This window comes from Vitis riparia, chromosome 6 (genome assembly GCF_004353265.1).
Source record: "Vitis riparia cultivar Riparia Gloire de Montpellier isolate 1030 chromosome 6, EGFV_Vit.rip_1.0, whole genome shotgun sequence".
NCBI lineage: Eukaryota > Viridiplantae > Streptophyta > Magnoliopsida > Vitales > Vitaceae > Vitis > Vitis riparia.
The window spans coordinates 2,053,660-2,125,125 of NC_048436.1; the positions used below are offsets into that span (position 1 = coordinate 2,053,660).

Here is a 71,466-nt window from a genome sequence, read left to right on the forward strand (position 1 = left end):
TTGTTTGAAGACCAGAATGAAATTAAGCTATTTGAGAGAAAATCGGATTTTTGAAATTCATTTGAAAAATTGGAGTTTCAGAGATCATTTGAAAATTGGATTTTTAGAAATTAAATATAAGAATGAGAATTTTAGAAATTAAATTTGAAAGGAATTGGAATTTCAGAGAACTAAATTTGGGGAATCGGAATTTTGAAGAATTATTTAAAGACGAAATTTTAATAAACAAATAAGTGAATAAATAAATGAATGGAATAATAACAATGATGAAATAATAAAGATTAGGTAAATAATTGCGAAAAATAGAATTTTAGGGATGGGATATTGAATTTGGAGATTGAGATTTTGAGAAATTATTTGGAGATGAGATTTTTAAATATATGAATAAATGAATAAATAAATGAACGAGATAATAATAATAAGGAAAATAATCATTAAACAGCTGAATGTGAATAGTGGAATTTTTGAGATTGAAAATTAAATTCGAAAAACGGAATTTTGAAAAATTGAACTTTAATTATTTGAATTTGTAAAATAAATTAATGGAATAATAATAATAATAATAATAATAATAATAATAATAATAATAATAATAATAATAATAAAGAGAATAATATTTAAACGAATGAACGTGAATAGTGGAATATTTGAGATTGAAAATTAAATTTGGAAGTTAAATTGAAAATGAAAAATTTAAAAATATATATATATATATATAATATATATATATATATATATATATATATATATATATATATATATATATATATATATATATATTATATATATATATATATATATATAATATATAATATATATATATATATATATTATATATATATATTTAAAGACGGAATTTTATTTTTATTTTAATAAAAGAAAATTAAATTTGAAAATAATTAAATTTTGGGAAGTCAAAGTGTTGAAAAACTAAATATACATATTTTTATATATATTTTATTTTATTTTTTAAAAAAGAGAGTTTTGAAAAATTAAATTAAAAATTGGAGCTTTGGGAAATTAAATTAATATTGGGGCTTAAAAAAAAAAATTATCTTGAAATTAAAATTTTAGAAATGAAATCTTTGACATAAGAAATTGGAGAAAACTAAGGAAGTAATAACAATAATAAAAAAAGGAATGGCCACCAAACGTGTACAACAAGTCTATAAGGAATAAACAAATGAAAAGAAAAAAAAGCAAACCCATTCTCCAATGCACCTTTCTGCCATACCCACAGTAACCATTCGCTTAATGCCCTGAGATACTCCATTTCTTTCTTTGGTTTTCTCAAGTAAACCCATAATGCTCACAATCACGTTAGAAGCTGCCAATATTAAATCGATTGAATGTTGAGGAATGGCTGCATGACCCTTTTCTATACACTTTAAAGTTCACCATGTCCCCAAACTTCAGGAACTCGGTTTGTGTGTCCTCATAAACTCCTCATAACAGCGTTCGAAATAATATGCTCAGAAAGTGCAGACCCATAACCCAGTGCTGCTCCAAGAACAGCCTTCAAGGTTGCTTGCTTGACGAGAACCTTTGTGTCATGGACCATGGAGCTGTAGGTTAGAGGCTGCTGAGCCACATTTCTTATTTCTCATGTCTTATATCCCTTCCTTTTTTATTATATCCTCGCTGCCACTACAGAGGCTGGATAGATTCGGGACCTTAGAGGAGGCTCAAAAAACCTAGGCAGCCATGCGTGCATGGATAACGCAGACATGGGTGCGATGGCAAGAGGATGTGGGCACGGGACTGAGCTTTCTAGCTGAAGGTGGTCCAGCTTTCCCTCCTCTTCTTCAGGCTGCCTCCAACCAGCCCGAAAGCACCAGAAAAACACCTGCCTCTCTCTGGCTTTTTCTCTCATTCCCCCTCTTTTTTCTTTCCCTTCTTTCCTTTCCCGATTCGGAAAACTAGCACCTGCTCTCCTGTTCCTTGCTCAGCATGTCTGGAGCCCCAACCACCACTACGGCTGTGGTCAGTTGCTCCCAACACGTTTCACGCAGCTGATGTTTCCAGAAGTTGGTCCCCTCCTGCTCCTCTACAAGAAGCTGTCGTCCATCCCGGGTGCCACATGAGGGGTCTACACACCACTTAAGTGAAGTTTAAATGAATTCAATGAATGAAAATACTAGCCATGTTGAAGATGCATGACATGTAAGTGACATATATGAAAGATGAAGCTTTCAATTTCCTGAAGTATACAAGTTTGAAAAAACTATAAAAGAAGGCGTTTGTAGAAGAGTTATGGAAAGAATTGAAAGTAATTGAGAAAATACATCATGACAACTTGTTCAAAGGCCAAAAGGAAAAAGGAAATCATTGAAATGGAGTGGAAGGTTGGAACAACATTCTAGTGGTTCTTTACAAAGACTAAAATCAAGATTAATGGCAAAAGGCTAGCTATTCAAAATAGGTTAGTATTGACTTTCCAGGAACTAGTATAAAAGAGTTGGTGATTGTATTATGTCAAGCTAGTACTTTTGAATAAAGGTAATCCAAACAAAAGTGATGTCTAACAACATGAGGGGTTTGTAATAAATGAGGAGGAAAAACTCTATAAGCTAACAACGAAATCATTTGAACTTGAGCAAGCTCTAGCCCTAGCCCTAGAATTAAAAAATGGATGGCCTCTTAACATCTTCAATAAGATGATGAAGAATTCCAAGGCTTTGCACCAAAGGTAGGATCTCTTGGTACCACAGGAAAAAGTTTGTAAAGTTTAGATTAATGGAGTCAAAGTTTTGTGCATTGATGAAATGCTTGAAAGGTGAGGGTAAATTTTGTTTGGTTTATCATTTATGGGTGATGGGTTCATAATTATAATTGTTTTTTATATATATTTTGGTATAAGAATCAATATTCCATATATATAAATTAATATGATTGTTTTTCTATACAAATGAATACATAACTCTTATTATAAGGAGGTAATTAAGGAATTGATAAAATGACATGTTTTTCAATCACATGTATGTTGTTAAATAATGGAACACCAACTAATTAGCTAACATGGTTGCCACTTGATGCTAGGATTTCACTAACGGAAATTTCATTTGTAATGGCTTTCTCATTCAACCAATTTGTTTATAGAGATTAATTTTAAGGCTTGGTATAGTACCTAATCAGTATTTATTAAAAAGTGAGATCAATCATAGTATGTTACATATACAATTTAATCATAGTATTTTATTTAATCTTGTTTTTGTACTTTGATATCATTTTTGTTAATCAAACTTTTCTAAACTTTATGCGGAAATAATTATTTTTAAAAACAGTTTTGGATACATAAAACAAAATAAATGGAAGTACTAAAATAATTATCATATTCTTACTTTGATCCATGATACCAGTAACACATTTGAACTGAGATTGAGTTACCTTGTGAATTGGATTGTCAAGCTCTTCAACTCACTACTCTCATATAGTGGATGGGTCACTTGTGTGGTGTATGTTGTTGAAAATAAAACAATAAAAAGACATAAGAATGAGAGTGTGGCTTGGGACCTCAACTTATATAAAAAAAAAAACATCTCTTAGTCTTTCCATAAAAGACTATATGAGAATTATACTCATTATTTACACCCATTATGTACAAATTAATGGGTAATGGTGGGTTATGAACTTGAATGCATCTCTATAATTGCATAGGTTATATTTTTCCATTTTCCTCCATTACTCATAAACATAATGTACCAAATAAATTTCATAATGATGGGATTACAAAAGTTGTAACACCACATTCGTATAAGTTAAATTTTCTAACTCCCCATTTATAATTTGAGTCTTCCATACATAAGACTCTTGGATGCCCAATCAATTGATTCACCTACCTATTAATTGATACCCTTAAATAATATTCATACAAATATAATTATATATGGTCACACATTATAGAAAAAAAAACTAAATATATTTATACCATTGTCCAACAAATTAAATTTTACCATATATTTTTAGATTGAAATTTTAAATTTAGTAGGTATTAAATTTATGATCACCATATGCTATATATACAATTTGATTGCATTATTTTAGACCTTGGTCACATTTTTGTACTTTATTATCATTTTATCTTATATCTTTATACCATTATCCAAAAAGTTTAATTTTACCTTATATTTTCATATTGAAATTTCAGATTTAGTAGCTACTAAATCCATACGCTATAATATTTTTGTTATTATAGATTTAATTTTTTTGGTGTGGTTGAAATATAGGGGAGATATTTTGCTATTGATGTTAACTTGAGATGATCTTGATGGTGCACATCATATATGCATTTAAAAGACTTAATTTTGATCGAGTTCCAAACTACTAAATTTATGAACAAATTAAATAAATTAAATCTTGTTTGATTTAGGATTTGTTTGTCTACAAAAAAATTTAAAAAATTGAGGAAATTAGGTGTCAGCAAACCTACGAGTATGTGTTATTCTTTGTCCATATACATGTACTAATCATTATTTGAGCATGTACTACTTTGATCAGGTACATACAAGTAAAGATTTGTCCCTTCTTTTTTGCATTTTTTCTTCCTCGATGAATTGCAAATCAGGTAAGGCTTGCATGATGGATTGAATTTGTCATACACACTAAAAAATGTTGGTGATGCATTAAATTTCTTATACATAATGAATAAAGTGAGCAATTTATCTCTCTTATGAGCTAGGTGCTGTACCAATGGGACCACGGCTTCTATTTCTACATAATGAATAAAGTGAGCAATTTATCTCTCTTATGAGCTAGGTGCTGTACCAATGGGACCACGGCTTCTATTGCAACTACTTAGACGGCACCACTTTACTAGCATGCATTACATCCATCTATTGTTGTCACAATCGCTGAATCACTTATTTTAAATATAATAATCTTTTACTTCGGAAATCATTTTTTATACATTTAAAAAAAAATGAAAAACAATGTATTTTTTAAATACATGTTTTAGTTATTTCAATGGTTTTTGACTTGTTTTCAAAAAATTAATTTAAAAAATAATTATACAAATATAAAAAATAAAATATTATATATAGAAATTATTTTAAATTATATTTAAAATATAATTTATACAAGTTATCCAAACCTACTTCAAGTCTCAAATATGAGCCTTTTTATCAGTGTACTATCTGCCCGTCTAGATGAAGGTTAATTAATTATGAAGAAGTGAAAAAAAAGAAGAAGAAATTATTTTTGAAATATAAAGTAATAAAATCTTTTACTCATGTGAACATTAATAGGTTGTTAGCACTGATTGATATGGCATGATTGGCATCACAAAGACCCTTTTTTTTTTTTTTTTTTTTATCACAGGAAGGCCATTTCATAGTCATCAATGTCATTCTGGTCCACAATAAATACCATAGCTGATAATGCTAGCAAATCAATGACATCTCCATCATTTCTGGCATCAAATTTGAGTGTTGTGTATGTTGAATTTAGGAATGATTTGGAGTAACTAAAATTTCTCAATTTTTTTTTCTAGCTTTACCAGGAAGGAACTAAGAGTGACATTGTCAAAATTATTTCTCAAAAAATAGTTTGTGAGATCTATTCTTAATTTTTTTTAATTATTTTTAGGAATAATAAAATTTTATTTTAAAATTTAAATGTGAAAAACAATTTTTTTTTTTTAACTTATTTAAGATGAAGTTGATGTGTACTTATGCATAATGGAAAAGATTTGAAAGTGTTTTTCATATTTTCAATTTTCAATTGTTCCATAATTTTTTTTTAAAAAAAAATACATAAAATTTGTTTAAAAAAACTTATTTTTGGAATGGTTAAATTTTGAAAAAATATTATATTAAATTTCTATCGACCAACGCATGTTTTATCACTTGGAAAATTATTATCCATTCTCAAGAATAGAATAAGAAATAGCCCTAAGAAACCATCAATATTGATTATTTTGTGGTGTCATGTTATTTGAAAATGTAGAATATTTAAAAAATTATCATTTCTGATTACAAAAATTGAAATTAATAAAAGAATTCTTCACACTTCTTGGCAAGACCCAGCAGGCAGAAGTACTCACATTATATATGAATACATGAGACTGGCCCAATAATTTTTCTCTACTTTCATTTGCTCTCTCTCTCTCTCTCTCTGCAGTTTCATTGCTTAATCATCTCCAATGGAGTTGGGTAGTATCGTGGAGTTTCTTGAGAACAAGAGCATCTTAGTCACTGGTGCAACCGGCTTTCTAGCAAAGAGTAATATTTGGATCTTCCCTCTTCTTCTTTTTCTTCTTCTATATTTCCCATTATGTTTTGAAGGAAGAATAATTTTTAATTTGGTGGTGTGGTTGTAGTTTTTGTGGAGAAGATACTCAGGATTCAACCAAACGTGAAGAAGCTTTTTCTTCTTCTAAGAGCAGCAGATACCAAGTCAGCCACCCAACGCCTGCATAACGAGGTATACGGTATACCCTCATGCAAATTAATAGCTTCTGTATATCCAGTTTTTCAGTTGATACACTTTAATCAGATTTTTCCATTCCCTTTTGTAATTAATCAGTCCTAATGGTTATTTCAATTGAAAGTGAATCTCATCAACTACACCTAGAGGAGGTGAATAGGTGTTTTTTGAACAATAAAAGAAAATTCCGACACAACTTATCTAACCTTAGACTTGTTCACAACTTTCTTTTCTCTTCAATAGTTTTTCAACACAAAGTAGAGATCACATGCAAACATGAATGTAGCAATACTCCCCAATATGATTCAAATGCAAATGCATCAATACTCTCAACATACTTAATAAGAACGGCTTTTCAATAACTCAAATTTCCATTTCTACATAATATCTTAACCAATAATAAGCACAGGAAAATTTTAAAATAACCTAACAAGAAAACACAAATATCATCCCATTGTTCTTCTATTCAACTTAAAACCACAAGCATCAAATAAACAAAACAGGATGAAAATAAATCAAAGAGGAGTGAGAGATAGCAATTGTGACACCAAAATTTACATAGAAAATTTTCGAAAAGATTAAAAACCACGGGCTTACAACCGATAAAATATATCCACTATGAAGAATAAACACTGAATATAAGGTTTTACCTAGCTCAAACCTAGTCCTTCCTAAACCACTTGACTAGCACCTTTCACTTTCAGTTGCAAACCTTCTTCTTCTAAAGGACACTTGGAGTCCACACCAAACTCGATCTCGTCCTCTTCTTGGATCCCTATAAAAAGAAAATGGGTTTCACTCAAACCCAAATAGATTAGAAATTGAGAGATGAATGAATGAAGAATCAACCAATTTTTTTTTCTTAAGAAAATCCATTCAAAATAGTTTGGAAAACGATAGGAAAGTTGCGTTTTCTTGGCAACCAAACACCCCAAATTAGGAAAGGAAAATAGAATAAAAAGAAGATGGTTGTTATGTCTCTGGTATTCTTTCCACAGAAAAGGAAGCAATTTTAGGTTTTTTAAATGAAAGAAACCCTTGATCCAATAGATGAGGTATCATCAAGAAAGTGCAACCTGGATCAATTCGACCTGAAGCTAGATCGATCCTTAGTAAAAAATGCTTCCCAAGCCTTCCTAACTTCTTAAAAAATATTTCAAGAAAAACAACATTTAAATAATGTGGTTGATTCAATTCCATCAAACCCTAATCTCAACTACAAATCTTGGTCTCTTGAAAAATTCATCAATTTGATCTTTATTAGGCAAGTAGTTAGAAGAAGGATTGGAAAAACTGAGTTAGGAAGCACTTAGAAATTTTGTCAAGAATTGTCAACCTAGTTAAACACTCATAGAATACATAGCCAAAATAACTATAAAATTGTAAAAATAATATCTCCTTTTAATTTTGTTAAGAAATGACCCATTTTGGACACTTTTATCCCTCTTATGTTTGTTTGCGGAGACATAGCTTGTCATTTATTTTATTCATTCTATAACACATTTATCTATTTAATTGACTTAAACTTCATCTTGATGGTTCCATTAATATGTACAAAGCTCACCTTGTTGCAAAGGGCTTTCATCAAACCTATGGTCTTGATTATTTTGAGACATTTAGCCCAATTGTTAAACCTACCACCGTGAGGATTGTTTTAATGTTGTCTCCTAGTAAAGATTAGGTATTAAAATAGTTAGATGCTCACAATGTCTTTTTAAATAGTGAACTTGATGAAGTTGTATACATGTTCCAACCTTCTGGTTTTGTGAGTTCTAAATTTCCTAAGCATGTTTGCAAGTTGAATAAAATGTTGTATGACCTTAATCAAGCCCCTCATGCATGGTTTCATAGGCTAAGTAATGCATTATTACAATGGGGTTTTTACTCATCTAAGGTTGATTATTTGATGTTCGTATATGTTAATGGTCATGATATGATTGTTCGTTTAGTATACATGGATGATATTATAGTTATTGACAATAATTCATCTCAAATTCAATAACTTATTTCCTATCTTGATTTATGTTTTGCTTTAAAGGATTTGGGTGATTTGAGTAACTTCTTAGGCCTTGAAGTTAAATGGATTAGAGCTCGACTTCATCTTGTCAACATAAATATATTGTAGACTTGCTAGCTAAAGCTCAACTAGTTGACTCCAAACCTCGAGCTACACCTATGGCCTCTAGTCTATTACTTTCCCTTAGAGATGGTGCTCTTCTCTTGGATCTTACTCCATATAAAAGTCTTATTTGGACCTTACAATACTGCACCATTACTCGTTCCAATATTTCCTTTGCTATCAGCAAGTTATGCCAATTCATGCATGCTCCAATAAATCTCATTGGCAAGTTGTTAAACGACTTCTTGTATATCTCAAAGTGTCTTTATTTCATGGTCTCACTCTTCATGATGCCTTCTCTTTGGATCGTTTTGCCTATTCTGATGCCGATTGAGCTAGTTAGTCTGATGATCGCAAAAAAAAAAAACTGGTGGTTATTGTGTCTTCTTTGGTAACAACTTAGTATGTTGGTTTGCTAGTAAATAAAAGTAGTCTCATGGTCTAGCACTGAGTCTGAATACCGAGTCATTGCAAATGCTTCGTTTGAATTAGTTTGGATTTAATTATTACTTTGTGAGCTCAAGATTCCTTTATTCCATACACCTACTATATTGTGTGATAATTTAAGCACTACCCACTTAGCTGTGAATCCTAATTTTCATTCACGCACTAAACATGTGGAGGTTGACTTCCATTTTATGTGTGATCGGGTGCATTAGTGATTATTAGATGTCAAATTTGTACCTTCTGATCATCAGTTAGCAGATGCTATGATTAAGCCTCCTTACTCAACTGTTTTTAAGCCTTAGCTCCAAGCTTGCAATTCTTCCCGGCCCTTGAGCTTGTGGGGGATGTTAGAATATAGCTTCATCACTTTGTTTCACTTGGTTTATTTTGTTATAACAGTTTATGTAATTAGGTAAACTTGTTCAAATTCTATTATGCTATTACCCAGGGGTTAGTATATTGTCACCCGAATATAAAGAACCATTTTTAGAGAGATTCTAAATAATAAAACCATTTTTTACCTTTGCAACCACTCTATTTTCTTCAACCACTTTGTTCTCTTATTCTTACATTGCTATATGCTCACAATGATGGACAAGTATCAAAGTAATCCATGATCTAATATCCAAATTTAAACTTGGTTGGATGTGTGGATAGTAAAAAATCAATATTTGGTTACTTGTTCCCTTTAATTGGAGGACTCATGGAAGAGTGCGAGGAGCCTATCATTGCTCCATCCACCTTAGAAGTTGAGTTTATGACACAATTTAAGACCATATTTTGTGGATTAGGGTTATTTTGTGAAACTTTATTTCAAGGCTTGGGGTTGTCAAGAATATTGTTGAGTCATTAAAATTTTATTGTAATATTTCCATCATAGTCTTCTTCTCTAATAACAACAAGAATCTAAAGATGCTAAAGACATGGAATTAAAATACCTTGTAAGAAGGAAAGAATTTCATAAACAAATAATATCAATTGAACAAATATATGATTGAAAATCCATTAAAGAAAGGGTTGCCAACAACACATTTAAAGAACATGTCAAAGGAATAAATCTTGGATTAAATTATTGATATTTGCATAGTGATTTGCATTAAGATTATTTATTTAACATTGTGGGATATATATAATTTTGTATATATGAATACTTTAAGATGAATGATATATATTAGTCTTTCATAAAGATATTTTTGTTAGACCATTATTTATACTTCTTATCTATAGGTAATGTTAAGTGAAGAACTAATGATGTCATACATGGAAGGATCTATGCTGGGATAAATGTTGAACAACCGTTATGAATCTCATTATTTTATACTTAACTATGATATATGTTGTGACGGATCATGTAAAAAAGGATTTAACATTGGATTTAACTTATGTCAAGTGGACCAAGTAAGAGAATGTTGGATGTGACCCATGCAAGTAATGATAATTATTCTATTTATTAAAATTAATAGATTGTTTAACATAATTATTGAGTGGTTAGATTCAATTGATCAATTAGAAAAGTGAATGCTTAGCTTAAATAATTGTACTTTGAAGGGAAGTAAAATTTTAATTTGTATAAGAAGACTAGTCCCTCTCTACCCTAGAAAATTACGTAAGCATATGACTGCTCTTCAAAGATCATTTTTTCTATGTAATATCCAAATACTTAGTTAACTAAAAATTAAAGATTAATGAGTTTAACCTAGCCTGACTTTTTAACTACTTTGATAGGTGTTAGGGAAGGAGTTGTTTAGAGTTCTAAGGGACAAATGGGGTTCAAATTTAAACTCCTTTATATCAGAAAAGGTGACTCCCATCCCTGGTGATATCTCTTGTGAGAATTTGGGAGTGACAAACCTTAATTTGAGGGAAGAGATTTGGAGAGAAGTTGACGTTGTCCTTAATTTAGCTGCAACAACCAAGTTTGATGAAAGGTAATCTAGAACTACCGCATTTTTTATTATTCATATGAAAAAAAAATACTAAAATAAATTTCTTTTAATCTGTTGCAGATATGATGTTGCACTATGTATCAATACATTGGAGCTAGTCATGTTTTGAACTTTCAAAGAAGTGTGTTAAATTAAAGATGCTCTTCATGTGTCCACGGTTTGTGTGAAATAATACACTTGTTCTTATATTCTATTTTGTCATTTCAATTTGAACCCATGAAGCATAGTGCAATAAAGAATACTGCCTTTCCTTCGAATGGTTCTCAATTTTAAGCACCAGGGTTGTGGTTCTGGTAGCTTATGTCTCAGGCGAAAAGAGAGGACTCATACTAGAAGCCCATGAAGATGGGCAAGGCTCTCAATGGGCCTCCGGATTAGACGTTGATAAGGAAAAGAAACTTGGAGGAAGGACTCAATGAACTCAATGAACTTCAAGCTACAGAAAAACAATATCTTTAACCATGAAAGAATTGGGCATGAAAAGGTATTATGATCAACATAGTCATCTTAAAAGTAACAACATGGATATTGAATATGTTAATTTCCTTCAGAAAGCTTATCATGTAAGTACTACAAGATGTTTGAATTTGGACGGCATTGGAGTATCCACTATATGATATAAGATGAAATGATCTTAAAATAATCATCTTTGTCTCCTATTGAACAATTAGGGCATTGATGTATGGATGGCCAAATACTTATGTTTTCACAAAGGCAATGGGGAGATGCTGTTAGGCAGTTCAAGGAGAATCTGCCTCTGGTCATCCTTCGCCCCACCATCATAACCAGTACTTACATGGAACCCTTTTCTGGCTGGATTGAAGAATCAGGTGACTCTAAAAGTTTATTATTTTAATCATAGTAATGCAATAAAAATATTGAAGCTTATGGTCTTAAAATAATCTATTTCTGCCCTTCTCCCAATGACACTATCATTTTTTTGGAAGATAAATAAAAAAGAAATTAAATAAATAAGGTGTGTTTAGATCACTCTTGTTTTCCACTGTTTTTTAAGTGATAATAACTTCTTATAAAATGTAAATAAATTTTGAAACTTATTTAAAATGAATTTTAAAACTTGTTTAAAATTTGAAAAATAAATTTTTTTTTTTACTTAAAATTTTGAAAGTAATTTTTTAAAAGATATAAAATAAGTCCATAATTTTTATATGACTTACTGTATTTTATATAGGTTATGTTTGGTTTCTAGTAATTTTGAGGAAAAATGTGAGGGAAATAAAATAAAGAGGAAAAGTGGAAGGAAAGAAAAAAAGAAGGAAAATAAAAAATAAATTTAAAATTAATAAATTATTGTTATATGTTTATTCAAACTCATTTCACTTAATTTTCCCATTATATAAAGATTAAATCGTTTTAAAATGTATAAATTTTTAACTAATTTTAATTGTATTTAATTTTAAAAAAAAAATTAAATACAAACCAAACATGAGAAAACCATTTTGTTTTACATTTTTTTTCTTTCCTTGGTACTTTCAAAGAACCAAACATAACCATAGAGATTACTGTTATTTTTTATTTTAAAAGACAAAAAATAGAAAGTTTATTCGAGCTAGTACACTTCCTATTTTTTGTTTTTGAAAATAAAAAATGTAAACAACTTCTATATAAAATATAATAACTCATATCTTAAACTTAGACTTACCTTATGTAATTTTAAAATTTTGAAAATATAAATTTTTTAATACCTCAAATTTTTAAACAATTAACTATTATCTTTAGGTTATATTTATTTTCTAGAAAATGTTAGGGAAAACATGAGGGAATAAAATAGAGAGGAAAGTAGAAGAAAGAAAAAACGAAGAAAAATAAAAAATATATTTAAAGTCAATAAATTATTTTTATATACTACTTCAAAATTATTTTAATTCTTTTATATAAAGATTTGTAATTTTCTAATTAATTTAAATTGTATTTAATTATTTTTTATATTTTAAATATAAGAAAATCATTTTCTTATATTTTAATTAATAATTTTAAATAAAAACTTATTTTCTTTCACTTTTTTCTTTCTTTTGTACTTTTCAGGAACTAAACGCAACCTTAAAGAGTTGCTACATTTTATATGGAATTATTATTATTTTTTAAAATAGAAAATGAGAAGTGTATCAAAATAACACATAAACAAATAAATTAATAAATTTGAGGAAAGATTGGAACATCTAGGTGCAGAGTTGGAATATTTCCTAGTTCTTCGCTTTTTCCTCCATACTATTAATGGACAATGAAATTATGAAATTTAATTATTATTTTTTTGTTATATGCAGAACAATTGATAGTGTATTAGCTACTTATTGCAAAGGAAAATTGACATGCTTCCTTGCTGATCCAGAGTGTATCCTGGATGCGGTGAGTTAAGCTCAATATTTGCTCCATATCTATGTATTCATGGATGTTACTCACACATCTTTTTATTGGACCCTCCAATAACTCATAGTTAATAAACTAATACTTTGTATGTAACAGTTAATATCAATTAGTATTGCAAATATAAAATGTAGAAGCTTTATGCAGATTCCAGGTGACATGGTGGTGAATTGTATGATTGTGGCAATGGTGGCTCATGCAAATCAACCTTGTGAGATGATTTACCATGTAGGGTCTTCGTTGAAAAATCCTTTAAAATTAGTAGATCTTCATGATTTCTTCTTCAAGTATTTCCATGAGAATCCACGGATCAATAAGGATGGAAAAGCTGTCAAAGTTAGAAAGTCTATACTGTTCAGCACCACGTTTGTCTTCCATGATACCTAGTGTTCGCTACATGCTACCTTTGAAGGTTAGTATTGAAGAATTGGAGAAGTTGCACACATCATACCCCTAATTGCACAAACTCATGCTTTATATCTAAACTGTATACGAAATGCCTTTTAGTGTATTAATTGGCTTCGTTAGTGACATATTGATACTTTCTCATTTTTTCTTTCTTGTAGGTACTACAATTTTAAATTTTTTACTTTGTCAAATTCTCCGTGGCATGTGTACTGATCACAATCGAAAGATCAAGATGTTGATGTACTTGGTAGAGCTTTACAAACCCTACTTGTTCTTTAAGGGCATGTAAGTATACACGTTACATCTTGATGCTAGCATGTGTCTAGAAAATTTTTAAATATTTGGTAGTCTCTATTGGCGGGTGACTTTTTCATATACGCACCCTACAGCTTTGATGACTTGAACACAGACAAGTTGCGACTGGCAGCAACAGAGAGCAGCTCAAAGGCTGATTTGTTTTACTTTGATCCCAAGTGCATTGACTGGAAGACTACTTCATCAACATTCACATCCTGGCGTCCTAAAGTATGTGCTGAAATATAAAAATCGAGACTAGCTAGTATTAATTAATTCAAAGCATTCGTATTGTAGACCTTCTGTTGCAAAACATGGAAAATAAGACATTTTCTTCCGTTTGCTTCACTTGTATTCCAAAACTAAGACACAAAGCATATGTAGATATTGTTTCTTTAATTCGTCAAGCATGCGTCGACCATTTCAATCCATCCATATCAAATCATTCATTAAAAACAAACAAGAGCAACATAAGTTTTTTTCTTAGCTGGTGCAAACTTGAGTGAGTTGGTACGCTGAACAACAAAATTTCCTGAAAGTTTAAGCTTATAGGATCTTTAACACCGTCCCTTATGTATAGTCTTATTTGTGTTTATATGTAGGTATAATAAATTATGGAAATAGAGTAACCCCTTTTGGGTTTAATAAGTTATGTGGTGAGGTTCAAATACATGATCTTCTGCTAATTGAGGTTATCACAGTATATCGAACAAGCACCTTTTTTTTTTTAAAAAAAAAAAAAAAGTTTAAGTTTATATTTTGAACAATAGTTTTCAAACAATTTTCTAATACTAGTAAAGACTAAGCATTAGTGGCCATGGAAATAACAATAGTTTGGATATATGAAAATATTGAAAAAATAGTATTAAAAATTTTAAACAAATGATTTTAAGGGAAAATTTTATACTATATTTGGTCCTAAAAAATTAAGGAAAGAAAATAAAACAAAAAGTAGAAAGAAAAAAAAAGTAAAAATAAAAATAAAAAATAGACCTAAAATTAGAAATTATTTTTTCATACGACTTCAAACTTTTTTTACTAAGATTAAATAATTTAATATATAATTTTTAATTAATTTAATTATATTTTATTTTCCATAATAAATTAAAATATGGAAAAATCATTTTCTTTGTATAGAATTTCATTTTAATTTTTTTTCATGAGTGCATATAGTGATTAGTAGAGAAATAACACATATAGACATGATGTATATACTCACCTGCATGCCTTTGAATCTTTTTGCTAAATCGTTGACTTAATGTAGAAATTTCTTCATGGGATTGCTTTCTCCTCCAATAACTATACATTCATTATAAGTGAAAACAAATGTTAATATATTATTAGATTATTTCAATACTTATCTGCTATGGCTATCATCACATAAAATCTATAAACCTATTGACTATCTTAGCTTCCAATATTTTTCACCACATAAAAATTCAATACAAAAGCATTAGAATTCAAAGACTATGTTAATGATGTAATATAGTATATATCATGGTATTTTTTTTTCAAAATTAGGGCATGACAATGTATAAGAAAATAATTATTCACAATGAAAAACCATTTTTAACAAGATGAATAAGCTAATTGGCTTTAAAATAATTATTTTAATTAAGACTAAATATAACATTTTTTTTTATGATAGTTACAATAAATTACTTATTTATAATATTATTATTAAATTAATTTCTATAATTTTATATTTTAAAAATATACTAAATCTATACTCTAGAATATTTTTGTTAGTGTAGATTTAATTTTTTGGTGTGGTTGAATATAGGGAGACATTGGTAGTTGCAGAGTGAAGATATTTTGCTATTGATGTTAACTTGAGAGGATCTGGATGGTGCACATCATATATGCATTTAAAAGACTTAATTTGATCGAGTTCCAAACTACTAAATTATGAACAAATCTAATAAATCTTGTTTGATTTAGGATTGTTTGTCTACAAAAAAATTTAAAAAATTAAGGAAATTAGGTGTCCACGAGTATGTGCTATTCTTGTCCATATACATGTGTACTAATCATTATTTGAGCATGTACTACTTTGACAATGGTATAAATATTAAAACATTTTTTTTCAAATAAGAATTAATATAAAAATTATTTTTCTAGATGCATTAAGATATTAATTTTTTAGCATATAAAAAATAAACAATTCAACACTTAATAGAAATAAAATATAAAAAATAAATAACTTAATACTTAATACTATTAAACATTATTTTAAAATTAATTAAAAACAAACAAACAAAACACCACTTAAGTGAAGTTTAAATGAATTCAATGAATGAAAATACTAGCCATGTTGAAGATGCATGACATGTAAGTGACATATATGAAAGATGAAGCTTTCAATTTCCTGAAGTATACAAGTTTGAAAAAACTATAAAAGAAGGCGTTTGTAGAAGAGTTATGGAAAGAATTGAAAGTAATTGAGAAAATACATCATGACAACTTGTTCAAAGGCCAAAGGAAGAGAAATCATTGAAATGGAGTGGAAGATTGGAACAACATTCTAGTGGTTCTTTACAAAGACTAAAATCAAGATAATGGCAAAAGGCTAGCTATTCAAAATAGGTTAGTATTGACTTCCAGGAACTAGTATAAAAGAGTTGGTGATTGTATTATGTCAAGCTAGACTTTTTGAATAAAGGTAATCCAAACAAAAGTGATGTCTAACAACATGAGGGGTTTGTAATAAATGAGGAGGAAAAACTCTATAAGCTAACAACGAAATCATTTGAACTTGAGCAAGCTCTAGCCCTAGCCCTAGAATTAAAAAATGGATGGCCTCTTAACATCTTCAATAAGATGATGAAAAATTCCAAGGCTTTGCACCAAAGGCAGGATCTCTTGGTACCACAGGAAAAAGTTTGTAAAGTTTAGATTAATGGAGTCAAAGTTTTGTGCATTGATGAAATGCTTGAAAGGTGAGGGTAAATTTTGTTTGGTTTATCATTTATGGGTGATGGGTTCATAATTATAATTGTTTTTTATATATATTTTGGTATAAGAATCAATATTCCATATATATAAATTAATATGATTGTTTTTCTATACAAATAAATACATAACTCTTATTATAAGGAGGTGATTAAGGAATTGATAAAATGACATGTTTTTCAATCACATGTATGTTGTTAAATAATGGAACACAACTAATTAGCTAACATGGTTGCCACTTGATGCTAGGATTCACTAACGGAAATTTCATTTGTAATGGCTTTCTCATTCAACCAATTTGTTTATAGAGATTAGTTTTAAGGCTTGGTATAGTACCTAATCAGTATTTATTAAAAAGTGAGATCAATCATAGTATGTTACATATACAATTTAATCATAGTATTTTATACTTTAATCTTGTTTTTGTACTTTGATATCATTTTTGTTAACCAAACTTTTCTAAACTTTATGCGGAAATAATTATTTTTAAAAACAGTTTTGGATACATAAAACAAAATAAATGGAAATACTAAAATAATTATCATATTCTTACTTTGATCCATGATACCAGTAACACATTTGAACTGAGATTGAGTTACCTTGTGAATTGGATTGTCAAGCTCTTCAACTCACTACTCTCATATAGTGGATGGGTCACTTGTGTGGTGTATGTTGTTGAAAATAAAACAATAAAAAGACAAAAGAATGAGAGTGTGGCTTGGGACCTCAACTTATAAAAAAAAAAAAACATCTCTTAGTCTTTGCATAAAAGACTATATGAGAATTATACTCATTATTTACACCCATTATGTACAAATTAATGGGTAATGGTGGGTTATGAACTTGAATGCATCTCTATAATTACATAGGTTATATTTTTCCATTTTCCTCCATTACTCATAAACATAATGTACCAAACAAATTTCATAATGATGGGATTACAAAAGTTGTAACACCACATTCGTATAAGTTAAATTTTCTAACTCCCCATTTATAATTTGAGTCTTCCATACATAAGACTCTTGGATGCCCAATCAATTGATTCACCTACCTATCAATTGATACCCTTAAATAATATTCATACAAATATAATTATATATGGTCACACATTATAGAAAAAAAAACTAAATATATTTATACCATTGTCCAACAAATTAAATTTTACCATATATTTTTAGATTGAAATTTTAAATTTAGTAGGTATTAAATTTATGATCACCATATGCTATATATACAATTTGATTGCATTATTTTAGACCTTGGTCACATTTTTGTACTTTATTATCATTTTATCTTATATCTTTATACCATTATCCAAAAAGTTTAATTTTACCTTATATTTTCATATTGAAATTTCAGATTTAGTAGCTACTAATTCTATACGCTAGAATATTTTTGTTATTATAGATTTAATTTTTTTGGTGTGGTTGAAATATAGGGGAGATATTTTGCTATTGATGTTAACTTGAGATGATCTTGATGGTGCACATCATATATGCATTTAAAAGACTTAATTTTGAGTTCCAAACTACTAAATTTATGAACAAATTAAATAAATTAAATCTTGTTTGATTTAGGATTTGTTTGTCTACAAAAAAATTTAAAAAATTGAGGAAATTAGGTGTCGGCAAACCTACGAGTATGTGTTATTCTTTGTCCATATACATGTACTAATCATTATTTGAGCATGTACTACTTTGATCAGGTACATACAAGTAAAGATTTGTCCCTTCTTTTTGCATTTTTTTTCTTCCTCGATGAATTGCAAATCAGGTAAGGCTTGCATGATGGATTGAATTTGTCATACACACTAAAAAATGTTGGTGATGCATTAAATTTCTTATACATAATGAATAAAGTGAGCAATTTATCTCTCTTATGAGCTAGGTGCTGTACCAATGGGACCACGGCTTCTATTTCTACATAATGAATAAAGTGCGCAATTTATCTCTCTTATGAGCTAGGTGCTGTACCAATGGGACCACGGCTTCTATTTCTACATAATGAATAAAGTGAGCAATTTATCTCTCTTATGAGCTAGGTGCTGTACCAATGGGACCACGGCTTCTATTGCAACTACTTAGACGGCACCACTTTACTAGCATGCATTACATCCATCTATTGTTGTCACAATCGCTGAATCACTTATTTTAAATATAATAATCTCTTACTTCGGAAAATCATTTTTTATACGTTTTTAAAAAAAAAATGAAAAACAATGTATTTTTTAAATACATGTTTTAGTTATTTCAATGGTTTTGACTTGTTTTCAAAAAATTAATTTAAAAAATAATTATACAAGTATAAAAAAAAAATAAAATATTATATATAGAAATTATTTTAAATTATATTTAAAATATAATTTATACAAGTTACCCAAACCTACTTCAAGTCTCAAATATGAGCCTTTTTATCAGTGTACTATCTGCCCGTCTAGAAGGTTAATTAATTATGAAGAAATGAAAAAAAAGAAGAAGAAATTATTTTTGAAATATAAAGTAATAAAATCTTTTACTCATATGAACATTAATAGGTTGTTAGCACTGATTGATATGCATGATTGGCATCACAAAGACCCTTTTTTTTTTTTTTTTTTTATCACAGGAAGGCCATTTCATAGTCATCAATGTCATTCTGGTCCACAATAAATACCATAGCTGATAATGCTAGCAAATCAATGACATCTCCATCATTTCTGGCATCAAATTTGAGTGTTGTGTATGTTGAATTTAGGAATGATTTGGAGTTACTAAAATTTCTTAATTTTTTTTTCTAGCTTTACCAGGAAGGAACTAAGAGTGACATTGTCAAAATTATTTCTCAAAAAATAGTTTGTGAGATCTATTCTTAATTTTTTTTAATTATTTTTAGGAATAATAAAATTTTATTTTAAAATTTAAATATGAAAAACAATTTTTTTTTAACTTATTTAAGATGAAGTTGATGTGTACTTATGCATAATTGAAAAGATTTGAAAGTGTTTTTCATATTTTCAATTTTCAATTGTTCCATAATTTTTTTTAAAAAAAAATACATAAAATTTGTTTAAAAAAAACTTTTTTTTGGAATGGTTAAATTTTGAAAAAATATTATATTAAATTTCTATCGACCAACGCATGTTTTATCACTTGGAAAATTATTATCCATTCTCAAGAATAGAATAAGAAATAGCCCTAAGAAACCATCAATATGATTATTTGTGGTGTCATGTTATTGAAAATGTAGAATATTTAAAAAATTATCATTTCTGATTACAAAAATTGAAATTAATAAAAAGAATTCTTCACACTTCTTGGCAAGACCCAGCAGGCAGAAGTACTCACATTATATATGAATACATGAGACTGGCCAATAATTTTCTCTACTTCATTTGCTCTCTCTCTCTCTCTCTGCAGTTCATTGCTTAATCATCTCCAATGGAGTTGGGTAGTATCGTGGAGTTTCTTGAGAACAAGAGCATCTTAGTCACTGGTGCAACCGGCTTCTAGCAAAGAGTAATATTGGATCTTCCCTCTTCTTCTTTTTCTCTTCTATATTTCCCATTATGTTTTGAAGGAAGAATAATTTTTAATTTGGTGGTGTGGTTGTAGTTTTTGTGGAGAAGATACTCAGGATTCAACCAAAACGTGAAGAAGCTTTTTCTTCTTCTAAGAGCAGCAGATACCAAGTCAGCCACCCAACGCCTGCATAATGAGGTATACGGTATACCCTCATGCAAATTAATAGCTTCTGTAGATCCAGTTTTTCAGTTGATACACTTTAATCAGATTTTTCCATTCCCTTTTGTAATTAATCAGTCCTAATTGTTATTTCAATTGAAAGTGAATCTCATCAACTACACCTAGAGGAGGTGAATAGGTGTTTTTTGAACAATAAAAGAAAATTCCGACACAACTTATCTAACCTTAGACTTGTTCACAACTTTCTTTTCTCTCAATAGTTTTTCAACACAAAGTAGAGATCACATGCAAACATGAATGTAGCAATACTCCCCAATATGATTCAAATGCAAATGCATCAATACTCTCAACATACTTAATAAGAACGGTTTTTCAATAACTCAAATTTCCATTTCTACATAATATCTTAACCAATTAATAAGCACAGGAAAATTTAAAATAACCTACAGAAAACACAAATATCATCCCATTGTTCTTCTATTCAACTTAAAACCACAAGCATCAATAAACAAAACAGGATGAAAATAAATCAAAGAGGAGTGAGAGATAGCAATTGTGACACCAAAATTTACATAGAAATTTCGAAGAGATTAAAACCACGGGCTTACAAACGATAAAAATATCCACTATGAAGAATAAACACTGAATATAGGTTTTACCTAGCTCAACCTAGTCCTTCCTAACCACTTGACTAGCACCTTTCACTTTCAGTTGCAAACATTCTTCTTCTAAAAGCACACTTGGAGTCCACACCAACTCGATCTCGTCCTCTTCTTGGATCCCTATAAAAGAAAATGGTTTCACTCAAACCCAAATAGATTAGAAATTGAGAGATGAACGAATGAAGAATCAACCAATTTTTTTTTCTTAGAAAATCCATTGAAAATAGTTTGGAAAACGATAGGAAAGTTGCGTTTTCTTGGCAACTAAACACCCCAAATTAGGAAAGGAAAATAGAATAAAAAGAAGATGGTTGTTATGTCTCTGGTATTCTTTCCACAGAAAGGAAGCAATTTTAGGTTTTTTAAATGAAAGAAACCCTTGATCCAATAGATGAGGTATCATCAAGAAAGTGCAACCTGGATCAATTCGACCTGAAGCTAGATCAATCCTTAGTAAAAATGCTTCCCAAGCCTTCCTAACTTCTTAAAAATATTTCAAGAAAAACAACATTTAAATAATGTGGTTGATTCAATTCCATCAAACCCTAATCTCAACTACAAATCTTGGTATCTTGACAAATTCATCAATTTGATCTTCATTAGGCAAGTAGTTAGAAGAAGGATTGGAAAAACTGAGTTAGGAAGTACTTAGAAATTTGTCAAGAATTGTAACCTAGTTAAACACTCATAGAATACATAGCCAAAATAACTATAAAATTGTAAAAATAATATCTCCTTTTAATTTTGTTAAGAAATGACCCATTTTGGACACTTTTATCCCTCTTATGTTTGTTTGCGGAGACATAGCTTGTCATTTATTTTATTCATTCTATAACACATTTATCTATTTAATTGACTTAAGCTTCATCTTGATGGTTCCATTAATATGTACAAAGCTCACCTTGTTGCAAAGGGCTTTCATCAAACCTATGGTCTTGATTATTTTGAGACATTTAGCCCAATTGTTAAATGTACCACCGTGAGGATTGTTTTAATGTTGTCTCCTAGTAAAGATTAGGTATTAAAATAGTTAGATGCTCACAACGTCTTTTTAAATAGTGAACTTGATGAAGTTGTATACATGTTCCAACCTTCTGGTTTTGTGAGTTCTAAATTTCCTAAGCATGTTTGCAAGTTGAATAAAATGTTGTATGACCTTAATCAAGCCCCTCATGCATGGTTTCATAGGCTAAGTAATGCATTATTACAATGGGGTTTTTACTCATCTAAGGTTGATTATTTGATGTTCGTATATGTTAATGGTCATGATATGATTGTTCGTTTAGTATACATAGATGATATTATAGTTATTGACAATAATTCATCTCAAATTCAATAACTTATTTCCTATCTTGATTTATGTTTTGCTTTAAAGGATTTGGGTGATTTGAGTAACTTCTTAGGCCTTGAAGTTAAATGGATTAGAGCTCGACTTCATCTTGTCAACATAAATATATTGTAGACTGCTAGCTAAAGTTCAACTAGTTGACTCCAAACCTCGAGCTACACCTATGGCCTCTAGTCTAATTACTTTCCCTTAGAGATGGTGCTCTTCTCTTGGATCTTACTCCATATAAAGTCTTATTTTGACCTTACAATACTGCACCATTACTCGTTCAATATTTCCTTTGCTATCAGCAAGTTATGCCAATTCATGCATGCTCCAATAAATCTCATTGGCAAGTTGTTAAACGACTTCTTGTATATCTCAAAGTGTCTTTATTTCATGGTCTCACTCTTCATGATGCCTTCTCTTTGGATCGTTTTGCCTATTCTGATGCCGATTGAGCTAGTTACTTTGATGATCGCAAAAAAAAAAACTGGTGGTTATTGTGTCTTCTTTTGGTACAACTTAGTATGTTGGTTTGCTAGTAAATAAAAGTAGTCTCATGGTCTAGCACTGAGTCTGAATACGAGTCATTGCAATGCTTCGTTTTGAATTAGTTTGGATTTAATTATTACTTTGTGAGTCAAGATTCCTTATATCCATACACCTACTATATTGTGTGATAATTTAAGCCACTACCCACTTAGCTGTGAATCCTAATTTTCATTCACGCACTAAACATGTGGAGGTTGACTTCCATTTCATGTGTGATCGGGTGCATTAGTGATTATTAGATGTCAAATTTGTACCTTCTGATCATCAGTTAGCAGATGCTATGATTAAGCCTCCTTACTCAACTGTTTTTAAGCCTTAGCTCCAAGCTTGCAATTCTTCCCGGCCCTTGAGCTTGTGGGGGATGTTAGAATATAGCTTCATCACTTTGTTTCACTTGGTTTATTTTGTTATAACAGTTTATGTAATTAGGTAAACTTGTTCAATTCTATTATGCTATTACCCAGGGGTTAGTATATTGTTACCCGAATATAAAGAACCATTTTTAGAGAGATTCTAAATAATAAAACCCTTTTTTACCTTTGCAACCACTCTATTTTCTTCAACCACTTGTTCTCTTATTCTTACATTGCTATATGCTCACAATGATGGACAAGTATCAAAGTAATCCATGATCTAATATCCAAATTTAAACTTGGTTGGATGTGTGGATAGTAAAAAATCAATATTTGGTTACTTGTTCCCTTTAATTGGAGGACTCATGGAAGAGTTCGAGAGAGCTATCATTGCTCCATCCACCTAGAAGTTGAGTTTTATGACACAATTAAGACCATATTTTGTGGATTAGGGTTATTTTGTGAAACTTTATTTTCAAGGCTTGGGGTTGTCAAGAATATTGTTGAGTCATTAAAATTTTATTGTAATATTTCCATCATAGTCTTCTTCTCTAATAACAACAAGAATCTAAAGATGCTAAAGACATGGAATTAAATACCTTGTAAGAAGGAAAGAATTTCATAAACATAATATCAATTGAGAAATATATGATTGAAAATCCATTAAAGAAAGGGTTGCCAACAACACATTTAAAGAACATGTCAAAGGAATAAATCTTGGATTAAATTATTGATATTTGCATAGTGATTTGCATTAAGATTATTTATTTAACATTGTGGGATATATATAATTTTGTATATATGAATAGTTTCATATGAATGATATATATTAGTCTTTCACAAAGATATTTTTGTTAGACCATTATTTATACTTCTTATCTATAGGTAATGTTAAGTGAAGAACTAATGATGTCATACATGGAAGGATCTATGGTGGGATAAATGTTGAACAACCATTATGAATCTCATTATTTTATACTTAACTATGATATATGTTGTGACTGATCATGTAAAAAAGGATTTAACATTGGATTTAACTTATGTCAAGTGGACCAAGTAAGAGAATGTTGGATGTGACCCATGCAAGTAATGATAATTATTCTATTTATTAAAATTAATAGATTGTTTAACATAATTATTGAGTGGTTAGATTCAATTGATCAATTAGAAAAGTGAATGCTTAGCTTAAATAATTGTACTTTGATGGAAAGTAAAATTTTAATTTGTATAAGAAGACTAGTCCCTCTCTACCCTAGAAAATTACGTAAGCATATGACTGCTCTTCAAAGATCATTTTTTCTATGTAATATCCAAATACTTAGTTAACTAAAAATTAAAGATAAGTGAGTTTAACCTAGCCTGACTTTTTAACTACTTTGATAGGTGTTAGGGAAGGAGTTGTTTAGAGTTCTAAGGGACAAATGGGGTTCAAATTTAAACTCCTTTATATCAGAAAAGGTGACTCCCATCCCTGGTGATATCTCTTGTGAGAATTTGGGAGTGACAAACCTTAATTTGAGGGAAGAGATTTGGAGAGAAGTTGACGTTATCCTTAATTTAGCTGCAACGACCAAGTTTGATGAAAGGTAATCAAGAACTACCGCATTTTTTATTATTCATATGAAAAAAAAAAAACTAAAATAAATTTCTTTCAATCTGTTGCAGATATGATGTTGCACTAGGTATCAATACATTGGGAGCTAGTCATGTTTTGAACTTTTCAAAGAAGTGTGTTAAATTAAAGATGCTTCTTCATGTATCCACGGGTTTGTGTGAAATTAATATTACTTGTTCTTATATTCTATTTTGTTCATTTCAATTTTGAACCCATCAAGCATAGTTGGCAATAAAGAATACTGCCTTTTCCTTCGAATGGTTCTTCAATTTTTAAGCACCAGGGTTTGTGGTTCTTGTAGCTTATGTCTCAGGCGAAAGAGAGGGACTCATACTAGAGAGCCCATTGAAGATGGGCAAGGCTCTCAATGGGGCCTCAGGATTAGACGTTGATAAGGAAAAGAAACTTGTGGAGGAAGGACTCAATGAACTCAATGAACTTCAAGCTACAGAAGAAACAATATCTTTAACCATGAAAGAATTGGGCATGAAAAGGTATGTTATGATCAACATAGTCATCTTAAAAGTAACAACATGGATATTGAATATGTTAATTTCCTTCAGAAAGCTTATCATGTAAGTACTACAAGGATGTTTGAATTTGGACGGGCATTGGAGTATCCACTATTATGATATAAGATGAAATGATCTTAAAATAATCATCTTTGTCTCCTATTGAACAATTAGGGCATTGATGTATGGATGGCCAAATACTTATGTTTTCACAAAGGCAATGGGGGAGATGCTGTTAGGGCAGTTCAAGGAGAATCTGCCTCTGGTCATCCTTCGCCCCACCATCATAACCAGTACTTACATGGAACCCTTTTCTGGCTGGATTGAAGGAATCAGGTGACTCTAAAAGTGTTATTATTTTAATCATAGTAATGCAATAAAAATATTGAAGCTTATGGTCTTAAAATAATCTATTTTTCTGCCCTTCTCCCAATGACACTATCATTTTTTTTGGAAGATAAATAAAAAAGAAATTAAATAAATAAGGTGTGTTTAGATCACTCTTGTTTTCCACTGTTTTTTTAAGTGATAATAACTTCTTATAAAATGTAAATAAATTTTGAAACTTATTTAAATGAATTTTAAAACTTGTTTAAAATTTTGAAAAATTAAAATTGTTTTTTACATAAAATTTTGAAAGTAATTTTTTAAAAGATATAAAATAAGTCCATAATTTTTATATGACTTAATGTATTTTATATAGGTTATGTTTGGTTTCTAGTAATTTTGAGGGAAATAAAATAAAGAGGAAAAGTGGAAAGAAAGAAAAAAAGAAGGAAAATAAAAAATGAATTTAAAATTAATAAATTATTGTTATATGTTTATTCAAACTCATTTCACTTAATTTTCCCCATTGTATAAAGATTAAATCGTTCTAAAATGTATAATTTTTTAACTAATTTTAATTGTATTTAATTTTAAAAAAAATTAAATACAAACCAAACATGAGAAAACCATTTTGTTTTACATTTTTTTTTCTTTTCTTGGTACTTTCCAGGAACCAAACATAACCATAGAGATTATTATTATTTTCTATTTTAAAAGACAAAAAATAGAAGGTTTATCCGAGCTAGTACACTTCCTATTTTTTGTTTTTCAAAATAAAAAAAGTAAACAACTTCTATATAAAATATAATAACTCATATCTGAAACTTAGACTTACCATATGTAATTTTAAAATTTTGAAAATATAAATTTTTTAATACCTCAATTTTTTAAACAATTAACTATTATCTTTAGTTATATTTATTTTCTAGAAAATGTAAGGAAAAACATGAGGGAAGAAAATAGAGAGGAAAGTAGAATGAAAAAAAAAACGAAGAAAAATAAAGAATATATTTAAAGTTAATAAATTATTTTTGTATACTACTTCAAAATTATTTTAATTCTTTTATATAAAGATTAAATAATTTAAAGATTTATAATTTTCTAATTAATTTAAATTGTATTTAATTTTTTTATATATTTTAATTTTCATAGTACAATTAAATATAAGAAAATCATTTTCTTTCACTTTTTTCTTTCCTTTGTATTTTTCAGGAACTAAACACAACCTTAAAAGTTGCTACATTTTATATGGAATTATTATTATTATTTAAAATAGAAAATGAGAAGTGTATCAAAACAACACATAAACAAATAAATTAATAAATTTAAGGAAAGATTGGAACATCTAGGTGCAGAGTTGGAATATTTCCCAGTTCTTCTCTTTTTCCTCCATACTATTAATGGACAATGAAATTATGAAATTTAATTATTATTTTTGTGTTTATATGCAGAACAATTGATAGTGTATTAGCTACTTATTGCAAAGGAAAATTGACATGCTTCCTTGCTGATCCAGAGTGTATCCTGGATGCGGTGAGTTAAGCTCAATATTTGCTCCATATCTATGTATTCATGGATGTTACTCACATATCTTTTTATTGGACCCCCCAACAACCCATAGTTAATAAACTAATACTTTGTATGTAACATTTAATATCAATTACTATTGCAAATATAAAATGTAGAAGCTTTATGCAGATTCCAGGTGACATGGTGGTGAATTGTATGATTGTGGCAATGGTGGCTCATGCAAATCAACCTTGTGAGATGATTTACCAAGTAGGGTCTTCGTTGAAAAATCCTTTAAAATTAGTAGATCTTCATGATTTCTTCTTCAAGTATTTCCATGAGAATCCATGGATCAATAAGGATGGAAAAGCTGTCAAAGTTAGAAAGTCTATACTGTTCAGCACCACGTTTGTCTTCCATGGATACCTAGCTGTTCGCTACATGCTACCTTTGAAGGTTAGTTATTGAAGAATTGGAGAAGTTGCACACATCATACCCCTAAATTGCACAAACTCATGCTTTATATCTAAACTGTATATGAAATGCCTTTTTAGTGTATTAATTGGCTTCGTTAGTTGACATATTGATACTTTCTCATTTTTTTCTTTCTTGTAGGTACTACAATTTTTAAATTTTTTACTTTGTCAAATTCTCCGTGGCATGTGTAATGATCACAATCGAAAGATCAAGATGTTGATGTGCTTGGTAGAGCTTTACAAACCCTACTTGTTCTTTAAGGGCATGTAAGTATGCACGTTACATCTTGATGCTAGCATGTGTCTAGAAAATTTTTAAATATTTGGTAGTCTCTATTGGCGGGTGACTTATTTTCACATACGCACCCTACAGCTTTGATGACTTGAACACAGACAAGTTGCGACTGGCAGCAACAGAGAGCAGCTCAAAGGCTGATTTGTTTTACTTTGATCCCAAGTGCATTGACTGGGAAGACTACTTCATCAACATTCACATTCCTGGCGTCCTAAAGTATGTGCTGAAATGATAAAACTCGAGGACTAGCCAGTATTAATTAATTTCAAAGCATTCGTATTGTAGACCTTCTGTTGCAAAACATGGAAAATAAAGACATTTTCTTCCGTTTGCTTCACTTGTATTCCAAAACTAAGACATAAAGCATATATTAGATATTGTTTCTTTAATTCGTCAAGCATGCTTCGACCATTTTCAATCCATCCATATCAAATCATTCATTAAAAAACAAACAAGAGCAACATAAGTTTTTTTTCTTAGTTGGTGCAACTTGAGTGAGTTGGTACGTTGAACAACAAAATTACCTGAAAGTTTAAGCTTATAGATCTTTAACACCGTCCCTTATGTATAGCCTTATTTGTGTTTATATGTGGGTATAATAAATTATGGAAATGGAGTAACCTCTTTTGGGTTTAATAAGTTATGTGGTGAGGTTCAAATACATCATCTTCTGCTAATTGAGGTTATCACAGTATATTGAACAACCACTTTTTTTAAAAAAAAAAAAAAGTTTAAGTTTATATTTTGAACAATAGTTTTCAAACAATTTTCTAATACTAGTAAAGACTAAGCATTAGTGGCCATGGAAATAACAATAGTTTGGATATATGAAAATATTGAAAAAATAGTATTAAAAAATTTAAACAAATGATTTTAAGGGAAAATTTAATACTATATTTGGTCCTAGAAAATTTAAGGGAAAGAAAATAAAACAAAAAGTAGAAAAAAAATAGACCTAAAATTAGAAAATTATTTTTTCATACCACTTCAAACTTTTTTTACTAAGATTAAATAATTTTAATATATGATTTTTTAATTAATTTTAATTATATTTTATTTTCCATAATAAATTAAAATATGGAAAAATCATTTTCTTTTGTATAGAATTTCATTTTTATTTTTTTTCATGAGTGCATATAGTGATTAGTAGAGAAATATATACATATAGACATGATGGTATATACTCACCGTGCATGCCTTTTGAATCTTTTTGCTAAATCGTTGACTTAATGTAGAAATTTTCACCACATAAATAATTCAATACAAAAGCATTAGAATTCAAAGACTATGTTAATTAATGGTAATGATAGTATATATCATGGTATTTTTTTTTTCAAAATTAGGGCATGACAATATATATAGAAAATAATTATTCACAATGAAAAACCATTTTTAACAAGATGAATAAGCTAATTGGCTTTAAAATAATTTATTTTAATTAAGACTAAATATAACATTTTTTTTTATGATAGTTACAATAAATTACTTATTTATAATATTATTATTAAAGTAATTTCTATAATTTTTAGATTTTTAAAAATATACTAAATATATACTCTAGAATATTTTTGTTATTATAGATTTAATTTTTTTAGTGTGGTTGAAATATAGGGGAGACATTGGTAGTTGCAGAGTGAAGATATTTTGCTATTGATGTTAACTTGAGAGGATCTAGATGGTGCACATCATATATGCATTTAAAAGACTTAATTTTGATTGAGTTCCAAACTACTAAATTTATGAACAAATCTAATAAATTAAATCTTGTTTGATTTAGGATTTGTTTGTCTACAAAAAAATTTAAAAAATTAAGTAAATTAGGTGTCGGTAAACCTACAAGTATGTGCTATTCTTTGTCCATATACATGTGTATTAATCATTATTTGAGCATGTACTACTTTGACAATGGTATAAATATTAAAACATTTTTTTTCAAATAAGAATTAATATAAAAATTATTTTTCTGGATGCATTAAGATATTAATTTTTAGTATATAAAAAATAAACAACTCAACACTTAATAAAAATAAAATATAAAAAATAAATAACTTAATACTTAATACTATTAAATATTATTTTAAAATTAATTAAAAACAAACAAACAAAACACCACTTAAGTGAAGGTTAAATGAATTAAATGAATGAAAATACTAGCCATGTGGAAGATGCATGACATGTAAGTGACATATATGAAAGATGAAGCTTTCAATTTCCTTAAGTACACAAGTTTGAAAAAACTATAAAAGAAGGCGTTCGGAGAAGAGTTATGGAAAGAATTGAAAGCAATTGAGAAAATACACCATGACAACTTGTTCAAAGGCCAAAAGGAAAGAGGAAATCATTGAAATGGAGTGGAAGATTGGAACAACATTCTAGTGGTTCTTTACAAAGACTAAAATCAAGATTAATTGCAAAAGGCTAGCTATTCAAAATAGGTTAGTATTGACTTTCCAGGAACTAGTACAAAAGAGTTGGTGATTGTATTATGTCAAGCTAGTACTTTTGAATAAAGGTTATCCAAACAAAAGTGATGTCTAACAATATGAGGGGTTTGTAATAAATGAGGAGGAAAAACTCTATAAGCTAAAAACGAAATCATTTGAACTTGAGCAAGCTCTAGCCCTAGAATTCAAAAATGGATGGCCTCTTAACATCTTCAATAAGATGATGAAAAATTCCAAGGCTTTGCACCAAAGGCAGGATCTCTTGGTACCACAAGAAAAAGTTTGTAAAGTTTAGATTAATGGAGTCAAAGTTTCATGCATTGATGAAATGTTTGAAAGGTGAGGGTAAATTTTGTTTGGTTTATCATTTATGGGTGATGGGTTCATAATTATAATTGTTATTGGTATAAGAATCAATATTCCATATATATAAATTAATATGATTGTTATTCTATACAAATAAATAAATAACTCTTATTATAAGGAGGTAATTAAGGAATTGATAAAATGACATGTTTTTCAATTACATGTATGTTGTTAAATAATGGAACACCAACTAATTAGCTAACATGGTTGCCATTTGATGCTAGGATTTCACTAACGGAAATTTCATTTGTAATGGCTTTCTCATTCAACCAATTTGTTTATAGAGATTAATCTTAAGGCTTGGTATAGTACCTAATCAGTATTTATTAAAAAGTGAGATCAATCATAGTATGTTACATATATAATTTGATCACATTATTTTATACTTTAATCTTGTTTTTGTACTTTGATATCATTTTTGTTAACCAAACTTTTATAAACTTTATGTGGAAATAATTATTTTTAAAAACAATTTTGGATATATAAAACAAAATAAATGAAAGTACTAAAATAATGATCATATTCTTATATTGATCCATGATACCAATAACACTTTTGAACTGAGATTGAGTTACCTTGTGAATTGAGTTGTCAAGCTCTTTAACTCACTACTCTCATATAGTGGATGGGTCACTTGTGTGGTGTATGTTGTTGAAAATAAAAAAACAAAAAGACATAAAAATGAAAGTGTGGCTTGGGACCTCAACTTATAAGAAAAAAACATCTCTTAGTCTTTCCATCAAAGACTATATAAGAGTTATACTCATTATTTACACCTATTATGTACAAATTAATGGGTAATGGTGGGTTATGAACTTGAATACATCTTTATAATTGCATAGGTTATATTTTTCCATTTTCCTCCATTACTCATAAACATAATGTACCAAATAAATTTCATAATGATGGGGTTACAAAAGTTGTAACACCACATTCATATGAGTTAAATTTTCTAACTCCCCATTTATAATTTGAGTCTTCCATACATAAGACTCTTGGATGCCCAATCAATTGATTCACCTATCTATCAATTGATACCCTTAAATAATATTCATACAAATATAATTATATATGGCCACACATTACAGGAAAAAAACTAACAATTTTATCTTATATATTTATACCATTGTCCAACAAATTAAATTTTACCATATATTTTTAGATTGAAATTTTAAATTTAGTAGGTATTAAATTTATGATCACCATATGCTATATATACAATTTGATCTTATTATTTTAGACCTTGGTCACATTTTTGTACTTTATTATCATTTTATCTTATATCTTTATACCATTATCCAAAAAGTTCAATTTTACCTTATATTTTCATATTGAAATTTCAGATTTAGTAGCTACTAATTCTATACGCTAGAATATTTTTGTTATTATAGATTTAATTTTTTGGTGTGGTTGAAATATAGGGGAGACATTGGTAGTTGTAGAGTGAAGATATTTTGCTATTAATGTTAACTTGAGAGGATCTGGATGGTGCACATCATATATGCATTTAAAAGACTTAATTTTGAGTTCCAAACTACTAAATTTATGAACAAATTTAATAAATTAAATCTTGTTTGATTTAGGATTTGTTTGTCTACAAAAAATTTTTTAAAAATTAAGGAAATTAGGTGTCGGCAAACCTACGAGTATGTGTTATTCTTTGTCCATATACATGTACTAATCATTATTTGAGCATGTACTACTTTGGTCAATAAGTAAAGATTTGTCCCCTCTTTTTGCTTTTTTATTTTCTTCCTCGATGAATTGCAAATCAGGTAAGGCTTGCATGATGGATTGAATTTGTCATACACACTAAAAAAGGTTGGTGATGCATTAAATTTCTTATACATAATGAATAAAGTGAGCAATTTATCTCTCTTATGAGCTAGGTGCTGTACCAATGCGACCACGGCTCCTATTGCATGCATTACATCCATCTATTGTTGTCAGAATCGCTGAATCACTTATTTTAAATTAAATAATCTCTTACTTATAAATCATTTTTTATACGTTTTTTAAAAAAAAAAAGGAAAACAATGTATTTTTTAAAAACATGTTTTAGTTATTTCAATGGTTTTGACTTGCTTTCAAAAAATTAATTTAAAAAATAATTATACAAGTATAAAAAATAATTAAAAATAAAATATTATATATAAAAATTATTTTAAATTATATTTAAAATATAATTTATCCAAGTTACTCAAACCTACTTCAAGTCTCAAATATGAGCCTTTTTATTAGTGTACTATCTGCCCGTCTAGATGAAGGTTAATTAATTATGAAGAAGTGAAAAAAAAATAAAGAAATTATTTTTGAAATATAAAGTAATAAAATCTTTTACTCATATGAACATTAATAGGTTGTTAGCACCGATTGATATGGCATCACAAAGAGCCTTTTTTTTTTTTTATCACAGGAAGGCCATTTCATAGTCATCAATGTCATTCTGGCCCACAATAAATACCATAGCTGATAATGCTAGCAAATCAATGACATCTCCATCATTTCTGGCATCAAATTTGAGTGTTGTGTATGTTGAATTTAGGAATGATTTGGAGTTACAAAAATTTCTCAATTTTTTTTTCTAGCTTTACCAGGAAGGAACTAAGAGTGACATTGTCAAAATTATTTCTCAAAAAATAGTTTGTGAGATCTATTCTTAATTTTTTTTTAATTATTTTTAAGAATAATAAAATTTTATTTTAAAATTTAAATATGAAAAACAATTTTTTTTTTAACTTATTTAAGATGAAGTTGATGTGTACTTATGCATAATGGAAAAGATTTGAAAGTGCTTTTCATATTTTCAATTTTCAATTGTTTCATAATTTTTTTAAAAAAAAATACATAAAATTTGTTTAAAAAAACTTATTTTTGGAATGGTTAAATTTTGAAAAAATATTATATTAAATTTCTATCTACCAACGCATGTTTTATCACTTGGAAAATTGTTATCCATTCTCAAGAATAGAATAAGAAATAGCCCTAAGAAACCATTAATATTGATTATTTCGTGGTGTCATGTTATTTGAAAATGTAGAATATTTAAAAAATTATCATTTCTGATTACAAAAATTGAAATTAATAAAAGAATTCTTCACACTTCTTGGCAAGACCCAGCAGGCAGAAGTACTCACATTATATATGAATACATGAGACTGGCCCAATAATTTTTCTCTACTTTCATTTGCTCTCTCTCTCTCTCTCTCTCTCTCTCTCTGCAGTTTCATTGCTTAATTATCTCCAATGGAGTTGGGTAGTATCGTGGAGTTTCTTGAGAACAAGAGCATCTTAGTCACTGGTGCAACCGGCTTTCTAGCAAAGAGTAATATTTGGATCTTCCCTCTTCTTCTTTTTCTTCTTCTATATTTCCCATTATGTTTTGAAGGAAGAATAATTTTTAATTTGGTGGTGTGGTTGTAGTTTTTGTGGAGAAGATACTCAGGATTCAACCAAACGTGAAGAAGCTTTTTCTTCTTCTAAGAGCAGCAGATACCAAGTCAGCCACCCAACGCCTGCATAATGAGGTATACGGTATACCCTCATGCAAATTAATAGCTTCTGTAAATCCAGTTTTTCAGTTGATACACTTTAATCAGATTTTTCCTTTCCCTTTTGTAATTAATCAGTCCTAATGGTTATTTCAATTGAAAGTGAATCTCATCAACTACACCTAGAGGAGGTGAATAGGTGTTTTTTGAACAATAAAAGAAAATTCCGACACAACTTATCTAACCTTAGACTCGTTCACAATTTTCTTTTCTCTTCAATAGTTTTTCAACACAAGTAGAGATCACATGCATACATGAATGTAGCAACACTCCCCAATACGGTTCAAATGGAACTCACATGCAAATGCATCAATACTCTCAACATACTTAATAAGATCGGTTTTTCAATAACTCAAATTTCCATTTCTACAGAATATCTTAACCAATAATAAGCACAGGAAATTTTTAAAATAACCTAACAAGAAAACACAAATATCATCCCATTGTTCTTCTATTCAACTTAAAACCATGAGCATTAAATAAACAAAACAGGATGAAAATAAATCAAAGAGAAGAGTGAGAGATAGCAACTGTGACACAAAAATTTACATAGAAAATCTCCGAAGAGATTAAAAACCATGGGCCTACAATCGATACAAAATATCCACTGTGAAGAATAAACAATGAATATAAGGTTTTACCTATCTCAAACCTACCAGTCCTTCCTAGACCACTTGACTAGCACATTTCACTTTCAATTGCAAACCTTCTTCTTCTAGAGCACACTTGGAGTCCACACCAAACTTGATCCCATCCTCTTCTTGGATCCCTATAAAAAGAAAATGGGTTTCACTCAAACCCAAATAGATTAGAAATTGAGAGATGAACGAATGAAGAATCAACCAATTTTTTTTCTTAAGAAAATCCATTGAAAATAGTTTGGAAAACAATAGGAAAGTTGGGTTTTCTTAGCAACCAAACACCCCAAATTAGGAAAGGAAAATAGAATAAAAGAAGATGGTTGTTATGTCTCTGGTATTCTTTCCACAGAAAAGGAAGCAATTTTAGGTTTTTTAAATGAAAGAAACCCTTGATTCAATAGATGAGGTATCATCAAGAAAGTGCAACCTGGATCAATTCGACCTGAAGCTAGATCGATCCTTAGTAAAAAATGCTTCCCAAGCCTTCCTAACTTCTTAAAAAATATTTCAAGAAAAGCAACATTTAAATAATATGGTTGATTCAATTCCATCAAACCCTAATCTCAACTACAAATCTTGGTCTCTTGACAAATTCAACAATTTGATCTTCATTAGGCAAGTAGTTAGAAGAAGGATCGGAAAAACTGAGTTAGGAAGCACTTAGAAATTTTGTCAAGAATTGTTAACCTAGTTAAACACTCATAGAATACATAGCCAAAATAACTATAAAATTGTAAAAATAATATCTCCTTTTAATTTTGTTAAGAAATGACCCATTTTGGACACTTTTATCCCTCTTTTGTTTGTTTGCGGAGACATAGCTTGTCATTTATTATATTCAGTCTATAACACATTTATCTATTTAATTGACTTAAACTTCATCTTGATGGTTCCATTAATATGTACAAAGCTCACCTTGTTGCAAAGGGCTTTCATCAAACCTATGGTCTTGATTATTTTGAGACATTTAGCCCAATTGTTAAACCTACCACTGTGAGGATTGTTTTAATGTTGTCTCCTAGTAAAGATTAGGTATTAAAATAGTTAGGTTCTTAAACGTCTTCCTATCATGCTTCAAAATGGTTCCATACACACAATACAGTAGTTAAAAAGTAGTAGTAGAAAAAGTAGACAATATAATAGTTACAAATACAATTAGATTAACTCAGCCTATAGAAAAAAAGATTGTCAAAAAATTAATTAAAAAACCATCTACTTGTCGTTATTTAAATGATCATAAAAGCACGCACTTGGGCAAGTCTATGATAATCAATGTTAAGGATCAAAACTCTACTCTTTTTGTAGGCAAATAAAATTGCATTTATACAACAAAAGAAAACAATACACAATAGTACACTAGATGCATACAACGAGCACAAGAAGGCAAAGCCACAAAAAAAAAAAAAAAAAGAGAATTAAAAAAACGTCATTTTCTCTTAGTAAGAACCCAACCAATCTATACAATAAAAGGCATAGAGCCTTCTATAATATATATCCCCAAGTACAAACATTTCAACTTCTTAGCAGAGTGCTCCTCATTTTCAATTGTTCTTTGATTTCTTTCCTTCCGCAATATCTGAAAATAATACAAAGATGAGCAACTTTCCAAACCTTCTTCTGTTTTCTCCCTACAAAAGACCTATTCCAGCTTAATAAAGTTTCTCTAATTGTGGGAGGGAGCACACAAACTACACCAACTGAGGAGAACAACAATTGCCATAGAACTGTTGATTTGGCATAGTGGAGAAGGATGTTATCAACTTATTCCCCTTCAATTTTACATAAAAATATCTATTTGCCAACAACTACCCTCTTCTTTGGAGCTGATCCGAAGTCAATACTTTTTCCCAACTGGCTTCCTAAGCAAAAATGTTCGCTTTATTTGGAACCCATGAATTCCAAATAATGTTGCATAGAAAGGGAATTGACCTCCCCAAATCCAAGAAAGAGTAGAGAGATTTAACAGAAAATACTCCATTCTTCGACCCCTTTTAGATCATCCTATCGCTATCATCCCTTCTCATCAACTTAACTTACAATATTGAGAAAAATGTCTCAACAATACCCAACTATGAATCATTTAGGTATCTAGAGAAACATTGAGTCCAATAACTCAAAACTTTACTATTTCATGAACAATGACTTTTCTACTAATAAATACATAATTTCATAATCAAACTCCACATTAAATAATGTGGACGATCAAAGTCCCCCTTGTCAATCCCACAATTAGTATGGAAGTCAGTATGGTAATTCCCATTGGAAAGTATGGTTGAAAGAGTTGTCCAAATTGAAGTTTAACTCTATTGGTTGAGATGATTTGTTTAATGATCTACAGTCAGGAATATATTGACTTTAGAGGGTGTACAGGTTTGGCACCTTGTTGCAACTTGGGCATCATTCATTCATGATTCAATTGCATGACCATGATTTGGTTGTGACTAGTTGTACCGGCCATAACTCATTATGCAGGCGTTGGGTGGGTGACGTGGTATCTGCTACTCTTAGAAGAAGAAAAAGCTTCTTCACGTTTGGTTGAATCCTGAGTATCTTCTCCACAAAAACTGCAACCACACCACCAAATTAAAAATTGTGCATCCACCGAAACATCATGGGAAAGATAGAAGAAGAAAAAGAAGGAGAGGGAACATCCAAATATTACTCTTTGCTATAAAGCCGGTTGCACCAGTGACTAAGATGCTCTTGTTCTCAAGAAACTCAACAATACTACCCAACTCCATTGGAGATCACTAAGAAATGAAACTGCAGAGAGAGAGAGAGAGAGAGAGAGAGAGAGAGAGAGAGAGAGAGCAAATGAAAGTAGAGAAGAATTGTTGGGCCAGTCGCATGTATTCCATATATAGTGTGAGTGCTTCTGCCTGCTGGGTCTTGCCAAGAAGTGTGAAGAATTCTTTTATTGCTTCCAATTTTTTTTTAATCAGAAATTCTAATTTTTGAAACATTCTTCATTTTCAAATAATACGACACCACAAAATAATCAATTTTAATAGTTTCTTAGGGCTATTTCTTATTCTATTCTTGAGAATAGATGATAAATTTCCAAGATATAAAACATGCGCTGGTTGATAGACTTTTAATATTTTTAAATATCCTTCTTTTGATTACCTCGATAAACATATCTTCTCACTTATTCCCTTCTTTCAACAACACCTTTATTTATTTAATGTACTATTTTTTTAAAACTTTCATAATTATTTTATCTCTCATCATTCCAAATGTTTATCTAGATTAAGGACATAGGCCTCTATGTGAACTTGAGGACATAGGCCTCTATGTAGGCTTGGGTAGGTGGGACAAAATAGGTGAGCCTCTACGCATGCCAAAGTGGATGGGCTACTATGTGAACCTAGGTAGATGGATTTGGATGATGAACTTAGGTGGATAAGCATTGGTAGTAGGCCTAGATGAGCACGAATCATAGGTTTCATGTGTGCTTGAATGAATGAGCCTCTTGCATGCTTGAATGAATGGGCCCAAAGCATAAACCTTTTTCCTAAAAAAAAGCCATCTTCGTTTAAAAGCAGCAATTTAGGCACAAGAACACTTCTCTAAGCCCGATTCCCACTTGGTCTCTACTAATGAGTTAGAGGAATTTGGCATTTTACTAATTAAAATATGAATGATGGTTAGGACATGATGAATAAAAAGGGAAAAAGAGAAAAAAAAAATTCACAATTTAGGCAATATGGAGGGGTTAAATTCAGCCTTATTCTTTTTTATTTTTCTTGAGACTTATTTAAATAATCTTCAATTATGTACCAAATTAATCTTAAAGTAATTAAGAAATATGAATATTCATAAAAAAAAAAAATCTAATTAGCCATTTTATTTTCAAAATCATTTTATTTCCATGTTCTGTCATAATAATCTTTAAAATATTCTCAATCCCAAATCATTAAAGTTATGTTTGGTTCTCATTAAATACTAAGGAAATAAAAAAATACAAAGGAAAATAAAATTTTTATATTTGGTTGTCTTATGAAAAATATAAAAGAAAATCAAATTAATTAAAACTAGTTAGAAATTTATATATTTTTAAATTATTTAATCTTTATATCTATGAGTTAAAATAAGTAATATGAGTTTTAAGTAACAAATAAAAATAATTTATCAATTTTTAATATATTTTTTATTTTCCTTCATTTTTTCTTTCTTTTGTATTTTCTTTCCCTTAAATTTTCCTTCAAATTTTTTGGGAACCAAACATAGACTAAAGAAAAAAAGAAGTTTTATTAAAATTAACATTATTTTCTTACATTATTTCCCCCAATCACTATAAAACACAATTCTATGCCAAGTTATATTTAGAAAACATCTCCATTAAATAATCTTTTTATTCTTAATCATTCTTCAAACAAGTCTCAATTATTATTAAAAAAAAATGCCAAAAATAACCATATCTAATTTATTTCAACAAAAATCCTCAATTGTTTTTACAAAAGGTAAATCTAAAGAAAAGTTTCACTTTATTCCTAAAAATTTATTTAAAATTTACCATTCTTAGAAAATCGAAAGAATACCACCTCATCCCTAAACAATTTCAGTAAAAAAAATTTCCCCATGTTACCATCTTCATAGAAAATATCAATTTTGTCCTAAGTTATTAAAATAAGATCTTTATGGGAGCCACTATTTTATACCCAAATTTTATAAATAACCATTTTATTTATTTATTTCCAAGCATGGAAATGAAAATGAAAATAAAAAATGAAGAGGCATGAGTGGGCTCATCTTGTATTGGGTAAAAAATGAATGGATTTACCTTGGGCCGAGAATGACTGGGATTACATTGGGCTACGAACAAGTTGGCCCACATCATATTGGATCATGAATGAATAGACCTACTTGTATTATTAGGTCATAACAAATTTGAGGTTCCATAGGCATGCTTTAAAATTTAGGGACGCCTCAAAATTTAAAAGAAAATGACTAGGCTCAAAGGTGGTTCTTTCTCATGAAATGAGAGCCGTTTGATAGTGATTCTAGAAAACGTTTTTAATATTTTTAATTCTTGAAAAATTTCATCATTCAAGTGTTAAAAATGTTAGAAACATTTTCTAGAATCACTTCCAAACGCACTTTAAGTAGACTTTCACCGCTTAGTTTCAATAAAACGCTTCAATTCAGGCATCAATAAACATAATTAATGAAATATCTTTCTTAAACATTATTGGTTGTGTTTGTTTTTTTCACTTAAATATAAATAAAACTTAATTTAAGACTAAATATTACTTAACAGTATTAAATATTAAGTTGTTAAATTTTAATATTTTATATCCGTTGTTTGTCTTTTATATGCTAAAAATTAACCTCTCAACGTATTAAGAAAAAACATTATATTAATTCTTGTTTGACCAAAAAGTTAATTAAAATATTTCTAAAATGATTAAAATAATAGAAATTATTTTAGAAAATAATTTATCATTATCCTCGAAAAAATAAATATTATTTTTATACTTATTTATTGTATATAATTAAAATAAAATATTTTAAAATTGAATGTGGTTAAGTCATTGTTGTGTGAGAGTGGTGGCAGGTGTGATGATATTGATAGACAGTTGTGGTAGCAATGAGGGTAAGGGTATGGTGTTGAATAGAACAAAGTATGAAGTTGAGTGGATGAGATGAGATGAAATGAAGAATAAGTGTTAATATTGTGTTTTGCTACGAAAAAAGTCAAATATTTTGAATTTTTAATTTATTTTTAATATTTTGCATCATCCTATGGCCAAATTTTGGCAGGCCAGTCCGGCCCATTGACAATTTCAACTGACTGGGCCCCTGGACAAGTGGGGTTCTTTGGACTTTGGAGTAGGCTCAAACTTGGGGCCAAAGGTATTTAGCCTGCAAACCAAATAGGGCTCCTTTTCAAACTTATTGCCTGTTCCATTACCAGGGAACAGCTAATATTGATGTGGTAGGTGAATGAATTGAACAGAAAAAGATCTGGTGAGAGCACAGAAGAACATCCCACATTAATGGCACGGCATGCATATGGATATATATATATGGATGGAGATCTTCAAATTTCTATCCATACTTTCAACACCAGTACTCTATATGTATGTATTCATATATCACCTATGAATTTCTTTGCTCTTAGTTTGTAACAATATGGGGTGACATCAAAATGTTATCTTTGAACACTGTTTTTTCAAATAAAAAATAAATATTCCATTTGGGAAAAGAGTTTTTGTTGTAGTATGTGCTTCATGTTAAGTGAAAGATATATGGAAAAAAAAAAAGAAAAAAAAAAAGAGTAAATGCGGGAGCAAAGTGGAGTAACAGAATTTTCCATTCAAGTTTGTATTTTTATTGTTGTGGACAAATGATAGGTTAAGGGGTACGGGGGGCAACACCCCCAATACAGTTCAGGGGTATTTTTGAAATTTCATTACCTGAGGGTTAATATATAACCCTAATTTAATATATAGTAAAAGTCTTCTTCCGTATTCCTATGGCAGGCAATCTGTCGAACCACATTAAATCTATGTATTTTTTTTCTCTTCATTTTCTTTAATTTTCACCATAAATCGTTGTATGTAAAACAACAGTTTTAGATGGAAAGCTAAAGTAGAATAGATCAAAATTGGATGGACACTTGAATTAAAGAGTAAGACAACTTAAAAGATTGATTAATATCTTAAGTAGAATCCTAAAGATTAAGGATATGTTTGGTTCCCAACAGAGGGCGGAAGATTGTCAAGGAAAAAAAAAATAGAAAGGTAAAGTAAAAGGAAATAAGAAATTAGAAAATATATAAATTCAATAAATTATTTTTATCAATTTCTTTAAACGCATTTCACTTATTTATCTCAATTATAGAATTTTAAAATGTATAAATTTTAATTAATTTTAATTATATTTGAGAAAATAGAGAGGAAAAGAAGGAAGAAATAAAAAGTTAAAAAAAAGTATAAATTCAATAAATTATTTTTATTACTTTCTTCTAATTTATTTCACTTATTTCTTCAAATTATATGAAGATTAATAATTTTAAAATATATAATTATATTTGACCTTTTTTTTTTTTCAAAAATCAAATATAAGAAAATTATTTTCTTTAACATTATTTTTTCTTCCTTTGATATTTTCTTGAAACAAAACATAACCTAAATGAAAAACTTTTTAAATAGTACCATAACACCTTTTTATATAAAATATATATATATATATACCAAAAAATAAATTTTTATTTTTATTATTTTATTCATTTATTAATGTAACACTCGCAAACTTCTGTATTTTCATGCTAGACAAAAATTGGAGAGAAGGCGTATCAAGGTCACCAACCTTTAAGTCTAAAGTAACTGTTCAAATCAAATTTCTTCTCCATTAACAATCCTAAAACAAGAAATAAAAGGATATGTAACGTGGATTTATAAACCAGTAAAAAGTCAATTTGCCTTTTGTGTCTAGGGTAGGCAGTCATGGTGGTGCACCGCGATGGCTCCATGGTTGCCCAATTCAAGCCCCAACCTACCTGCTATATCTCACCTAGGCTTGTGCTCCCAACATTTACAATATGTTTGGTTCTCGAAAACTATGAAATAAAAAAATTAATATATAATTAAAATAGATTTATGTAACATTTAAAAATAATTAAGTGGTTTTAATTTATTTTTTATTTTTCTTTATTTTTTTTCTTAAATTTTTCAACAACCAAACGTAACCTTATTTCCCGGGCCTATAAAGGTCTACCCTGCGTGGAAAATGGGAGCACACACCAACCTCCATGCAAGTTTTGGGCATGGTGTTTAGACATGAAGGCCTAATTAAGGAATTTGGTGAAACTCATTCCCAAGTGTTGTCTTGTAATAACTACTAGAAGACAAAATTTCATATCTCTTTGGTTCTTATGACAAGAAATGGTGTAACATAGTAGACATGGTTTTATTTCAGGGCCATATAAAAATATATTATTTATTTATTTATTTAAAAAAAAGTATATATTTCATGGCCTACTTGGGATCCACAGCATGGACAAGAAGACGACCCAAATGAAATCTTGATTCACGTGGCGTCCGCCCACCCACACCACCACCACACGCCGCCGCCCCCGCACCCCCACCCCTCTCTTTTCCCGTCTTATTGTGTTTTCTTTGTCGGGAAGAAAGAATATTAAAACGAAATTTAATATAATTTAAAAGAACAAATTTAATTGAAAAAAATAAATTATTGAATTATTATAAGCATGTATAGAGACGAAAATAAAACTTCTAAAAATTTAAATTAAAATGAAAAATGAATACTTTCATTTTTAATATTTAAGTGAAATTCAAACAAATATATGTATAATTAATAATGAAAATATCGATAAATATCGGTACTTGAATTTTATGAATATGTTAAAAATATTTATGGATATTTTAATTCATTAAATACGTTTTTTGTCAATCAATTTTAAGACGTGAATTTCGTTTTGAACTCTTTTAAAGGAATATCATGATATTTTCAACTTTAGGTATAGTGATTTTTTTAAAAAAAAAATTTGAAATCCTAAAATAGTTGTAAAAATATTCCAAATTCACTTTTTATTTATTTTGTTAAATAAATTAACTATAAGAAAATTATCATAAAAATAATTCTAAGAAAATTTCATTATATTTAGAAGTTTACTTTAAAAAAAAATGCTATAAACGTCATGTGGCATGAGGAGATGGGGTTTGGTATCAAGTTCTTCACTTCAATGGAAATTTGAAATTCCAATATATTTAGAAGGAAAGTCTTCCCACAAACACACTTAGCCTTCTTTAGGATTAGCCATTTCAGATATGGAAATATCCCAAACCCACATTGGATCCACCCTTAAAGAAAATCTCTACTTTGATTTTGGGGCCTCTCCAATTTGAAAGTGGTTCCATTTGATCTTCCACAGGAGAAAATCAATTCCATCTTCTCCTCCACATTTGCAGATTACCTTCATCTAAATTCAGTGTTTTTCAGGCAAACTTCATCTCATGGGGGTGTTTCCTCATTCAGCTTTTTGACCTGGCTGTTCAACTGAAATGGGTTTCAGTTGAATAGAATATATGATCTCATCATTAGATGGAAGAAAAAGGATTCATGGAAAAGAAACCCATTCATACCAAAAGAGAATTTTTTTTTTATTTTTTTTATTGGGAGTTTGTGTGAATCCCACCAACTTCACACTTGAATCCCACCAAGCAATGTATGTGATTGGTGGTCAAAGACTCAAAACCCATTTTTAATATTCTTCAATAATTTATTTTAGTTAATTTTATAATCAACTTTTTCATTCCACATGCTTAATTGATTTGGAGTCTTCCTAGAGATATATTTTATTAGCCTTTAGGTCTAGTCAAATTAAAAACATTCAAGTATATAAATATGTAAAATAATTAAATTAGAAAAATATGAGGACATATAGTCAAACCTTGAGACCATCAAAAGCATATAAGTACTGATGAATGTGACAAAAATCGGAGGCCCAAGCCTATGCCCTTTAAGACCATAAAAAAGGTTTAATACCTTTTTTTTTTTTTTTTATACTCTTCAAAAGGGGTTTTTGGATATGAAAGAAGCCTTGTAATAGAATATTTTAAGAAAAGAAAAGAAAAATAAATAAATAAAAACTACATAAAAAGAAAAAAGAAAAAAAGGGCATCACCCAAAGCTAATAAACAAAAAGAAAGTAAAATCATAAAAGCAAACCAAATATCAACCAAATGGAATTATCAAATATAATTGTAGTCGGTCTGTGTTCTCAAAGACGAGAAAATATACAACCATCAAAGATTTAAAAAATCATCCATTGTCATACAATGGTTGACATTCCACCAAACTTATCCAATTAAAATATAATTGAACTTTTCTAACTTTGTGCCCAATCTACCTCAAAAGTTATATAATGTTGCTAAAAATTTGCTATTGAGCCAATATGAATAGTGAATGCACTCCTCCACGTCACATAAGAAAACTAAGAACCAATACTCCTCATCAACACATTTTCCCTATATAAACTCATTTTCAAAGCATACATCTCTAGTAATCATATCTAAAAAACCTTATATTCTAAACAAACACAATCAAGTATTTGTGACAAGATAAAGAGTTTCAAATAAAAAATGTCATTCACATTAAAATAGAAACCAAATCACAAAAATAAGAGTGAAATATGCAAAACATGTAGAATGGCCCATAATGATGCAAAGATGGAGATTTAGGTTTTGTGAATTCTCTTATTCTCTTCTCCTCATTATACTCTTGACTAATTAACACCTTACTGCAATTCCCACACAAGCTTACTTATTCCCCATTGAAAGTAAAATGGCTCGTAATGATGTTTGGTCCTTGTCTCCCTACTCTAAAATACTTCATATTATATTTATATTTATAAATACAGACATACTTTATTACATGTAAGCAATGATAAAAAAAAATTTTGCTATAAACATTAATTTTTTGACTAAAACCTATGCAAAACAATTTATTACAAATATATGTCATGACTAAATATTAATTTTTACCATAAATAAATACTTCATCATCAAAAATAAAAATTTGCTTTAAAAAATAAATTTGTTGTGAAAACCTCCTTTTTAACATGAAAATGTTTTATGGCTAAAAACATTGTGGCAAATAGGAAATTTCATTGTAGTGACATGTGAAAAAATTGCTATATATAAATTTTCAATTTATACTCTTGAAGGGTAAATTAGATGATTGGCATTATCCTTTTAACATATTTCATAAATCATTACCTAAATAATTACTCTTTTTTATGTTTTGATGTTAAATTATGTAAGTCTCAAACACTACTTTAAAATATTTTAAATATATATATATTTTTAAAAAAAATTCATAAATCATTATCTAGAAAGAAAATTTATCTAGTATCACAAAAGGTAACATATCTTTAAATTTTCAATAATTTAATATTTGAAAATCGATGCTAACTATTGATTATCAACCGTCACAATTGACTTAACATCATATCATTTGGCAAATGAAAATATATATCCAAACTTTATTCTAGGTGATCCATTGAAAATGGCTGTCTATAAAATTTCAATATGAGCCAACAAACATATCTTTAGACTTGAGATTGAATTTGACCAATACCATACACTTTTGATTAGGATTACATATTTTTTTGCCACATTTTAATTACTTAAAATCCTAAGAGCAAATATTCATTTTTTTAAAAAAAATAATAATAATAGAAAAAAATCTACAATACCCTATCTCAAGAATTTCAATCATTTAGCCTTAAAAATTAATTTCAATTCTTGAATTTAAATGTAAATAGGAAGGTAAAGTACCTTCTAATTTTGTTTTGACAAATAAAGAGAAATTTAGAAACAAATAGACATGTATTAAGTTGTATGATAGTGTGGATCCTAATTTAGAAAGTCAAATATGTCACCCTTAAAAATTATATTAAATTCTTTTAAAATCCTAACAAAGGATATTTTATCGTACTTTCAACATTTTCCTAAAGCATTATCTGAAAATGAAAAAAATTCTTAGGTATACAACAAACAAACAGACATTCAAAGTTTTAATAATTTAATATTTAAAATCAATTTCAATTATTCAATATTGAACTATTATAACATTCTATTCATTTACACCTATCCTTTATTTTAAAGAACAGTTCATATGAAAAGATTGTTTACAAAATTTCAATTTGAGGCAATATCATATCTTTAAAGTTAAAATTGAATAAAGTATAAGATATTGGTTTATTTCAACTCGAACTTTAAAGATATACATTCGCGCCGTAAATCAAAAGTAAAGTCTAAAGTTAAAATTGAAATAAAATATAACATATCAGCCTCTTTCAACTCAAACCTTAAGGATATATTGTTGACTTCAATTAAAATTTTTATAAATAATTTATGCCTAGCTAATCATCTTTTAGAGTAAAGCATAAATTTCTTAGATATACAATCAAGACAAATTCAAAGTTTTAATAATTTAATATTTAAAAATCAATTTCAACTTTAATATTGAACTATTATAACATTCTATTATTTACACCTATGCTTTATTTTAAAAAATATTCACATGAAAAGATTATTTACAAAATTTCAATATGGGCCAACAACTTATCTTTAAAGTTAAAATTGAAACCCAAACTTAATTTAAAGATATATTGTCGGCTTAAATCAAAAGTTTAAAGTTAAAATTAAAATAAAATATAAGATATCAGTCTCTTTCAATCATAAGTTTAAAGATATATTGTTGATTTGAATTAAAATTTTCAGGGGAAAGCATGGGTGTGATATTTTTATTTTTTTGTTTTAAAATTATTTTTAAAAAGAAATTAGCATAAAAAAAAAAGAATTTGAAATGCAAAATAAAATATTTTCTTAGGAATTTTTTAAAAAAATAAATAAAACAAGAGGAGAGAAGCATAAGATATCATAGCATAGTGGTCCAATATGTAAGTAGACATGATGGGCAGAGCCGTCAACATAGCTATACCTTTCTCAATTTCAAACATGTTGAAAGAGGCTAATCAATTATTCAATTATTCAATTATGTAGATAACCCTGAAAGACATCCATTGTATGTGGCTAATATTAAAAACCGTACAACACTAGCCCACACATTTTAAAAACATGTGACCAACGTGCCGATGTCCTTAATACTTACAAAATGTCAAAAGAGGTCGGCACATTAAAAAGAAATATTTTTTGAAAAAAAAAAAAAAAAAATCCTTAACAATAGCAACCTCAGCAGAAAAAGGAAGAGAAAGAAACGACTCATGCACACACTTGCCTTTCATTTGACAACTATACGTAAAAGTCATCGGGGCACATCTCCATTCAAACTCGAAAGGAGATTGATGCCTTATGTGTCAACCTCAAAAAGAGTCCAGACAGTGGGTGGCCCATCATCCTTTTCCATTGGGGGAATTGATTAATAATGTGAATATGTATATCCACATCGCCCACTTGCAATATCTCGTGTGAGCCACCACCTTGTGTCATACCATTCTAGATTTTTGAATTCAATTGGGTTGAACTCATTATGTTGAGTTTTATTTTTTCTTATTGTCTATGGCATCTTACGTGTCCATCTTCACTTTTTCTTTATATTATTCTTTAGGATATAATAAAATAATTCTTTTTCAAAGAGAAAAATTAATGTCATTTATGTATGAAGTATTAGGGTTTTTGTTATCACAACAAAGTTTAAATTTTGAAGTCATTATAATTTAATATAATTTTAAAGCTTTAGATTTTAAAAGATTTATATTTTTTTTCTAATTTAATAATTTTAGACCATTGTAATATTAGGAATCCATTTTACTAACTCAGGTCTTGTCGTATCATATTTTTCTCATCTATCGTCCGTACTCATTTATCTCACGTCGCTTGCCTTTGATTTCATTCTTTCCTTCCTATGATAGAGTTTCGACCACACATAATATCATTCAAATGGTCCACATGAGTATGACTATATAACTAATTTCAACTCGATTTCTCTTATTTATGTCATTCATATAGTCAATCATAAGATAGGTTTATGCGAGAGTACTGTTTTCTCCTTCATTAATTTTTGAAAAAATTGATAATTTTACTCATAAGCAATGAATGCATGATTAATTATACAAATAAAGATGTTTCATATATATAAAGAGAGCATCATCTTAGTTAATACTTATGAATGTTGATGTTGAAATCAATTTTTCTATCTTATAATCAAATAAAATGTTATATAATTCCTTAACAAAATTAATTGGATGTGGGTCCAACATGGGAGTAATTCTAACAGTCGGGGCTTAAAAAAATAATATTTGTTTTGTTTGGGAAAGATTCCTTCATCGTTATAAATGAACATGGATTTAGATAAGAAGTTCAACTTTAGCTAAAGAGACATAATTTCAAAGTTAGAAATTGGAAATGATGTGTAAAGATAGCATTAATCTATTGATGAAATGAAATGAAGCTTAAAAAAAGTGGAAAATAGAATATTTTAGGATATTAATGGAGAATAAAAACAAAATTAATGATCCTTTTGAATATTATTACCAGTGACTTTTCAAAAACTGAAACAACTGATCACTTCAATTATTTTTAGTTTATTTAATTATATGTAGAGTTTGCTTATATAATATATGTTCAAGTATTCCATCAAATCAAACATGAGTGTATACACTTAATTAATATAAAAATCATCCCCATACTTTTACTAATAGCTTCATTTAGTTTCTAAGGTGTTTTTTTAATGCAAAAATATATTTAAATGTTAAATAAATTCTTCCCTTAAGTGTTTTTTTTCTTTCAAAAAATCAATAACAAAATTCATACGACAAAAAAATACATATTTATACGAATTTTATAAGATACATTTGAACATAACTAATTTGTTTATGTGATCGTATCCGATTAAAAAAAAACATATACTTGAATATATTATAAGATTCATATTATTATTATTATTATTTAATAAAAAATAAGACTTCCCGGTTATTTTTTGAAATATCTAAGAATCTTGATTGACTATTTTACTGATAAACTTTTTTACTTCAAGTCATGAATGGAACTACAAATACGAGAATTATTTTTTCCTCACAACACATAATCTTTAACCTTTGTTTTCACAAAGAAAAATAGGAAAAGCTTCGAGAAATGACATTTTTTTCTTTAAAAAAAATGTATATTTCTTTTGTACTTAAAGGAGAGAAGAAAAAAATGCATTTCTCTCTCTCTCTCCCTTTGGTAATTTTGTAGGGAGAGGCATTTCTCTACGAGAAAAAAAACCTTTTTTTATTTTATTTAATAGTGGTAGTTTTTGGATCAAGTGCTTTTCTTATTTCTCCCATTTATTAATTTAGTTGGTTTAGTCTACTTGCGCATCCAAACCCAACTTCGACATTTTTTCAAAAAAATTAAGAGTTAAATAGATGAAACAGATGATTTTTCTAACATGTACATACAACATTTGAAAAGAATTTTATTATATCTAAGTTTGAAAAAATCTTTGTAAGTATGGACTTCTTATGATTTAAAGATAAGATTTTAGGTCTAAAAACTATCTAAGGTTTCCCAAGCGAACACGCATGTCATATGCTTCTAGTGGACCACAGGAAAAGAGACAAAAAAAAAAATACAAGAAATGCTGCTGGTGCCCATCGCCCACATCTTCCTTGTAGTATTGTCGCCTGATATCGCAGGCGGGCTGATTAACTTAGACAGAGACAGGAGTCAATAATTTCATTATAAATGGACAGAGTGTACAACATACAACGGTGGTCCTAATACAGACCCATCAGAATTATTTTCCGCAAGCTTTTGGATATCCCTACCTGAACTTTGGTGGTGCTTATTTAAAACGTGAATGACATTTAAAATCCAGACAGCAGTTCATGTCAAAGAGGTCGGCATATACAACTACAACTGCCTCTGTACATTATATAATAATTCCTTGTTGGATTATGAGGATATGAAAAAAGTGAGAGGTCATTACAGTGTGGTGGAGGTGGTATATGACAAATAAGAGGATGGAGAGTGTTCAAAGGATCGAGAGGAAAGTTTTTCAAAGACGTGACTTGTACAGCGGGCGACAGCGCTTGGCCCATGAGGACCAGCTATTCATGTGGATGGCTATGTGATGTAGCTATCTGCCATCTTTATCAGTGGAACACCTCTACATATTTTTAAAAGTCACTCTTGCCCACGTCCCTCCTACCTCATCTAGAGCTTTGCCTACTTGGGTTTGGGCAGGGGTTTTCAAATATTAAATATGGATGATTCACCACCTTATGATACTTTCTAGTTTTTCCCAAGACGACCTTATTTTTAATATTGTTTTTCAAGGTATATTAAATAAAAAAAAGTTGAAGTGGAATCTTAATAATTTTATAGTCCCTATGAAGCCTTACCAAATTATTTTATAATCTTTTATAAAAAAGTGATAAAAGAAGTTGTAACTTTAAGGACAAAATAAAAAGGTAAGGAGGCTTTTTTGATAATATTTTTTAATCCAGTTCTCAAAAAACAGATTTTTAGAATAATTCTTAAAAAAAAAATTATGAAGTTTTAAAGAACAAAATTTTGTTTGATAACTTATTTTCTCAAATTATTCTTAATGAAATTAGTATATATAATGTTTGACCAATGCCATGATTATTGACTTGGTCATTGAGTTATTGTATACTTTATTTATCTTATGTATACACACACATCATGTCCAGTGATTTTATAACATAGCAGAAAATGCATTCTTCTTCTTTTCTTCCTTCTAGTTCTTCTACGAATATATTGTCAGAGTACTAGGCTCTTTTTGGGTTCTCTCTCAAAGTTTTCTTGTCACTTTAAGATCTTATTCATGTCTATGACATTTCACTCTAGTACAATACCCCAAACATAATTGAATGTTTCCTAACCCATCTCTATTATTCCGAAAGGGTATTCCCTCTCCTTAACAGTTTATTACAATTAGTTAAGAAGTTCAACTCATTCTTCCTTTTTTTTTTTTTTTTTTACAAAGCAAGAATTCAAGAAATAGTTTTCCACTAAATTCATCTTTCATTCTTTGAATCTCTCTACTACATTACATTTCAATCCTTAAATTCCCTGAGAATCGATACTCAACTCACCAAGTTCTTATAGCTACAACAACATTCCTATGCTTGGGAATCCGCCAATTCTTTCTATGCATTTGGGTGCGGTCAATAAGAGAAAGTGAACCATCAACTTATTTAGAGAATTTTCTTTGTTCTTTTGATTTTAATAGTGTCCATGAGCCTTACTCTTTTCATGAGAGTTCAATTATTCCCTCTTAGGTGGACTTGCCCTCATGGGAAAATTGTAATACAATGTAAATGGGTTTATAAGATTAAGATTCAGTTTGCTGGTACTATTAAGCAATACAAATCAAGTTTTATTGCAAAAGGATTCACTCTAGAATATGGTATTGATTATGAGGAGCCACTCTAGTGGTTAACTACCATTTGAACCGTTATTACTTTTTCCGCTATATGTCACTAAAAGTTGTATCAAATGGATATAATGTATCCTTAAATGGTGATCTTTTTTATGGAGTTAATATGCAACCACCTCTTAGATTTGAACATCCACCTCGCAAGGTTTGTCAACTACGCAATACTTTATATAGTAGAAGCAAGCTTCATGTGCATGGTTTTTCAAGTTTAACTTATTATGATAGCTTCTAGATTCAAATCTAGTGCTCTTGATTATGTTTTATTTAAAATAAAAATAAATTGAAAAACTACAATTCTTCTACTTTTTATAAATGATATGATTATTAATGGTAATGATATTGTTGAAATTCAAGAGTTTAAAAGTACTCTTAATCAACTATCTGAAATGAAGATTTTTAGTTCATTTAAGCCTGTGTGATAACTATTTCCAAAAATTATTTTTTGATGTTTTGTAATATAAAGTCTGTTTGAAACCTGAGGTGGTTTTAACCGATTTAATATGTTTTAAAAATAATTTTTATGTATAATATTTTATTTTTAATCATTTTTCATATTTATATAATTATTTTTTAAAATAACTCTAAAAAAATAGGTGAAAACAACTAAAAAATATTCTTTGAAAACACTATATTTTTTATTTTTAAAAAATAGAAAATTATTGTATATTTTTTAATTGTCAGCCGTGTTTTCATGTTTTTTTTTTTAAAAAAATTTTTTAAGAACAAAAAAACTATTTTAAAAAATAATTATTAAATAAGGCCTTAACTATTTTTGGGGCTTGAAGTTTTTTCCTCATCTAAAAGGTTGTTGGTTGAGTGAAGCCAAATATGCATTTGATTTTCTTGTTCGAGTTAAAATTACCGATGATAAGACTATAAATACTCTTGTGAGCTTAATATCAAATTACCTGACATAGTTGTATGCCACACTTTGTTACTAGTTAGTTAGAAGTTTTGCTTATCTCACTATTACTTGTCTAGACATCAAACATGTTGCCCACTTGGTTACTCAACTTATGGCTCCTTGAACTACTTATTACGTGGTCATTCTTTGCATATTATGTTACATTAAAGGCACGATTTTTCATGGGCTCCATTACCATGCAAATTCCTCTCTTTGCCTTCATGCCTGCACCATTTTTCATGGGCTCCATTACTATCCAAATTCCTTTCTTTGCTTTCATGTCTACTCAGATGCAAATTAAGTGATTCTATCGATAAATGGTCTACCATAGGCTACTGTTTCTTTTTGGTTACTCTTTGATTTCTTAAAGAAGTAAGAAACAAACTATTGTGACACACTTAGTATAGAAGTAAAGTATCAAATCTTAGTAGATATTATAGTTGGATTACTCTTTAAAGAATTGGGTGCTTCATTTTTGTCGACAACTATAATTTATTGTATCGATCAAATTGTCATTCAAATTGCTTATAATGATGCCTTTCATAAATGACAATTAATGATTCTACGATAAAACAAAAAATACATTTTTCTCATTTTGCTTCCTTCTAGTTTTTGTATAGATAAATACAATGTAAAAGTTTTGAAAATATTGAGCATTTTTCAATTAATTGTCATTTAGAATATTTTAGAAATAATAATTGAAAATACCATAAATTCATTCTAAAAGTAACAAAATTTTAAAACACCTATTTTTTTGTAATAAGTGTCAATTTTATTTTGTAAGTGAGAAAACTCTTTTCTATTTTCAGAAAAAATAATAATAATTTAAAAACAAAACGCTATTTTTAACAATCGTCATTTCTTTTATTTTTTTATTTTTTATTTATTTTAACATTAGTTTATTAAATATGTCTTTCTAATAAGATCGAAACAAATGAGAAGCAACTAATCACACATCATTTTTAATGTTTTCACGTGGTGCTTTTCTTTACACCGACTTTTCACATGTTCCATTATTAAAATTGAATCTTTCTACCATAATTAACCTGCCCAAACTTTCTATAGCAACTTTATTAAAACCGAAATCACGCTTTAAATGTCAACCAAAAAGCCAATTAAGGTCTATGATTTATTTAGCCGACAAAAGGGTGGTTGAACTGGCTACACTAATTAGATAATAAAGAAGGAATTTGAAGGCAGATGGAACAGTAGAGGTGGGAGTCGTACAAATTCCTCTTGGATAATCTATAATATAAAGAAGCATGCAAAAATCAAGAGACAGGATGTCTAGCCTTTTGGGCTGGCGTGCCTCTCCTTCTTTCGACAGAAACCGACATGCCGACTTCCAAAATTAAACTAGAATCTGAGAACTGCCGACTTCTCTGCCAAATGGGCGTCCATTTCTCAATCCAGATGAAACCTTTGAAGCCGCACACTCTACAGTCTCTAGGTATGGGGGATTGAATGGAATAGCTGAGTAGCATTCATGCATGGCCAACTAACAGGCTGACAATACTACCAAGTTTTGTTTTTTGTTTTGAATTTTTCACATGGGTAGCTTATTGGTTGTTGGATCATTGAGAATATTAATTGCATGAGAAACTTTAGGCTGTGTTTGATTCGGGAGAAAGATATGATGAGAGAAAAATGGGAGGAAAGAAAATATAAATTTAAAATCAATTATTTTTATATTGTTATTTTCATTCATTATATTTGTTTTTTAATTATATAAAAATTAAATAATTTAAAATTAAATAAATTTTTTAATTAATTTTAATTATATTTTATAAATTATAATGAATACGAAAAAAGAAAATCATTTTTCCTAATATTTTCTTTTTGATACTTCAATTTACAAATTGAACGAATGAGATCATTTTTAAACTAATTTTCAAGGTACTTAATAAATTGGTAATGAATTTAAGGGTTAAATGCATTTTATCCCCTCAACATCCCTCAATATTTTACAATTTATCTTTTTATATTCAAAATCCGATATTTTACTTTTTCAAACATGTTAAAAGAAAAATATTTTGTTCTTTAATTATAAATCCTTCATAAATTTCTAAACAAAATGGTTTGTTTTTTTTTTTTTTTTTTGCATTATGATTCAGGTTTAAACTTATAGATAGAATCAATTTTGAATTGATAACTTTTAAATAAAATTTTCAAAAATCTCTCGTCACCGATTTTAATTTTCAATTCTAAAAAAATGTTGATACTAATTACATATGATATTTCTAAGGGTGTTTTTTTCTTTTCTTTTCTTGTCATATTTCAACATTATTTCTTGACCTAACAAGTACCTTATTAATTTTTTTTTAAAATATAAGTATTGTCATTTAACAACTTTAATGTGAAGGTTTGGATTTTGATGTGTGAAGAGTCCATTTAAGCTTTAATTTATTGTACATTGAGACGTGTGGCATGAGAGAGAATCAGCTGAAGTAGCAGTTTAAGGCAATTTGGTCTAATTTGTACTTTTCTTTTCCTTACTCATTTGTACTTTTCTTTTTTTAAAAAAAAATATATAGGAAATGTTAAATACATAATTTGAAAAATAATTAATTTTTTTCATAAACATAAGTTTTATTTGATAACTGTTTTAAAAAACAATTTCTAAAATAATCCTTTAACTTTTTTAGAACAAAAATTTATTTGAAAACTTAAAATATTTTTAATTTATTTATAATATTTTTAAAATAATTTTTATATCCAGTGTTTTATTTTTAATTATTTTACATATTTATATAATTATTTCTTATAATAATATTTAAAAACAAGTGAAAATAATATAAAATGATTAAAATATATTCTTAAAAACAAAAAATAAAAAATAATTTTTTGGGTATCTAAACATATTTTTTATATTTTTATTTTAAATATATATTTTTTATTCTAAATAACAAAAAAATTATTCTCATTTGTACTTTTCTTTTTTTTAAAAAAAAAAAAAAAAGAAATTGAGAAATTATGTTAGAATGATTTAAAATATTCCATCATCGTAAGACTTTCAAAATGCGTTATGCGTACGCCTCAAGGCATTGGCAATTATGCTTCATAGCCATGTGTTAAGTCTGTTTTGAATAAGAAGCTTCAATCAAAATATGTCTTTGAATAAGTCTATATATTTGGACGTGCCGTGTTATTTTATTAGTTTATGGGATGGGTTTGACCCAGGCTGTCTATATTAAGATAATTTCTCTTTGAATAAGTGGTGGGGCTTCAATCAAATTCCAATAAAATATTTTGAGAAAATACGTTTGAGTCCAACTTACTTATTAATTGATGAATTCGAATAAAAAATAAAATTAATGGACCGCCAGTAACCTTGAAAATAATTATTTTTTATGTTTTAAAAATATTAAAAACACTTTTTAGATCACTTATCAATCACACTTTAAATTATATTTAATTTCAAAAAGCACTAAAAAAAGAAAAAATAATAATAAAAAATTAATTTTTATATTTAAAAAAGAAAACTAAATATAATTAAAATTAATTACAAAGTTGTATATTTTTAAATTATTATATTTTTATATTTATGATTTAAAAAAAATAAAATGAATTTAAAATAAAATTAAAATTAAAATAATTTATCAAATTTAACTTTATTTTCATTTTCCTTTATTTTTTCTTTTCATTAACTTATCCTTTTTATTTTCTTTTTATGTATTTTCCCTTAAACAAATACAGCCTGAGTGAAAATTTACAAAAATAAATTAGTGGCTTAACTAAGACATGTGTGAATGGTATAATTATAAAATTAATATGATTCCAAGATTTTTATTTTCTTAACCAAAAAAAATTATGGAGTAATCTATAATAATTATTATGTTTCACATACATTGAACTGTTGTAATCTTCTTGATTTATTAAATATATATATATATATATATGTCCAATCAAATCAAAGAAGATCCCATACACCTGTTCCAATATATTTCACACATTACAATACACCATATCCATATTTTATTGATAATAAACTGAAAGGGATTGACTTTCTTGAATCCCACCAAGTCAAAAACATAAAATATAAAATATAAAATATAAAAAAAGGTAAATACAAAGAATTTGATAATTTGGCAATGGAAGCGGTTAGAAAATGTATGGTACGTTAGATAAAGAATGGAATACTAAATATCCTAAAATTAAGGAAACTAAATATCATGTCTTTTAATATTTGATTGTTCTTAATTTATAAAAATACCCGTAATTTGTGTCTTTTTATATATATATTTTCTCTTAATAAAATCCTCATATTTTAAGTTTTTTTTTTTTTTTTATAAAAAAAATTGATATCAAAACTCTAATTAATTGAAAGGCTTTAATTCTTTCTCCATCTATCTATATTTTTAGAAATATTGATATAAAATTATTTAAATTTTTTGAAAATTTTTATTTTTAAAAAAAATGGAAACAAAACAAATATAAAATATCATAATCACTTTATATCATGTGGGATTAATTAGAAAATATAAATTAAAATTGAAGATTTTGGATAAGGACAAATAGGCTCCACCTTTGAAAGTATATTCACTTTTTTAAACAACAAATATTAGAGGCCACATAGTTGCCTTTTATGGTTTTTTTAGTGTACTAATTAAAATATTTGGGTTGAAAAGGTCAATATAATCTCAATATTAAGAAAAGGTAAGTCCAACAGTTTTGAAATTATAAATGTAATTTGAGATGGACCTAACGACATTTTTTGGTATTTAAGATGGGTATGGAAAATAAAGATTATTTTATCCCTTTAGTTAGATATTGTGAGTAATTACGTCAAAAACACAAAGTAATTCCAACTTTGAAAAACAAATTTGAAAATAGTAAATATATTCATAATTGGATATAAGGTCTTGTTTGCTAATTGTTAAAAACAATTTTTAAAAATAATTTTTAAAAAGTATAACAAAAGCCTTGTTTGCTAACCGTTTTTAATATTTTTAAAAATAATTTTTATGTCTATATATTTATTTTTAATCATTATATATGTTTGTATAATTATTTTTTAAAACAACTCTAAAAAAATAATTGAAAATAATTAAATGATGTTTTTTTGAAAACACTCTGTTTCTTGTTATTAAGAATAAAAAATAAAAAATATTTTTTGTTATCAAATATGTTTTCTAATTTTTTATTTTGAAAAACATAAAATCATTCTGAAAACAATTGAAAACAGACCTAAACATTTTCACTATTTTTCATAAGTACATAAAATTAAAAAACAAAAAGAAAGGATGAAAAGAGGAAGAAGAAAAATTCATATAACCAAAAATATCTTTCTCACCTAAACAAAGAAGGATTGTTTTACCACCTTACTAAAAATACTAAATGATAATGAAGGAAAATAATTTTTTTATAGAAGAATTTTATGAAAGATTTGTTGGCATAATTAAATTTAGTCATTTAAATATATATATATATATATATAAAAGGAGAGATTTAACTGATAAGGTAAGAAGAAGAAGAAGAAGAAGAAGAAGAAGATATGGCTGCAGGAGGTGCGTAGAAGGATGATTTTGAATGGACACAGTGGAAGAACCAAATTTGATAAAGAAAGACGAGAACGGCCGATGACATGAGATTGGAGAAAAGTCACCGGGTGGGGTGGAAGTGGGAAGAGGAAAAAGGAAACTAGAAAAGGGGAGATCGAGATGGACAGTAGGGCACTAGCATAAGTTGGAGCACGTGGTTTGATTGTCGCATCTTGGAATGAGTCATGACGTGTGAGTATTGTGTGGGCGCCCGCGACTCCCTCCGATATATTTTAGCGCACGTTTTCCTCGCTTCACTCTCTCTCTCTTTGGCTTTCTTATATGCCTCGTGCCCTTAGGTGTTGAAAAGTCCGTATCACTGCTCCACACTCCGCCCCCACTTCCCAACTGAAATTCCCATTTAAGGACGCCTCCCTTACCTAAATCTTCTATCATTTTTCACCCCTTCTGCGTCTCGTTCCTCTCGTTCCTCTCCTTCGTCTATCTCTTTCCTTTCTGGATTTGTTAATTCTTCCATGGAATACTACAGTGAAGCTTCCTCCTGGTTGCACTCCATGTATACTACTTTCTGCTTCTTCTTCTTTGCTTTCACCTTCTTCTTCTCTCTGTTTGCTTTCTTGGTTTTCATCTTGAGGTTGAGGCCCTGTTGTGATTGTGATGTTTGCCGGAGCTACCTGTCGGGTAGCTGGAAGATGGAATTTGATAATCTCTCAGATTGGTACACTCATCTTCTGAGGAAGTCTCCCAGCAGGACCATTCATGTTCACGTGCTCGGCAACATCATCACTGCAAATCCTGAAAACGTTGAGTACATGCTCAAGACCAGGTTTGACAATTACCCGAAAGGGAAGCCTTTCTCGGCGATCTTGGGTGATCTGTTGGGCAAAGGTATTTTCAATGTTGACGGTGACTCCTGGAAGTTTCAGAGGAAAATGGCGAGTCTGGAGCTCGGGAGTGTTTCTATAAGGACATTTGCATTCGAGATCATTACGTCAGAGATCAAGAATAGGCTGATTCCTCTGATGTCATCGATTGCCGGTAGAAGCGAAGCCATTCTGGATCTACAGGATGTGCTTCGGCGGTTCTCGTTCGACAACATTTGCCGATTCTCCTTCGGGTTAGACCCCGGTTGCCTCCAATTATCTTTGCCCATGTCGGAATTCGCTGAGGCCTTTGATCTTGCATCCAAGTTGTCAGCTGAGCGAGCAATGACGGCATCGCCTTTGATCTGGAAGATGAAGCGGCTGCTGAATATAGGATCAGAGAGGAAGCTCAAGGAAGCCATTAAAATGGTGGATGAGCTAGCACAGGAGTTGATAAAGCAAAGGCGCACAGCAGGCTTCTCAACCCAGAGAGACCTTCTCTCGAGGTTCATGTGCTCAGTCTCCGACGACCAGTACCTTCGAGACATCGTCATTAGCTTCCTTCTAGCCGGCCGCGACACGGTAGCATCCGCTCTCACCAGCTTCTTCTGGTTGCTGTCACAGCATCCGGAAGTGGTGTCTGCAATTCGGGAAGAATCGGATCGAATCATGGGGCAAACTGAAGAACAAGCAAGCTTCGAACAAATGCGGGAGATGCACTACTTGCAAGCGTCGGTTTATGAGAGCTTGAGGCTCTTTCCACCCATTCAATTCGACTCAAAGTTCTCACAGCAAGAAGATGTTCTACCCGATGGAACATTTGTCCGGAAAGGTACAAGGGTCACTTTTCATCCCTATGCAATGGGGCGTATGGAGAAAGCATGGGGCCCAGACTGCCTCGAATTCAAGCCAGAGAGGTGGTTAAAGAACGGAGAGTTCATGGCTGAGAACCCTTTCAAGTACCCAGTATTTCAAGCTGGGCCCAGAGTTTGTCTGGGCAAGGAAATGGCAGTGGTGCAGATGAAAAGCGTTGCTTTAGCACTAGTCCGGCGCTTCGATATCCAGGATGCAGTGCCAAGCCGGGCTCAGCGCTTTGCTCCCGGCCTCACAGCCACCGTGAGAGGTGGTTTCCAAGTCAGAGTTCATGAGAGAAGGCAGCACCAATAGTTTGGCGATCCACATATCATGGCAAATTTGGAGATACATGCTAAATTTAGCAGTTGCTATGAATCCTGCTTGCAGTGTAGAATGGTGGAAAACCCAATTGCTCAATGACCTTGTATCATATGAATAATGGTCTAGCAGCCACATTGTAGGTTTGTAAAGAATTTCCCTTCACACTGAAAAGCCAAAAAAAAAGGGGGGGAAAGAAAAAAATAAAAAGAACAACAACAACAATTAAGAGCCATTTTCTCAAATGATGCATGTAGTGTTCTTATGGTTTGATCGGTGGATGAACCCCTCATGTTATGTACATGATTCGATATATATTCGTCCCTTTGTATAATTATGTCATAGAATTGGGGAACTGAAACTCTCTTCGGCAACGCATTGTGCATATGAATACCTTCAATTTTACAACAAATGACATGAAAATCTATCATTTTTCTTATTTTTGAGAGAGTGAAACAAAAAGGACTGATGGAGTAATGAAATGAAACGGGACAAATTGAATCAGTTGAGATGGTCACATGTCAGATCTGCATCACCTACCATCTGCAGAGGTGTGTATCTTCCAAAGTTTTCAAGTCTAACCACGTGCCATGGATAAGACAGGTTATACCGCCCCTTGATTAGTAATAATTTATTGAATAGCAATTAAATTTTTGGACAAGTTTAACTTCTAGATTGGCATCATGTGACTCATGTCGGACTATTCTCTGCAGGATATAGTATTGAATTGGTTAGTTTGTCACGCTCATGATCCATGGCTAGATGCAATTGTAGACCCCAAGAAATTAATATGTTTTTAATTTTCATCAACCAAACTTGACATTGGCTTCTCTTAATTAATTGATCTTATGCTTTAGTTATATCACAAGAGAGCTTGATAAACTTATTTGATTAAGCTTGGCCTTGTCTTTATCCATCTTTAGGAAGGTGGGTTTCTCTCTTTTCACTTTTTGGGCGGTTGAATCAGATGTAGATTTCATTTTTATCAAGAAAGTTGACACATGATCTATTTGGGTTGTTACATTAGGTGAAGTTAACATAGCTTTATGGCCGTATTTTTTGAATCATGATGATTTTGTTGTGCATCAAGCGTGGTGATTAATCATTTTGATACACAACTTTTCAAATCATAGAGGCGACTTGTCATGGGATTCATTAAAAAGCTTGGGACAGATTGAATTTCGTGTCAAAACAAGAATCGCCTAGATGATACTGAACGCACACATGCAAAGCAAGCAGATACATGAGGAATTTGGTGAGAGATTGATTGGCCTGCGTGATAGATTAATGGAAAGACATACTTAATTTTGATTCGGCGCCTCATTGCTTTCTGATGCCCCTCATGTGAAGCTTGCGGCAAGATATAACATATGCAATTATAGCTATGCTTCTCATGTGACATTAAGCAATAGATTAGTGAACCAAAAAACGACTTTATCTTAATTTAGGCACATGTGATAGATGTAGATTGATATAGTCCTTTCGAAAATTCATATCATGGCCTAACTGTTGCTTCTCATGCTTGAGGAACATGTTCTCTCGTGAGCTTAGATTCAGTATATGGCTTCTTGGACCACTTCCCTAATTTTCTATTCGTTGTTGTGTGTCCTAAAGCAGTTAGGCTTCACCTACCGTACTTTAATAAGACCTTTCCTCAAGTGGTCCGTCTTCTAGAAAAACCAATATTGGAAAATGAAAAGAATGAATATTATATCGTAATTCATTGTTTTTGAAGGCTAAATATTCCCATGAAACCATCATCTACTCCATTGACATGTAATCAAGTAGCTATATATAAAATTTACAGTGACTAGATTTTCCTTTCGGGGATTTGTAATTTCTGAGTCTGCAGAGATGACCACGTCATTATCGACCTTCATGATGTGGCCTTTGGTCCAATTAAATTTTGTCTTAGTTGGAGATTAGGTCATGGCGTATGTCACGATGAAAGGGACAAACTGCAAGCTGCGTTAATTTTGTTTTCGCGTAACCGTGTATAGCGTGATCTCATAGTGCTGCAACTGCCACATATGCTTGAATCTGTGCTAGACTTTTTCTGTGGGTGCCTGCAAATTATATACATATGGTTGTCGGGTTATGTTTACTCAGGCCTGTGCTGTAGGCCTACCCAGTGGCAAGAGGCCATAACTTCGTCATTTCAGCTGATGGAAGTCTTCTCTTCCTCAGCTGAAGCCTGTCAGTGTAATTGCATCTAATCTGGTTGTCGCATCGATCTCTTAGGCTTTGTATACATATGCCGTGCATATTCTCCAAGTGAGTTAGCAGTAGCATTTGCATATTCATAATACTGCTCCTCAGCATTGCTAGGGCCAGTGCTTACTACATGTGAGGGAGCTATTAGACGAAAGATTGCAAGGTTTCAAGATCTCTACTGTAAAAAGATTTGAGTTTTGAAACATTCAAACCTCAATTATAATTTCCAACACACCCTATGGGGCAAAGATTTGTTTCTTTATTGCTTAAATTATGCCTAAGATCTTCAATGCATGCACCCCAAAGTCCAAACATGTTCATATGCACACTCAGGCTCAATTGGTCACTTTTACACTTGAACTTCGATGTGCAAATGCACAATTCCTCTGCTTAGCGTCTCTATATACATGGAATATCTTGCGCACTCTCTATTTGCACACAATACCTACTACTCACATTGTCTATGTTCATTATATATACTCTACGTATATGCACACCTATTTGTCTGCTAATTTACCTCCATTAACCTTTATCTCTTGATTTATATATATATGAATGTGTTATTTTAATCTATTTTGTTGTATTTTCTACTGCTTTTAGATATGAGAAATTACATAATATAACTTTTCTACGTATTTTATGTTTTGGGAAATTATAAAACTTTTTCTAAATTTTTTCTCATACCTTTTGGATATGAGAAATAGTCTCACTTATTTTTCATTCATACCTTAAGAAATCATGAACTGATTTTTCTAAGCTTTCAATATAGTTTCTAGCTAAGAAATTATAAACTAATTATGACTGCTAAAAATTTATTTATATACCTTTTAAAATAAATGTATGATGTGACTATAGTATTTGAACAAAAGAAAAATCTTATTAAAATTTTTAAATAAGAAATAAATCTTCAACAATACATGTAAAAGTCTTCTTTCCATTGACATAACATTAATGCTGATGTCATATAAAAATAAAGAAAATAAAAAGAAAATTAATCAAAAGAAAGAAATTCAAAGAAAATTAATGAACTTGAAAATCATTATTATTCAAATAATCATAGTCCTTATTATAATCTACTATAAGGCTTCAATCATAACAATTGTCTTTCATGATAACGGTAAAGATTATAAGGATGTTCAACACAAAGGATAACACGTAACATCTATAAAAATTTCAAGTTTAGAAGAAATCTACTTACAAACAAACAAAAATGGGTAGTCATGATAACTTCTACTAACATACAAACAAAAATGGGTAATATTGTCATGATAACTGCGAAGATTATGCGAGCATGCATTTGAAAGATTCAACACCAAAGATGTGTCATAAGAGAAATGTGAGAGGGACCAATTAAAATTAGCCCTAGCCATTAATTTCCCATTTCACTTGAGAACTACTTGAACCATTGTCATGATGCCTTGAAATCCAGCACCAACTCCACTCATATGAATCCCATAATTTCTATAAGATACAAGGGTAGACCATGAGTTGTGTTAATGATGAGGGTACAAATCACACCTGAAATTATATGGTCAAGAAAATATTTACTTCATCTACCATGCGCCTTGCTTATTCTCCCATCCGGGGATATAAAAAATGGAATAATTGGCTTCCATCTACGCCCATATATTGCAATATTTTATTGAATTGGAAAGAGTCATAAGATGAGTCATATATGGGAGCTTTTGACAAGGATACCATAGGTTAGATTAGTGGAAAATGATAAAAGGAAGGGAACTTTTATTTTATTTTATTTTATTTTTTTTTTTTAACGTTTAAGTATAATAAAAAAAAATGTATAAAAAGAAAGGAAAATGTTAATTCTTTTTTAAAAGGGGGGAAATGACAATTTTGAAAATTTTAATTGTGGTTTGGATGCGTCTCTTGTTTTAAAAAAAACAAAAAACAAAAAACAAAAAACAAAAAACAAAAAACAAAAAACAAAAAACAATAATTACTTATATATAAAACATAAAATAAAAAAAAATTATAGGAAGTACATTAGTACATCCAAACCACACCATAATTTTCTTATTTATTCTCAACTTTTCCACAAATAATCAAGAAGGAAACAAATAAAATAAAACTTTTTCCTTATCATTTTCAAGCATATTGAGTGATGTGAAAACAGTCTTTTGTTTTTAAAAATTTCTAACATTATTTGGTTATTGTTCTATAAAAACAAATTTTAAAAACAAAGTGAAATAGAGAATAATTTTTTAATCATATTAGAAAGTCATAAACCAACATTTATTTAAATTTCTGAGTTAATTTCTTATATATATATACAAAATGAGGAAGAGTTAATGCGTTAAATTTATTAACAAGTTTAATAATTTTTTAAATTAATTTAAAATTCAAATAATAAACCAATTAATACAAAACATTTATATATAGAAATTGGTTTACAACGATTCTATTGTTTCTCTTTTATATAAAATTAGTATTTTTCGATTTTTTTTTTTACTAAGAAAATGAATTCCAAATTAAACAAGACTTAATACGTTGGTCTAGAACATAATCAATATAAAAAATTTATGGACAAAAAATTGGTCTAAAAATGACTATATTGTTTCTCATGTATATAGAATTATTATTATTATTATTATTTTTCGCTAGTCAATTAAACTCCAAATTAAATAAGATTTAATGTATTATATTTATTAACAAGATTAGTAATTTTTTAAAATTAATTTAAAATTTAAATAATAAACTCATTAATACTAAACATTTATGGATAAAAATTGGTTCATAATGGCTCTATTATTATTATTTTTTGCATATAATTATATTTTTGTCAATTTTTTTCACTATAAAAACTTCATAACAAGTGACAATTGTATTGAATTTATCAATGGGTTTAACCATTTTTAAAAATAATTTGGAATTCAAAAAATAAATCTAATCATTAAAAAAAATAAAAAAAATAGAAGATCAAAACTCATATATTATGAGTGATGACTTCACTATTTCTCCTATACATACAATCACATTTTTTTAATTTAGGTAAATAAATTATAAATTGAGTAAGATATAATTAATTATTTAAATTTTTAATCATTTAAAATTTTTTAAAAATAATTTTGAATTCAAAAAACCAATCTAATTAATTACAAATTAAATCAAAATATTCTAGATTACTATGTTCACAATTTAGTATTAAATGTGTAGATGAAATAAAAAACTTAACTCATTCACATGTTAAAAAAGTTAAATTTGATTCATTATTCATTTTAAATAAAATATTGTTAAAAATTATCATTTTAAAATATTATTCATTTTTTAAAAAAATAAATAAAAATTACCATAATGCTAGGGTCTATTTGATAAATGTCTTCAACAACATTTTTTATTTTTTTTAAAAAAAAAACAGGTTTGGTAATAAAATAATAATAATAATTTTTTTATTCTAAAAAACAGAAAACAAATTCGTTCTTTTCACTTGTTTTCCAATGGTTATTTTAAAAAATAATTATAAAAATATAAAAAATGATTAAAAATAAAACATTAAAAATAAATGTTATTTTTAAAACATATTTAAAAATATACAAATCAAGTTAAAACATTTCGAATACTCAAACAAACATTTATTCTATATAAAAAAAAAATCATAAAACAGTTTTAAAATAATATTTTTTTATAACTATTTTAAAAATTAGTTATGAAACAAGTGTTAACATCCTTATGTTTCTAACATATAATAAATAGAATTTTTAAAATAAAAAATATAATTTATGATTTTATTATTCATATTTTACTAAAAACTATTTTTTAATTTATTTGTAATTAAAAACAATTTTAATTTTTAATCATACTTAAGTTAAATTTAATTTATATTATATAAATTGAATTTGCAATGGTTTTACAAAAAAAAACAAAAAAATTTATTTTAAAAACAATTTTTTTTTTTTATTTCTAAAAACAACTTGTCAAATACTTATATTTGTATGAAACACTAAAAAACTGTTTTTTTGTTCTTTTAACTTAAAAACCATTTTTAAAGATAAGTTTTAGAAAATATGGCCAGGCCCCTCATTTTTTTATCCTTATTTTTATTTTATTTTTTCTGTTTCTCAAAATTTCCTGAATCAAAGCATATCCACAAAATTTTCAACTTTCACCCTAAAAGGCATATAATGAAGGAAGAAGAAATGAACCTATCATGAGAGGATGTGGTCCAGTTGCAGTGATCCAAAGGCTTCATGCATGCTTTATATTATAAAAACCCTAGCTAAGGTAATGCAACTACATCCATCTGAATTCAAATTTGTGCCAGTTAATATAAAAAAGAGTGATGCTACAGTTTTCTATGGAGCTTTCAGCAGTTGTTTGATGTTTTAACTTTTAAGCTAAGAAAAAAAAATGTTACAAGATGTGCTTTTGTGCATGGTCTCCCCCAGCCCGGACTGAATTGGGCTGGAAGTTAATATTAGTGGCAATTCCAATGCTGGATTGGGCTAGATCGAGTTTAGGCTTTGTCCTTTTGAGTGGTCTAGGGTCGGTTAACACAGGCCCCACTTAAGACTCTGTTTGGTTTCTCAGGAAGTGTACTAAAAAGTAAGAAAAATATTAAAGAATAGAAGAAAAAAACAATTAAAAGATTTTCTTCCCTATTTTCTTTAGATGAAGATGGAGAAATTTTGAAAAAAAAAATGTATTTTTGATAAATTTTTTTCTTAATTTTTTTTTTTCTTTCCTTCTTTATTTTTTTTTTCCCTTCAAGTTTTTTGAGAATCAAATATAACAAGATGCTTATTTTCAATTATAATCATTTTATTCTTATACTAAGAAATGAAAAAATAATGAAATTTTAAGTTATATTCGATTTCTAAGTTAAAAAAAACATGTTAAAAAAAATGATTTTCTCATATTTGATTTTATTACGAAAAAATAAAAAAAAACATAATTGAAATTAAAATTTATATATTTAAAAATGATTTAATATTTAAATAAAAATTGATAAAATAAATCAAATAAACTTAAAGTAACATATTAAAATAATTTATTTATTTTATTTTATTTTTCTTCTCTTATACTTTTCTTCTATATTCTTTTTACATTATGATGAAAGCAGGCTAAGTCAAAACTCTTAATTTACACAAGTTATGAGTTCTCTTTTTGTGGATTTTGAATGAAAAATATGAGTCGAATTCATTTTTTAACCATCAGTTTTGTCATGTTCTCTTATTTTATTAAATGATTCATGTGATTATTATATTTAATAAATGAGGTTTCCCTGATAGGGGAAAGGGCATACTCCTTTCACCAGAAACAAGAACTATCTCTTGTAGACACGCAAGGCCACGGCACTCACATTTCTGTAGCAGTCGTGGGGTGTTCCATTGGCCCGCCTCGCCATATACAAGGTGTGCTGGCCTGTCGGATGCAGTGACATGCATCGACATTATAGCAGCTTTTGATGATGGCCTGGACAGGCTGGACGATGGCGTTGACGTGCTATGAATATAGCTTGGTGGACCAGCCTCCCCCTACTTCGCAGATCTAATGTCAATCGGTGCCTTCCATGCAATGAAAAAGGGCATCTTCGTTAGTATACATGGCAGCTGAGAACGATGGCATGATGTCTACCATGGATAATGTAGCTCTTTGGACGATGACTGTTGGTGCCTTTGGCATGGATAGACAATTTAGAACCCCAGTTGCTCTCCGAAACGGTGTCAATATGTCTGTAAGTCCCTGTCTTTACATAACAAAACGAAGTCTATGAATATTAATGGATTTACAGTACTAATAACTACAATTCCACTGCATTCATAAGAGGGTATTTCTCTTTAACACATTCAAACTAGAAAAGATTGTTAGGAAGTGTCCAAAATTCTTAATTAGTATACATTTCTTTTTTGTAAAGAATATTATATTGAATATTTCTAAGTTGATATATTATTATAATATTAGACTTTCTTATAGAATAAGGAAAGTTATTGGAAATATATTTATAAATATTTTAGGTCATGAGGGGAAAAAGTTATGAGATGGAGATAGACATGTAGAGACTATACGAGGTGGATAGAGATGTGATGAAGAATGGGAGATACTTGGTGGAGCAAGAGAGCTCGTAGTAGGTTATGGATACAAGGAGCGGGAAAATATGAGATGTTTCGAAAACCTAATAGTTGTAGATGGTTCTATCCTCTGTGATATTCTCTATTGGATAGTGGAATTATTCTCTCTCATCCATGGACGTAGGAATAGTTGGTTGAACCACGTTAAAACCTCATGTACCATATGTGTGATTGTTTTATCTTTATGTTTTTAAACTAATATTGTTGGCATCAAAGCTTTCGCTGACACAATAAAGAGGATACCAATAAAGATGTATCCTCTGAACAAGCAAGCAATCACTGTAAAGTCCCAAACTCTAATGCCAAGTAAGAATATCAAAAGCTGCCCTCTGTAATTGGATTGTTGAAATTATATAACATTGTAGGCATCTGATCATTGAAAACTTAAGCAGGGCATGTGATACAGACACCCTGGATAAGGAAAAGGTCAAGGGAAAAATTATTCTATGTGGGGGACCTCCCATGTCCCAAGATTATTGCCTGAAGGAATTGGGTGGGGTTGGGGTGTTGTTCTCAGACGACGAAGAGTTAAAGACAGCCCATAGCTTTGTCATTCCAACCTCCGTCATTGATATTAAGCAGCTGGAGCAGCAGATTTACAAATATATAAACTCAACCAAGTAAGTTTCAATTGTTAATTACCTATTAACATACATGGTCATATTAGCCTTTTCGTATCACCTGTTCCATATCTTGTTGCATGCCATTAACTTCATAGAAGACAGTTAGAAAAGTTCAGATATATATCTTTTGAATTAAACTGCAGAAACCCTGTTGCTACAATATCCAAGTCCCTAAGTTAACGTAACTGCTCCCTTTTTGGCTGCCTATTCATCTCGAGGACCCAATAGAATCTCCCCCACCATCCTCAAGGTCTCATTATTTTTAAAAAATTTTATTTTTATTTTTATCTCTCTATCTCCCTCTAGCTGCTTTAATGGTGTTCAGTTTTGGTGTAGCCGGACATTGTTGCACCAGGGATTGACATATTCGCTGCCTATTCGAAATATGCATCCATGACCGGAGTCCTTTAGACAAGCAGTATGGCGTGTTTAACATAGAATCAGGAACATCTATGGCTACTCCTCATGTGACTGTGCCCGCCGCCTATATCAAGACATTCCATCCTTACTGGTCTCCAGCTGCATTTAAGTCTGCACTCATGACCACTGGTATATAACATAAGCAGCCTCCTTCCATTCTCTCATTTTTAATGCTTCAAATCCTGTGAATAATTTCTTAAATTGTTTCTAACTGTACCATGGTTGCTTAATGTTTTCAGCTACTCAACTGAAAGTCCCGGACCCGGCAGCTGCTTTGGGCTATGGCACTGGTCAAATAAACCCAACAGCAGCAGTGGACCCTGGTCTCGTCTACATCACCCAAACTGAATATATCCGCTTCTTGTGCCATGAAGGCTACAGTGGGACAATACTACAACTTGTCACTGATGAGGTCATCGAAAATTGCTCCACCGTCGGTCAATTTAGAGGCCATGATGTTCTAAACTACCCCTCCATGTATGTGCAGCTTGAGGACCTTCTATCGTATGGTTACCAATGTGGGGCCTTCTGACTCCGTCTACAGGGCTACTGTGAAAGCCAGCGAGGGTCTGAACGTCAGTGTGTCCCCTTCGATCTTGCGATTTAAATGACCATATCAGAGAATCTTTTCAGGTTACGATAACAGGGAAACCACTAGGAGAATCTGGTGCCATTCGATCAGCATCGCTGGAATGGGTAGACTCAGAATCTGTGCATAGGGTCAGAAGTCCTATTGTTGCTTCCATTCCCGAAGAATGGGCTGTACGTTCATAAGTAGTAATTAAGCAGCTGTAAGCAGCTGCACGATGCCTAGTTGCCTAGTTATGTTTAGTTTTAGTTTTTCCTTTTCATTTTGGGTAGTTTTGTTTCCTTTCATTTTCATCTAGGGTTTGGCTAGGATAGGATAAGCACTATAGGCTCGAATTAGGGTGTTATAAATCCCTTTTTGCTGTTTATAAACCTTCTATTAATTGATTTCTTCAGCTTCAATCTTGTGAGAACTTAAAAGGGTAAGACTGATAATCAATCTCTACTTGATTGAAACAATAAATTGATTATCAAATTAACTTAAAAGTACACATTTTCATTCGAAGAATAAGTCACTAGAACTTGGCAGACAGAACAATGGTTAAGAGTCTGACCTTATTGTTACAATATTGCTTTGTGAAGCTATTTAGAAATGGAGGAGGCGGATTAGATTAGGTTTATCTCTTGCAAACCACTCCACGACCATCGATTCCGCTGACACAGTTTAGGTTAGCATACTCAAACTTCTCCAAAGAATATGCATCATCACCACTGGGAAAACGGCCACTGAATCGAGCAACAGCGCAGTCGGTGGTAAAGAGACCAGACGAGGCAAATTCCTTTTCACCACCCAAAATAGGCATAGCCACCCCCATCTTAACCCTGCTCACGTATTTGCTACCATATGTCTGGCCTAGAACACCACTAAC

General features: G+C 29.5%; 2 protein-coding genes across 2 annotated transcripts; both read left to right on the forward strand.

Moving 5' to 3' along the window:
• The first annotated feature begins 6,101 nt into the window (after window positions 1-6,101).
• LOC117915941 (alcohol-forming fatty acyl-CoA reductase-like) lies at window positions 6,102-28,674 on the forward strand. The gene is made up of 10 exons (XM_034831703.1): window positions 6,102-6,218; window positions 6,317-6,420; window positions 10,715-10,917; window positions 25,217-25,317; window positions 25,468-25,660; window positions 25,853-26,014; window positions 27,457-27,538; window positions 27,704-27,970; window positions 28,130-28,257; window positions 28,364-28,674. The coding sequence occupies exons 1-10, from the start codon at window positions 6,140-6,142 to the stop codon at window positions 28,515-28,517; spliced, it is 1,473 nt and encodes a 490-aa protein (XP_034687594.1). The 5' UTR covers window positions 6,102-6,139; the 3' UTR covers window positions 28,518-28,674.
• Window positions 28,675-59,059: 30,385 nt separating this feature from the next.
• LOC117915747 (cytochrome P450 94C1-like) lies at window positions 59,060-61,108 on the forward strand. Its single transcript, XM_034831427.1, has one exon. It carries the CDS (start codon window positions 59,149-59,151, stop codon window positions 60,661-60,663), a length of 1,515 nt encoding a protein of 504 aa, XP_034687318.1. The 5' UTR covers window positions 59,060-59,148; the 3' UTR covers window positions 60,664-61,108.
• Window positions 61,109-71,466: the final 10,358 nt, after the last annotated feature.

What these genes read in the sequence shown, in the direction of transcription:
- LOC117915747 (XM_034831427.1), top strand. Translation starts at nt 59,149, where the DNA reads ATGGAATACTACAGTGAAGCTTCCTCCTGGTTGCACTCCATGTATACT.
- LOC117915941 (XM_034831703.1), top strand. Translation starts at nt 6,140, where the DNA reads ATGGAGTTGGGTAGTATCGTGGAGTTTCTTGAGAACAAGAGCATCTTA. An exon ending in AACCGGCTTTCTAGCAAAGA is followed by an intron (nt 6,219 to 6,316) that starts GTAATATTTGGA and finishes GTGTGGTTGTAG; the next exon opens with TTTTTGTGGAGAAGATACTC. An exon ending in ACAACCAAGTTTGATGAAAG is followed by an intron (nt 10,918 to 25,216) that starts GTAATCTAGAAC and finishes AATCTGTTGCAG; the next exon opens with ATATGATGTTGCACTAGGTA.